The 72,089-nt window shown below is 26.7% G+C and overlaps 2 protein-coding genes across 3 annotated transcripts; both read right to left on the bottom strand.

Moving 5' to 3' along the window:
- Window positions 1-14,447: 14,447 nt before the first annotated feature.
- LOC145829548 (adenosylhomocysteinase-like) lies at window positions 14,448-20,043 on the bottom strand. Its single transcript, XM_082937385.1, has 8 exons — window positions 19,925-20,043; window positions 18,425-18,615; window positions 17,805-17,969; window positions 17,185-17,361; window positions 16,109-16,316; window positions 15,818-16,020; window positions 15,538-15,741; window positions 14,448-14,727 (listed from the first exon to the last, which is right to left on the bottom strand). The coding sequence occupies exons 1-8, from the start codon at window positions 19,953-19,955 to the stop codon at window positions 14,596-14,598; spliced, it is 1,311 nt and encodes a 436-aa protein (XP_082793511.1). The 5' UTR covers window positions 19,956-20,043; the 3' UTR covers window positions 14,448-14,595.
- A 3,430-nt stretch (window positions 20,044-23,473) lies between these two features.
- LOC145829890 (uncharacterized) lies at window positions 23,474-37,018 on the bottom strand. 2 transcript variants are annotated; one of them, XM_082937766.1, is made up of 8 exons: window positions 36,924-37,018; window positions 36,287-36,345; window positions 36,123-36,235; window positions 35,167-35,357; window positions 33,937-34,090; window positions 33,536-33,668; window positions 28,495-28,598; window positions 23,474-23,751 (listed from the first exon to the last, which is right to left on the bottom strand). In XM_082937766.1, exons 2-8 carry the CDS (start codon window positions 36,321-36,323, stop codon window positions 23,722-23,724), a joined length of 762 nt encoding a protein of 253 aa, XP_082793892.1. In that variant the 5' UTR covers window positions 36,324-36,345; window positions 36,924-37,018; the 3' UTR covers window positions 23,474-23,721. The 2 variants fall into 2 exon arrangements, with proteins under 2 accessions (XP_082793892.1, XP_082793891.1); XM_082937765.1 differs by lacking the exon at window positions 36,924-37,018 and having other exon boundaries at window positions 36,287-36,378.
- Window positions 37,019-72,089: the final 35,071 nt, after the last annotated feature.

The raw sequence follows: 72,089 nt of genomic DNA, 5'->3' as shown, positions 1-72,089 counted from the left end.
TTGTAAATTCCATTTAGAGGTCGATCAGTATACAAAACTGTTCTTAAATTAACAGAGCTGAAAACTTGGCTTATTTCCTCTGAAATTTTCTTAGAAAACCTCTCAGAAATATTTCCAAGGTAAGGAAGTTTTAAGTATACTGGACACTTCTAAGGGCCAATCATTTTTAAAGCTGTTGAACTTCTAGCTCTTGTTATAACTTTCGAAACTAAGTTACCTGGATAACCAAGCGAAAGGAAAGTGTTTTGAAGTGTTTTCAACTCGCCTTCAAGAAAGCAAGGAGAACAAAGTCTGGTGAAACGCTTCACCATACCCGTTAAAACTTCTAACTTCTGTTTGACTGGACCAAAAGATGCCCACGGAACATATAATGCTTCTGAATTTAATTTACGATGAATTTTAATTAAAAGTTCCCCCTCAACTGATCGTTGGACACAAACATCTAAAAAGCTTAACGAATTGTTGTGTTCTTCTTCTTTTGTAAAACTAAGATTTTTGTGAAGATTATTAAGATCATTAAGAAAACTGGAGCTCTCTTGTCTATTTTCAAACATAACAAAAGTGTCATCTACGTATCGAAGATACATGAGAGGACTTTTACAGTTCAAAAATAACTTACTTTCTAGGTAACCAACAAAAATATTAGCCAAGATAGGACCTAAAGGTGAACCCATTGCAACCCCATTTGTTTGTTTATACATTTTACCATCAAAACTAAACTCAACACCTAACACAGCCATGTGTAACATTTCTTTGCACACAAATTCCGGCATCTGAGGGTGTTTTAAATCGGAATGATACAATACCTTTAAGCAAATTTCAATAACCTCCACTACTGGAATATTAGTGAACAAGCTTTTGATATCATATGAAATCATATAGCTACTTTTGACTTTGGAACGAGGAATTAGACTAATTTTTTCTATAAATTGGAAAGAATCTTTAAGAGAGTAATTTGAAAATTTGTGTAAAACTGATGCAAGTGTTTTTACTAAGAATTTTGCCAAATCATTTTGTGGCGAACCTATCATTGATAAAATTGGCCTTAAAGGGCAATCATTTTTATGAACTTTAGGAAGACCATACAGTTTCGGACTTTGTGAGCCTACCGGTCTGATTGAATTATACGTAATTTCACTAATGAATTTATTTTTGTCCAACCTAACATTTTCCTTTGATAAGAAAGTTCAATGCGTGCTGTGAAATCAAAAGAGTTTACAGAACCTATATGTTTGAATTTAGTGCAATCGTTTAATATATTTTCTATTTTACTAACATAATCAGAAGAATTTAAAATTAAAACACCAGAACCTTTATCCGGTTTTGTGATAATAATGTTTTTGTCATTTTTAAGTTGTTTAAGCTCTTTTATGCAATTCTAAATCATTCTGAAATCACCTAAATCAATTTGTGTACCACTATAACTATGTGCAAAATCACAAAGTTTGGCATCTAAACTGTTATGAGCTTCAGTACTTACAGGCTTATGATGGTTTAACTGTGCTGACAAAGACTCAAAATTACTAAAAACTACCTCACGACTTATGTTTCTTTTTGGTATTGAAAACTTTAAACCCAATTTTAGAACGTTAATTTCATTTGTATTTAAAACTTTAGTAGATAAATTTATAATGTTGCCAATATTATCATTAGTCACGCCAAATCTTTTCTTTTTCAAAAACCTTAACGATTTATCATGTTTATTTAGTATTTAATGATAATTATTATTCTTTCTACACCTTAATAATTTCTCAGACTTGTGTTAGATTTTGTAAAAGTTACGCTAGCTCATACTAGTTTTAAGTTTTTTTTTGGAAGACTTCAGCTGTTTTATTATTAATACTTTAATAAAATTCAGCTTTCAACTAATCAGTTATTTGTAGTTTAAAAAAGATCAGGATTGTTGTCCTTCTTTAGTTAATAAAACATTAAAAACATATATTTTTAGGGTTGCCACCTAGTACTAAATGTCACTAGTGTCCAATATGCTAGAAAGTTTTTTAGGACTCAAGTTTATTGGTCGAAGTAAAATCTAGTTCAATAAATATGTAAATCTTAGTAAGCTAGCTGTGTGTAAATAAACGTCATTTAAGTTAATAAAGCTAAAAAAACTAAAACTATGTTGTATTGTGTGTGACTAAAACTAAAACCTATAGAATTTAAATTGCGACTAAAACTAAAACTACGGACTACGAAGATTTAGAAGCTTGAAGTTTAGCCCGCGAGCACCAATTGCCTGCCGACCCCTTCACTCAGGCTAGTTTGAAAACATTTCTTAAGTCAAAAAAATGTACAAAGATTTAAGTAAAGTTACTGCTTAAGTAACTATGAAATTTTTTATACATGTTTACAGACAGAGACTCAGTATCAGTAGCTAAACAAATACAAATTAAATTGATTTTTCAACTATTGTGACTCTATAATAGTCTTGTACAAGACAAAAGGTATCCAAAGGGTGTGCGACTCTGTAACCGAAAGGTTTTTTCATGCGCCAGGTCCTAGGATCGAATATTTTGAGCGTCTTTATTTGTCGTTTAATAAACATTACTCTATATTAAAGTTAAAAAGTTTTCTTTCTACAGATATTTCAGGTCAAGAATATTTCAAATTACACTTTTTATTTTACATTTCAAAAAGTCTTATATGGTTTTTTATAGTAACTTTACAGGCCTTTATAACGTTTTTATAACATGTAAATATCATATTTAGTATACTCATAGCATATCTGCTCTAACTGTACTTTTATTATATTTGATATAATTTGAATTATAGGTTATCTTGGTTGTTGTATTTATATCAGTTGAATATCAACACAGAAGCAAAAATTTGTTATTTTTAATAGGTAAAAGCAGCTTTGTTCTGATTGGCCTAACGAATAAAAAACCGAGTTTTCAATCCATCCATAATTTTAGGGAGTACTGAAAGGTAAATAACTTACTATCCTTACTTTTAAGGGGTGGATTCAAAACTCGGTTTTTTTTTGTTGTAATTTTTTCAAACTAACTTAAAAGTAATGTTTTTCAAATTAATATCATTATAAATTTTACACCAGGTCCAAATATCTACATACATAGGGTGCACGACTACTCAAATTCGGACAATAAATTTTTCGTTTTTTTGATAATTTTTATTAGTTGTTTTTTTATTCTTATTATCACTGTTACCCCTAACCCTTACCCTAGATCGGTATCTTTTTTTATTTTTGTTTTTTATTTATTAATTAATCATTTAGTTTTCTTTTTTATTATAATTTTTATTATTTATTTTTTAGTTTTACTATCACTGTTACTCCTAACCCTTCCCTCGATCGGTAGCTTTTTTTATTAATTTATTATTAGTTATATTGTAATGAACCACTCATTACATTTTATGTTTCGTTTTATTTCAGAAGAGTTAAAGTTAAAGAATTTCAATTTTTTAGCTTTAAGTGACGTCACTATTGGTATTGAGAATAGAAAATGAGAAAAAAAAGCGTGAAGAAAATTTGAGAGAAAGAGTTTAAAACTTGGCTTGCAGACGCGAGTCGGGCAGATTACTACCGGGGGAGAGAACGCACACAACGACGGAGAGGCGAGTGAGCCGGCAAGGCGAATGAAGCTTATTTAAGACTTGTGGTAATTAAACGAGGATAGAAAACCTTATCGTCGGGTCTATTCTTTTTCCATATCAAGAAAATGTTTAGTAGTTAGTATATGTGCCTACTGGGCTCTTTTGAAGTCATTGGTATTTTAATTAATTGTATTTTCATTTATTTCACTTATTTCACAGTGTGTTTATTAATCTTTTATAGTTACATAAATCACGTGCACTAATATAACCAGTTTTAAAACATTATTTTTATAGTAAGTACTAGTATATTAAGTTAAGCCGGCGTTCCATCTGAACGTCTGTAATACTTTAAATAACCGTTATTAATAATCTTACTTAAGAACAGCTTAACCTAACTAAAACCCAACCAATCAACATCGTATTGAGGACGGTTACAACATACTTTTTTTTTTACTATCACTGTTATCCCTAACCCTTACCCTCGATCGGTAGCGCTTTTTATTAACTTATCTTTTAGTTACTTTTTTTATAATTTAATATTTATTTATATATTTTTTACTCTCGTGCAAAAATGACCCTCCCTGCAAAAATTGTCACTCGTGCAATTTTGACACGTTGCTATTTTCATTATATATGTTTTAATTTAAAGTTAAGCTTATCTTGTTTGTACGTTTGTAGTAATTTTATCAATTAAATATCAAAACAGAAGCAAAAATTTGTTCTTTTGAAAAAATAAAAGCAGCTTTGTTCTGATTGGCTAAATAACAGTAAGACTTTTATACACAACTTTTATATGAAAATATAATTTATACAGTTTTAATTTTATAAGCTTAAGATTAATGCATTTAGATTAAACAACTTACCTTTATAAAATTGAAAGTAGCATCAACACACGAATTGAGGCACTCATTTTAAAATTGTTTTTAAAGATTTAATACTTTTAAACCCAAGTTTAAGCACAACAGTTTCTATATAAAATGCTATGGTGATGTGGTGAACTTTTAACCGTTTATTTTAAAACATACCAGTAAGGTCAATAACCATGAGCAACTCCTGTTTTTCGTACAATAACACTAAAAACTTGTTTGATAATAATAGGCAATCGACAAATTACTGCCACTACATCGGTTAAAACATCGTTATGGTTTTATGAAACCATTAAATAGTTGGGTGCATACCCAAAAGGTAGATAGGTTCTGGGGAGACCTTTAGGACTATACTTAAGATCGATCGTTGAGAAGGACTGTTAATCGAAACATGTTTACGTAGGGTTTTTTTGAACGCTGTAAATTAGTTGCTTAGTATAAAATAATTATAAACTAATGTGCTTCAATTTTTCATATAATTTTAGTTAAGTAATTTTCTTTATTCTAAAACGGAGCATACATAGAAAGCATCTTAGTTTTTTTTTACTTCAACTTAAATTTTTTAAGGTGTCTTGTTTTGATTGTAAAATTTATATACCGTTAAGACCACTCTTACAAAGTTGAGTGATAAAAAGTCTTATTACATCATACTCACTATAGATTAACAGGCATGACCTAAAGAAAAAATTCTTTACGGATTAATTTGACACTAATATAATTGACAACATTTTTTTTTTTTCGATCTAAAGTTAGGGTTGCCCTTATTAGAAACAAAAAAGCTAGCCTGAATGACTAAAAACTATCCTAAGTTTATGAAAAACTTTAAAAGATTCAAACTAGCAAGAGTTATTCTTAATTTTCTATTTAATTATAAACTAGCCAGAGTAATCGAGTGACCGAGTGCTTAGTGCACTTTTGCACGGCGTCACTTTTGCAAGGAGGGTAATTTTTGCACAAATATTGATAAAGTATGCACTTGAAAAGGTACGCAACCGCGTTAAGTACGCACCCGCATTGAATACAAAGTTGAATAGTAAGAATTACTAAATAAGATTAATTTAATAATACAAATAGAATAACAAGTGTTTTAAGTTTTTACTTTTTCGAGATTTTGTATGTACTCTACGCGGGTGCGTACTTAACGCGGATACGCGGATGCGTACTCAAAGCAGGTGCATACTTTACGCAGTTGTGTACTCAATGCAGGTGCATACTTTACGCAGTTGTGTACTTTACTCAGACGCGTACCTCTTTAAGTATGTACTTTATCTACATTGGTACAAAAGTGCCCTTCGTGCAAAAATGACCCTTCATGCTAAAGTGAAGCTCGTGCAAAATAGTCGCCGTGCAAAATAAATTGTTCACTCGTGCAAAAGTGACCCTGCGTTCAAAAGTGACGCTCGTGCAAAAGAGTCCCGTGCAAAAGTGTCCAATTGTGCAAAAGTAACGCCCACACTGTTTATGTTGTTAATTAAACAATTTAAGTATCAATTATTTCAATTTCCGTAAAACTTCATGCAAAATTAATAAGTACCTATCTAGTATCTATGTATTTATGCTGCCAAATTTTTGTCTTAATAAATTCTAAAAGGTTTATCTAGTTTACTCTCACCTTGGTTAAAAAAATATACTAAGTGATTGAAAGTTTCAATGGATTGCAATTGTAGGTAGTATTTAGAAGTCACTATTATAATTATTTGGATCTAACACTTATTTGCTTTTTTCTTTCAACTGTTCAACCATAATTTTAATTTCAAACATCTGAAGTCTAAACTAATACATTCAAAAAAAAAATCTTAAAATAACTAACCTTAGTTTATAAAAATAGCTTCTATTTTTGACTTTCTTAGACTTAAATACTATTACATTTAATTTAAAAATAACTACGAATATGAATATAAGTGTATGCTTGCAAAATCTTTGTGTACAAAATGCTATAAAATACTTTTTTTATAAGTAATAAAAGAGTAAAATATAAAACAGAAACAAATTTAAAATTTAAAATGTTATCTTAAAAAAAAAACATATTGAATACAAAATAAAATGATTATAAACAACTATAACTATTGATTAAACAAATTTAAAACTACATCGATAGTTAAAAATACAAAAAAAAAAGAATTTTATAACCTACAACAACTCTTTATTAATTACTAAGATTAACACTTTTTTCAATGAGATATGTTTAGGATATTTTCTCAAACCTTAGTTCCAACACTAAAAACAAAAAGTTAAATGTTATACGAAGTAAAGCTGGGCGCAAGGTAGAACATTTTACTGAATATTTGAAATTACCCTTAAAGATTATCAAAGACTAAATGGTAGGGCACTGTTCAACTAGTAAATAACAAACATCACATACACTGGGAGATAGCCTCATTTAGTTTTTATCCACCTCCTTCAACTTTTTATCTGAAGGATTTTTTTTGGTGGCCTAAGCTGTACTTCCGGGCAATTTCATAAAACATATGTTTTAATTGTACCTAGGTTTATCTAGCTCTACCAACAAAGCTATTTTTAAATTTAGCTCAGACAAAATAAAACCAATTTTTTTTAAATGTTTGTTTAGACGTAACCCTTTATTTTTTAGAAAGAAAGTATGTTAGCCAAGGTTTTGCTTAATAGAAATATATTAAAGATAAACTGAACTTACATTTAAAAAATAAAATTACCTAGTAAATACTTTTAACTTTCTTTAACTTAAGTATTACCATTTATTAACAAGTTTTCAAGTTATACACAGGCTGTATAACGTATTAAACTAACTTAGTTATCAAGTCTAAATATTTTTATTGTTTTAGTTTGTGACCCTATATTCAAATCTTGCTAGTTTAAGGCAACCATAAATCTTAAAATTATAACCAACTAAACTAATTACCTATTTATACTCCTAAATAAAGCTTACTGATCAATTTGGAAAATTCTGTTTACTTTGCTTGAAAAAAGACCATATTGTATAAATTAACTGGAGAAGTCTTTTTTATTTTACATTTACTAGCTTCAATCAGTATAAAACTTGTAGTAATTTTTGACAACATACTGTATTTTATAATTGTTAATAAGTTAAAAGTATTTTAATTTATTTTATATAGACCTTACTAAGTTTTATTCAACTTTTTTAGTTAGTTATTGTAGCTACTACTATTTTGTTTTAGATAATGAATACTACCCATTAGTTACAAAATGCAAAGTTCATACGCAAAACTTTGCAACTTTAGACTAACATTCCTCGATATAGTAGACTAAAATTTTCCCTAGCCTCTGTTGATTTGCGCCCAGTTTAGCTTAAACCAGTTTAAAAAACGTAACCTAACAGATTAGTTGTAACTGCTTAGCGTTAGCCTATAAATAATTAATTTTTTAGTACGTTTGTTTATTTAGTTTCAAATTATTTAATTAGTTAGGAAAAAAATCAGTTGGAACTTGAATTGTCATGCCTGTTCAACAGACATACTTAACATTTTATTTTCAGAATTCTACTTAACTTGCTCTTTACTTTAAACAATTTTAGCTATAACAACTCTGATTAACTCCCTTCATGAAACTCCAATCTCACCAGTCAGGAACTCGGAAAATCAGGAACGGGACAGAATACTACGGCGTTACTTTACCACAGAGCGTCAATTTACCAAGGACTGAACTTTAGACCTACGTTATACTTAAGCACGTAGAGGGAATTTAGCACAGAGTTACACTTTTTTCAAAGAGCGATACTTAAGCACAGCGTCACTTTTGCACGGAGCGACTTTTTGCACGATTCTTTTTTATGCTTATATAACATATGTTCTTTTATGTCAAAAATGTAAAAACAAACTATGCAAAATGTTAAACTAAAAGTTAATACACTTTAAGTGTGTTAAAAGTAGTGATGTACCGGACTCACTATCCGGGTCCGGATCCGGCTGGATATTGCCATTTTGTCTGATATCCGGATCCGGCCGGATCTTGATATGAAAAAAAGATCCGGATCCGGTTCCGGCCGGATTCTAATTTTTAAAAAAATCCGGATCCGGGTCCGGCCAGATCCTAGTTTGAAAAAAAAGTCCGGATCCGGGTCCGGCCGGATCCTAATTTGAAAAAAAGTCCAGACGGGTCTGGTACATCACTAATTAAAAGTTTTAATTAAAACTTATGTTTGTTTTGCACTACTAGTAATTTTAAAACAAACTTAGTAATAATACTGGTAAGATAAAAGTAAGTTAACAAAATTATGAACTTATTTTTACTATAAACGTTTAACGAACAAATTTTTATGTTTTTAATTTTATTTTTCAAACATGAAAATAATTTTGTTCCTCTAGCAATTTATACGAGAAAAAAATTTTCAAATCTATTTTTAATAAGCTTAAATTTATTTTACTAGGTTTCAGTTTTATATAAAAGATGTAAACTATATTAACCGATAAAGAATTTACCTATTTATTTTAAAACTCTGTTAAATTGATAGAGTATTAATCAACGGTGGCCATTGATTTTTTAGAAATTTCTTCTAGGTTTTTGAAAGTACACGTTTTTTGGTCTATTTCTAGTTCAAAGTAAAAACCTGTGTTAAATGGTATAACAACATTGAAAATATGGGAACCGTTCAGTTCCAACCCGTGCACAATTCCCACCCGATCAATTCTAACCCAAATCAATTCCCACCCGATCATTTGCCACCCGATCAATTCCAACCCAAATCAAGTCTCACCCGATCAAATCCAACCCGAATCAAATCCCACCCAAATCAAATCCCACCCGATCATTTCCCATCCGATCATTTCCCACCCGAATCAAATCCCACCCGATCAAATCCAACCCGAATCAAATCTCACCCAAATCAAACCCCACCCGAATCAATTCCCACCCGATCATTTCCCACCCGAATCAAATCCCTCCCAAATCAAATCCAACCCGATCAAATCCCACCCAAATCAAATCCCACCCAAATCAAATCCCACCCGATCAATTCCCACCCAAATCAATTCCCACCTGATCATTTCCCACCTGATCATTTCCCATCAACATAATTCCTACCCGGTCAATTCCTACTATATTATCAAACACGATTATATTTATTCTTGTACGAATTAAAAATTTTAATACGTTTGGAACTCACATTAAAACTTTAGTTTTTGTATTTCTAAAAATCATTTGAAATATGAAGTTAGTAAGGTAAGAACAATTTTTTTATTTAAGCTAAAATTGTTACTGTTGCTTATATTATCATGTTTTTAGTTTAATGTCATTTTTGTTTGTTGATAACTACGATAATCAAATAATTACGACTTGCGAGCAACAGAAAGTTGGTCTGTTACTTGTAAAATGCTATTATTGTTACTAAAATTTAATCCAGATCAGGTTTAGATAATAACTAAGTTTTTAGTATTAGAACCATTTTCTATCATGTTAACTAATTTATGTCCAATTTTTTTTTTTTTGTACGAGTTGGAACAATTGACATTGACACTTAATTATACTTTAGTTTTTGTAATTAGTTAAAACAACAAAATAATATAGTACTGTACAACATAGTTTTCTTTAATAAGAGCTTTGGAATTTGAAAATTATATTAATGCTTATTTTATTAAACTCTAGACCTAAATTAATTTTATTCGTTGATTACTAAACTTTTTTAAGTAAATACGGCCGGCAAAAAAAATTGGCCTATCTTTTGTAAAATGCTTTTACGGCTGATACAATTCAGTCCAAATCAGGTTCAAAGCAAATTCAAGTTTTTTTAGTATCCGAAATACTTTTTATAACAAAGTATTCTACGGTAACTGATTTATGTCCAATTAAATCTACCTTTGTAACGACTATAGAAATTAATATTGTTAGTTAGTTAGAAATAAAGTTGCAATATATAGTTGTAAATAACGCATAAGTTAATGAAAAGTCTTCTTTACAAACAAAGTTTCGAAAGTTATAAGCCGTTTATAACACAATGAAAAGAAAATAAAACTTTTTCTTATTAGCGCATATCACAAAAACAAACCTTTTTTACGATAAAATAAAATGTTTGGATTTTGTTGTTGCATTTGGTTGTTAAAGCATTTTTAATGCTCGTTGTTTTAACATTTACAATTTTGGAAAGAAGACACAAGCGAAACAAGTAAAAGTTTATAAATAAACAGCTTTTTTGGTTAATAAAAGAAACTTTCTTTTTCTCATTTTCGTCTTTTTTCGTCGTCGCACAGGCTCCAGGTAACCAGTCTAAACACGCCCCTGCAGTTAGGTAAGCTTGTTGAAAATGAAAATAATAAAAATTTGTTAAAGTAATAATTTCTCTCATTATAAGTTATTATATAACGTTTTTTAAATTGTTAAACATTAATAAAAATAACTTTTTTGGTCGAAATTTATGAGGTAAAATGAAATTTTAAACTTAAAAAGAACGGAACTTGATTGAAATATATAATCAATCTTTCTTCTAAACTTTACATGTACAAAATTTAAACGGATTAGAATTTAAGCATAGAACTATTGATCTGAACTAACCGTATAATATATATAAAGGTTGATATTATTTTATTTGAAATATTTATAAACTTGATTGAGTCGAATGAGAGTTCATTCGAGTGATAATTTACATGGATGGGAATTGATTGGGTGGGATTTGATTTGGCCGGTATTTAATTCGTGTTGGAATTGTGCGGGTTGGATTTGATTTTGGTGGGATTTGATCGGGTGGGATTTGATTCAGGTGGGATTTGATCGGGTTGGAATTGATTCGGGTTGGATTTGATCGGGTGGGATTTGATTCGGGTGGGAAATGATCGGGTGGGAATTGATTCGGGTGGGATTTGATCGGGTTGGAATTGATTCGGGTTAGATTTGATTCGGGTTGGATTTGATCGGGTGGGAATTGATTCGGGTGGGATTTGATCGGGTGGGATTTGATTCAGGTGGGAAATGATCGGGTGGGATTTGATTTGGGTGGGAATTAATCGGGTGGGAATTGATCGGGTTGGAATTGATTCGGGTGGGATTTGATCGGGTTGGAATTGATTCGGGTGGGATTTGATTTGGGTGGGATTTGATCGGGTTGGAATCGTGTGGGTTGGAATTGAGCGCGGGTTGGAAATGTTAGTACACCGAAAAAATACTGTAATCCTACTTTATACGTGTTTTTTAACAAAAAAATTTTTTTGATAATGACAAAAGATTTTTATCTATACGATAGATTTTTTGTGTCAAATCGAAATTTCACTACTCTACATTTAAAATTTGTTTAAAATTCGAGGTTTTTTAGTGATTTTTATTTAAATTTAAAAGCTTTTCAAGTTTTTTTTTTAATTTCTCAGATTTCAGATTTGTTTGCCTTAATTGTCAAACTCCTTTTTTTATAAGGATTCTAGGTTTAGTGGCCAATGGCTATCATGATTAATAAAATGATTAATCTATTTTAAATATACATAAAGCTTTAAGTATTATGTAATGCATAAAGATGTAAAGTACCTCTTAGTTCTACGTGCACGCGTCTCGCAATTTTTTGAATACTTTAATTGCAAGGTTGCCTTAGACCAGAGTTTCCCGATTTTTTTTTTCAAAAGGCCTATTTAATTAATTTAAAAAGCTATGGCACTCTCCGACAAGATTTCTCAAAAAAATGCCATTAAAAACGTTTAAGACCTTTTTTTGCTCATCATCATCAATTTTATAATATCTAGTGTAAGTTTCAAATGGCATTGTGGTTCCCCCTTTACTGCTCATGGCCCCCTAAATTTCCTGAGATTTTTCCATAACGTTTAGTACAAGTTTTAAAACTACCAAAAAAACTCATAAGACTTTTTTTGCTTTTCATCATCAACTCCAGAATTTCTAGTGTAAGTTTTACATTATGACCCCCTAAGTTCCTGTAATGGCCGCAAAGGGGGTAAACACTTTGGTAAACCCTGCCTTAGAGTTTTTAAATACCTTTTCTAGGTTTTTAATTAAAAATAAAGTTAAGGTAAAAAACTGTCTTAAGTAAAAAAAAAATTTGAAAAGATACAAACACCAAAGTGTATTTATTATAAATAATGATTATGTTTATAGGGTTGAGTATACTTAGGTCTTAAATTAGTGGTCTTCAAGCATTAAATTCATGCGGAGCAATAGAAATAACTTTAGTAAATAATTCTTCACGTAACAAATATCGTCATTCAACGTTCCGATATCAGTTTTCTACGAAGTGCGCTTTTTCGCAACTCAGTTATTATGTTTTATACCAATGGTTACTAACCTTTTTTTCTGGTTTTACCCGTTTTTGGAAGTTTATTACCGAATTTACCCCATATAGAAAATAATGTTTAATTTTGAGGAAAAAAAAAGATTTTTTTAAGTTTAAGTTTTGTAAGGCTCTACTGCGGACTAGCTTAGAATTTACTATATATAAGCGCATTGTAGTCAGTTATAACAGGCCCATTTCAATACACATACATAGCTAAAGCCTAATTTGGTTTAGTTTATTAAATATAAAAAACCGTAAAGTTCAAGAAGTTTATTTAATTTAGTTATTTAATATTTTATAGAATAGTTAGACAATTAATAAACATTAATTTACCTAACTTATAATAAAGAAAATATATTCCCAGGACAAGAATTGCTGTTTTATACGCAATTAAAAGGATACAACTCCTTATAATAATAACTTTATTTTTTCGGCGCTACGACTTAAAAAATTTCACAAAATGTTTGTTATCTCTTTTTAAATAAAAAAATATTAATCCTGAAAACTGTAAGATAATGTATGCCTTTGACACAAAGATCTTGAAATGCTACTATGAATGTTTTAATAAATTTCTTAATGATAAATATTTTTGTAGATATAGACTTTTCATTTTTAATATAAATTTCAGGAGATAAATTTACTCCCAATTTTAAGTTTTATGGCATCTCTGTAATTTTTAGTCGCTTCAAATCGAAAATTACAGACTAAATTATCAATTTTTTTAAATGAGACATCATAAAGTTATGATTAAAATTTATTCATTAGATTTCTAATTTTTTAAATAAGTTCTTCGTGACGAGTACTCAATTTTAGGTTTTGTTTGGAATACGTAGTCAAGATAACTGTATTGAAGTTGTTTTTTTTTTTGAACTTATGTTAATAATTCTAATATCATAATAACTAAATGATCATAAATAAAAATAAAGTATTCTAGAAGATTGAATAGTTTCGGTAAGTATTATTCCCTTGAATTCCGACTTAAAATGCTTAAAAAGCGTACACAATAGAACTTATTATCGTATTAAGTTCAATTCTAAATCGTATAAACTATATACAACAGAATATTAAACTAAAAACTATTGATCGTGCAAAAGTGACACTACATATTAAAATATCACCGTGTAAATAAAGACTCTCCGTGCTTAAGTGTACCTGTGCGATTGTGTCACCTATCCAGTACCCACCCACTTAAAGTTCAACATACTATTGGCACACAACCACTCACTTAGCACTTAACAAGCATTTAACGCGTAAATTGAAAAATACATTACTGGTAATAAAGTTGATGATATCTATCCATAATAAAACATCCTAAATTTTACTTTTAAAAATTTTCAAGCATTTGAACTGACAAAAACTGACATTCATAAATTTCCAATTATTTTATCTAACATTTAGTCAATTTTTCAAAACAAAAAATATTCAGCCTGGCACGTATGAATTCTCTTATTAACATCTCCATGAATGCGTGAGCTAAGTTCACACGTTTACCGGATGTTTGAAGGTTATCGATAACTTTCGAATTTGAAAACTAATTAATGCTACGATACAAAAACAAGCTACAAAGTATATTATTAGGGTATTTCAAACTTAATTTTGTTTGCGAGACAAGTTTGACATAAATTTTAACAAAAATAAGCTTGTCAGGAATTAACTTTGCCAATTTTTTTTTTTAAACATCTGTTGTAGTTAAACATAATAGATATTCATGTTTTATAAAAAAATGCTATACTAAGTGTAATATTATCTTAACTATTATGGGAGAAAAAGTAAATAAGTTTTATTTTTGTTATCTTGTTTAAATGAAAACTACGAACTGTATAAAAACACGCATTAAAGACAGTTAAAATACTTTATTTGTAACACTAAATTGAACACAGCATAATAAAATTGGACTAATTAAAAAATTAAAGTGCTTAATTCATATTTGAATATCAGACATGGTGATAATTAACTAAGTTTAAAAATTGTTTTAAAAATTTTTAACTAATATCTATAGTGTTCGGGTTTGAAAGGTCCTTCTTGACCAATTCCCAAGTAAGATGATTGATCTTTTGTAAGCTTAGTAAGTTCAACTCCAACATGTTCCAAATGAAGTTTAGCTACTTCCTCATCCAACTGTTTGTATGAAAGTTGTTGCTTAATAAATATTCTTTATCATTTGAAAAGGGTTTTTAGTTGTTTTATTAACTTTTATCATTATTTATTCTTTCACTTTTTCTGTTATATATTGCTGTGACAACTATTTATAAATTTTGAATTAGATCTATATATCTAATTAAGTTTATAGCTGAGTTCCTTTACATTAACGATTAAAGGTAAATTCGGCTTATGGACTGAACTGTCAATAGACCTTCTTTAACCTTAACGTGCGGACACCACTCACGATACTAAGTAAATAAAGTTCATGACAAGGCAATTTAAAACAAACACAGGGTATAGAATGTCATTTTAAAGGTGAAACGGTTAGAGGTTATAGTCTACGTAACGATTTTTTTGTTTGTTTAATACCGCTGCAATTAATTGTCAAGCAGATAACTATGCAAACATACTCAAGGACTTCTATGCGATATTTATAAGGGAGTTGTCGTTTTAATTACATTTTTTTTTGAAATGTCATTTGTTTGACTGAAGCAAACCGTCAACATTGCTATGCAAACATTTGTTGTTTGAACATTATTAAAAGCAAACATTTGTTGTTTGAACATTACTAAAAGAAAACATTGCTAGCAGATTTGAAAGTAATGATCAACTATCGTTCAGTTACTAGACTGCTCTCGACTATTGAAGTTTAATTTTAGAACCAAATGGCTGACCATAGGCTAAAAACAATATTTACTTAAAATGTGATTTGAATACGCTTAGTTGTTGAAAAACTCGGTTTTGAAATAAACAAGTAATAATTATGAGAAGTTTATATTAACTTACAGTTTTTGGTAGCATGTATACTTGTCCACGTTTATATTTATTATCCTTGTTATTGACGAAAAGTTCAATTTGAGCTATGGTCTGGTTGGTAAATGAAGCGCTCATTACAAAGCTTGGGTGACCAGTTGCACAACCAAGGTTTACCAGACGTCCTTCGGCAAGAAGAATGATTTTGTTACCACTTGGAAGAGTGTATCGCTCAACCTATATAAAATAATAAAGTTGACTTTTATTTTACAAACGTAAGGCAATTTAACTTAAAATTTTAATGTATCTAAACCTGAGCTTTGATATTTTCTTTAGCGCAGTTTTCATTCAGCCAAGCTACATCAATCTCACAATCGAAGTGTCCAATATTACACACAATGCAGTCGTTTCTTAGAGTTTTAAGAACCTCTGGAGTTAGAATACCAGAACAACCTGTTGCAGTAACGATGATTTGAGCTTGTGGGGCAGCTTTTTCCACAGTAGTTACTTCATATCCTGTGATAATTTTTAAATAATAATGAATAATATGCGACATTACATCTATTACTATTTTGATTCAATTATTCATATCACTCCATCTAACCTTCCATTGATGCTTGTAGAGCATTTATAGGATCTATTTCGGTGACAATAACTCTGCATCCAAATGCACGTAGGGATTGGGCAGATCCTTTACCAACATCTCCGTAGCCTGCTACCAAAGCAACCTTTCCAGCCAACATAACATCAGTAGCCCTTTTGATTCCATCAACAAGAGACTCACGACATCCATACAGATTGTCAAACTTACTCTAATAATATTTTCAATTGTCAAACTATTGTAGTAAACACTTAGTTATTAACTGCAGTTCAACTTTAAGCAAAAATAAATAGTCTGACAACTCACTACGAAGATGACATACTGGCTAAAAACTTTTTTCATAGAATAGTAACTTGAACAGATCAAAATTAAGGGCATAGGGTGTTCACCTTTTGTTTTATAAAATTAACATAGGCCCATATGAAAGCTAAATAAATAATAGTGTAACATACTTATTAAGGAAAAAAAAAAAAAAAAACTTTAGATATTGTTGGGTTGTGTAAAAAGTTTCCGCTATAAACATACAAAGAAAAATTATTTGTATTGCCTATTTTCTCGTATATTCGAAAATATAATAAAAATCTATTTTCTCTTTTTTTTAATCAACAAGCCTAAAACTTTTAGGGAACACTCCTTGCATTGATACAAAAAAAATTAATTAAAACTTTTGAATAAAAAAATTATGATTTTAATGACCAAAAAAAATCTTTATTAATTCTTAAAGAAAAAAAAACAATCAATTTTTTATTTTTCAGTAGATAGTTTATTATTAAGTTACGGCTAAACCGAGAAAATTTCAGAACAATAGCTTAAAAACCTAAGAAGAAGATATGTTTTAAATGAAACAGTTTTTTTTTTACTTTACCTTGGTCCTTTTATCAAGGAGCCTATTGAAACCTCGGACTTAGTAGCCTCATACAAAAAACTAATTTGAGTTTTAAAAAACGGAAAAAGCAAATACTGCCTTATGATTTTTTTTGATAAAATCAACATGTAAAAAAGAGCCTTTAACCACTATACTATGGCCTTATTATAAACTAATATGAACAAAATTGATTAAAAATCTACTAAATTAGTACCTTAGTAACAGAATCGTTGACATTAATTGCAGGCATCTTTAATGTACCTTCTTTAGCCATTTTGTACAAGTTGTGAACACCAGTGGTTGTCTCTTCAGAAACTCCAAGAATTCCTTCCAAATATTGGGGGTATTTTTCATGAACAAGGTTTGTTAAATCACCACCATCATCAAGGATCTAAAGTTAGTTTATCATGTAATAGTTGGTATAAACAAGTGTATTAAGGCATGGAGGGGGTGCAAACTAAAACGGCAAAAATAGACTATTTCACTAAAAATCTATCTTCTCCTACATTTTTTGAGGTAACTACCTCAAACTTTCAGGTAATGTTCCTTGATATATTTAGAAAAATCTGTTGTTGAGGTAGTTATCTCAAAAAACGTAGGAGGAGATAGATTTTTAGTTATTTCTAGTTATTTGCCATTTTAGTTTGTGCCTCCTATAAGGATCCTATTGTTGGCTCCGACCTTGACCCGCTATATTGCAAAAATCATTTTGAATTTTTCAAATCTGTAAAAAGCATCTTGTAGCTTAGTAAAAACTTTATAAAATAATATAAAATTTCAAAAAAAGAAGTTTATCCCCTTATGCCCTTAAAAAGTATTTATTCAGCAGCTAACCATATTCAAAGGCTTGTTGTCTGCAAAAACAATTGTTTGTTCTACACACCATACATACTCTTCTTCAGTTTCTCCTTTCCAAGCATATACTGGTACACCAGTTTTAGCAATTGCTGCTGCCGCATGATCTTGAGTTGAAAAGATATTGCAAGAAGACCATTGAACCTAGATAGCATAAACAAGTTACTTTCATTAAAAATAATATATATTTTAGATCAGCTGTTTCCTTACATTTTATAAGCTGTGAACAAATATCAACAAATTAATAAACTGTATGCATTTAAAAACCAAAAAAGTTCCATGAGAAATAAAATTACTAAAATTTTAGTTGAACAGTATTTATGTCCATAAACAGTATATTAGAAGTCAAAAAAATTAAACATAAATTAAGCAAAAAATTATATTTTATTAATTAAAATAATTGATTATCATCACAATTTTAGTGCAAAGTTAAGGCCATAGAGGGGTCTAACACTTTTTTTTACAAAAATCAACTTTGGCTATTATGTGAAAACTTTAAATACAAACTACAATTACAAAATACAAGAAATAGTGTATTATGTCATAAAAAAAATACATACATTTTAAAAAATATAATTTTTAGTTTTCATTGAACTCACTTCAGCTCCAAGTGCAGTAAGTGTTTCTATAAGAACAGCAGTTTGGACAGTCATGTGCAAACAACCAGCAATTCTGGCTCCTTTAAGTGGTTGACTATCTTTGTACTGCGTTCTTAATGACATCAATCCAGGCATTTCATTTTCAGCAATATTGATTTCTTTTCTTCCGAAATCAGCCAAGCTAATGTCAGCTAAACAAAAAAATTATAAATTGACAGTAGTTAAAAACTTGAAAATAGGCTAGGTTATCTTAGCTAAAATATATTATCATCATATGTATAAAGTATATCTGATTTGAGGAAAGTAAAATAGTCTTTTTTTTTCACTTTTGACTTGTTTTACATATTTTTTACCAAGGATTCAATTACTTTTAACGGGTTTTAAAATTTTTGTAAGTTTTTTAAGTAATTTTGGAGATCCAATGGATCAAACTTCAATAGGTAGATGAGGAGCTACAAGAGCACAAAATGGGAAATTTATTGCAATAATTTTCTCTTACAATTTTAAAGTTATCTTTTAGAAGTTTTCTCAGTTTAATGTTTATTAGAATGTAACAGTTTTGTTGCAATTTTTTTTATTTATAGTACAACTTATTTTCCTTTAATCATTTAATGCTCACTTTTTATTGATTTTGAAAATACTATAATACCATTTTCTATTTGATGCAAGGAATTTTTCTTGAAACTTTAAATCCCCAGCTTAAAAAATTTAATGCAGTAGGCTTTTAGTATTTTTTAAAATACTTTGTTTGTGTCAGAAACTTAATAAACATAAAATGACTGTATATTGAAACTTAATAGTTTTTTTTTATATTGTACAGAAGGTGTTTACTGAAAATTTCAAAGACTCAATACAATTAATTTTGTAATAAAAAATAGAATGTAATAAATAATTTGAAAAAATTTGTTTAAAATACCAAGGTTTTCCGGATTTTATTATGATTTTCGTTCAATATTCCAAGTTTTTTTCAAAATTTCTCAAACATCAGATTTATTAGCTACCTTGTTAAAGCCTCTGTTTATTATTTTTTTTTAGAACTTGGTCTCCAAGCTTTACCTATTACATTTGTAAGGAAAAATGAAAAAGTTTGTTAGTTTTCATAGTCATGCAACTTAAAAAAAAAATTTATCTATGCATTATGTATCAATTCCATTATTGATGTGTCATGTGGATTAAAGATTCTATAATATATTATTTCAAGTGTAATTGTCTTCAAATAATACGTCAGTTTTGACAAAATATAAAACCAATTTGTCACAAAAAGATTTACTTTAAAGTAATTGTTAAAACATAAAAAATACATATACACTGCAATATGAAAAATAGTTCTAAAGTTCACCTAGAATAAAATAATAGAGTAAATAAATATATTTTTGAAATATCAATAGTCTAATATTTAATATTTAATAATTACAATCATTTAAAATAGTGTAATCATGTTTTGATTTGATATTAAAGACAAATAACAAAAATATTGCTAGAGCAATAAAACGTACTAACCAACTTTATAAGGAACTTTTTGATTTGGCATTTTCTATATGGTTTCAACAAGCTGTAGTAAATTGTAGGTTTTCAATAACTACTGAAATTCAAGCTGGAAAAGTAAATATGTAGAATTCATGTTGCCAAATTTCTTTTTTTTTGAAACTAAATTGGTCTTCTCTCAAAGTTCCATATCGAACCAGTTTATAAACTGATAAAGTATACTTGTGTTGTAATGTATGTATTTTAATACAAAAACAATATTTTGCTTAAGTCTTATATGATACTTTTTAAAAACTAATATACTCCTACAAATTAGAGATAATTTCATATTGCTACTGTTTACTGATTTCAACATAACTATTAAGTTTGTTATTTTAATAAAGTATGAATTCTGTAATTACTTAAGATTTAAATTCAGTAATTCGGGCTATTAAACAAAACCATTATTCTTACTAAGTACATTTTAATATTTTTATTCCAAAGTTGTAGGTCAAGGCACAAACTTTATTTACACTTAACTTAAACAAATTACATTTACACTTATCTTTAGTTTTAGTTAAGTCTGTTTTTCTTTCTTTTTTAGTTACAGTTTAAACTTTTTTTTTCAATATTGTTTTATTTTACTTTAATCTTTTTCTTTATACTTTTACTGAACTTTTATTTTTAAGTGAATTTAATCTAATTTTAATTTATTTTTTTTTAAACAGCAAAATAGCCTTAAACATTAAGTTAAAACAAAAAAAAAAAAATTGAGTTGGAAAAGTTACAGTTAGAAACCTATTGAGGTAACAAAAGCCAAATAACTTATAGGCTATATAACAATCAAGTTGGAAAAGATTAAATTTAAAACGGACTAAATTGTAAAATATGCAAATAATTACATCTCAAGTTAGAAAATACGGACAAGTAATGGTTGAAATGAGTGTGAGTTAAAAAAAAATATTAGACTTGTAAAAGTTTAAAATAAAAGTAAATTTTTTCACAGTAGTAAATTTATTTTACCTAAATACCTAAGTAAATAAACTTTTTATACAATTTCAATCAGTTAGTTATAGTAATTTTAAAGCTTTTTAAATAAGTTTATTTCCTTATTTACATTTATATTTATATTTTTCAATTCCATAATGTTCTACTTATTTATCAACTTGAAAAAACTTTATTAGCTAAAACACTAGTTATAACTTACGTTAATTTTAACATATGAATTTATAAGCCTATATACAGACACAATAATTATTTATACTTAACTAACTATTAAGAAAAAAGCGTGAACAGAGTGGGATACTTAGGTTTAAAAAAAGCATTAAAAAGTTGGTCTAATTAACTCAAGTATTTATGCTTTAAGTTTAAGTATTCTTCAAACTTAACAAAAACAGTAGAAAATTTTGAGCTTCTCTCGAATGATGCTTTTATTTTATTGAAAGTTTCAGTGTGCTAAACAATAGTTAAAAATAGTGTATTACATAATGATTATAACTTTAATGTTAATTTTTTTAATATCAAGCATTTAAACTTATGCTAATATCTTTTCAATCATGATAACAAATGAAAAAAATCTAACAGTTTTAATAGTTGACTGATATAATGATAAACTCATGATGTTATAAGTAAAATAAATAGTTATAATCCAAACAGTAGTATTTCAAAGTATAAGTTTAGTTGTTGTAATCCTTAAAATAACTCAAACACTTAAATGTTTTAAAAAGTCTAAGCTAAGGTTAATGAACATAAAAATATTTAGGTCAACTAAAACAAATTGTGTCTAGATCAGGGGTCGGTATTCGGCAACCTTTTATAAGTAAAATCAATAGTAAAATCTCTAGTAAAGAGAAATTATTAAAGTAAGAGTATTTATCAAATGCGTAATTGAGTGTTTTTACCACAAAAGCTTTGTATTTTATTGTTTTGAAGAAGTATGTTTTTAGCTGTAAAGTACCACGCATTTGACTTGTGGGATTTATTTTGCCAATATCTTTACTAGCCTGATAACTTTGAGTATTATATTGTGTTTAAAACAAAGTAAAAAACAGTATTGAAAAATATAAAAAACACAAATGTAATTTTGGTTTGTAGATCCTATTCACAAAATTTTAATAAGAAACATAATATTTTTGATAGTTGCTTTCATATAATCGAACTGAGTCACTATGTCTTTGACTCTAATAGTTGTAGGAAGGTCTCAAATACACTAAAACAACCCAGCTGAAGACATCTGTTCATAAACAATCATACTCTTAAATGAGTACTTAATGCCCTAGTTGAATTGGTGAAGAATCAATGTTGTTACAGATAATGTTGATGTGTGTGTAGTCATGTTTATGCGACCTCGATAGCTACCTAAAACTAGTTATTGAACGACAAAAAAAAAAGACGCTAAAATATTTGGTTCTAGGACCTAGTACACGAAAACCTTTCAGTTATCGAGTCGCACACCATGGATACTTTTAAGGTCTTGTCTAGGAAAAATATTGTGTAAAAATTTAGCTAATTAAAAAAACTATTAAGGAGGCAACCTTAGATTTTCTGAAAATGACTCTAATTTAAACTTAAATGGATTAAAAAATATGGTCTAAGAGTTTTTAGCTTAACTCAACTATAGTTTAAAAGAGTTAAAATTTTTAATAATAGCTGGTACATTGTTAACTACGTGACATTATAGTTGAATTGAATTTACCAATTATATTTCGTAGCTGTAGTTTACAAAAATTGTTAGATAAAGATCAAAAAAAAGAATATCATATAATAATATTGTACAACATTTTATATTAAAGTCTTAATTAAACTAGTCGAATGAAAAAAAAAATTGAAATACTTTAAAATGTTTGATACTTTTAACTTCTTACATCTTAACTGATTGAGAAGAAAAATATACTACATTAAACTAAAACATTGTTTTTATGATTATAAAAATTGTTTGAGAGATGGTTTGTATAAGCTATTTTAAATTTTAAGATGTTTAGGTAGCTTGTGTTGCTTTGCACCCCCTTTATTAAGTTATTTAATATTTTTCATGCACTTATAAATTGCTGAAATATTTTAAATGTTAGATCTTTTTATGACTAATCGACTTTGTTGTAAAAAAGTAAAAAAATACAGGTTGTCTTAAACAAATCTAATAAGTAGAAAATCAAAAACTATTGTAAGTATTTATTAAGTTAATATGATCTAAAAATAAAAAGTTAATTAATATGGTGCTAAAAATTTGTTTTTTTTCTTAAGAAATAAAACGTAATAATAAATGTGCAAGTTAATTATTTTATTCGCTACTCGGTATCAGTGAGAAAAAATTCTGACTTTTTCAAGTTAATTTATAGTTAGTTTGCACATTTATTATCATATTTAAATAAGCTCTTTAATTTACAGTTAATTGAGCTATATACTTTAGTCAATACAAACGACTATAATTAACAATTTAAAAATGTTATTTTTTTTGAAGTTCTGACATAAAAAGAAACAGAGAAACTCACACATGTAAGAATCAGTAAAATTCAAATATTCAACAGAAATGAAAACTGAAAAAAAAAGTCATAACGGAAAAAATATTCGTGTAAATTTTATAGCATATTTATTGCAAATAAGCTAAAAAAGACAAAAGCTCTTGTTGTAAGTTAAGTAAAAAATAAAGTAAATATACATAGTTTTGAACATTAATATAATTAAAACAGTTATGCTTAGTTGCTTTATAAATCAAAATAGTAGTGTTATACATTTTTAATTTAAAAAGAAGTCATATGTCTAAGAAAAAAACTTTATTGAAATCTAACAAAATTCAATCCATAAAGTTCTACTTAATTAAAGATTAAACTTTATCTTTACCGTTTTTCTGTGTTCATTTTGTAATTCTGAAAAAAAAAGTGAGTTAGTTAATTATGATAAAACTATTAAAATTAAATGTAACAATTTAGTAACTTTATTTAGCAACAATTTGTAATAAAAATTTTAACAATACACTTATTTTAATTAGGGTCGACAATTTAAACTGTACAACAATGTCTAAATTAGTATTTTTAAGATAAATGTTGTATTACAAAAATTATTAATTTCTCTTAAAAGCAGCGTAATAAGCTTCATTTAAATTCCATTTACTAGGCTATATACTAGCTGGTTTTTAAGCTATCTTCAGCAAACCAAAAAGGTTTTTTACGCCGTCATTTAATAAGAACTAGACTGCACCACACGACCAACAACAACGGTATACGTGACATTGTGCTACTTGGTTTCATTCTTATCAGGGTGAGTTCTGATGAGGACGAAACCAGGTAGCAGATTATCACGTATACCGTTTTCAGTGGTTGTGCAGTGAAATTTAGGTCGACGGGTCTGTTTTTCACGAAGCATAACTTTATCACGACGTCAGTTTTGCATGGAATTACTTTTGCATGAGACGTCAATTTCACTCGGAGACAGTTTTGCACAAGAAGTGGCTTTTAAACGGAGGGTCAATTTTTGCACAACATTGAACTTTTGTTTAACAAATATAAAATTAAGTTGATGAAAGTAATTATCAAAAAAACATAAAACTAAAGCTTTAATAAAAAAACCTAGTTACAATAAAAACATGTGTTAGTGTAAAAATTAATTAAAAAAAAAGTAATTAAACTTTTTTATAAAATAAAACTAAATTTATAGTATTATAGTTAAAAGTTTATGCCTTGCAAAATTGACGACTCGTGCAAAACTGACACCGTGCAAAAGTGATTGATTACTTGTGAAAAACTGACTCCGTGCAAAAGTGATTGACTACTTGCGCAAAACTGCCTCCATGCAAACGTGTCGATTTCTGCAAAAGTGAATTCGTGCGAAATTGACGATTAGTGAAAATATGACAGCCTTGCAAAACTCACTCTTTGTGTATTTCTGACTTCTACGCGCTAATTAGAGCCAGGCTATATACCACATTATTAACTTAAAATCAACCTAACTGTGTACATTTCTAAATAGTCTAGTAAAACTTTCTGTATCAATGGTTGGATTTACTAAACAGTATAAAATATTCATACGTATTACTTGAAATACAAAACTCTTCTAAATGTATTGGTATATACAACTTACTAAAAATATTTAGTGGTTTTAAAAAATAAGAAAAACAGAAATTTATGTTTTTTGTAACAAACTCAACTTTTTGAGTAAAGCAATAAACTTATTATTATTGTAGAAAAAAATTATATTTTACAATTTATACATCATTTTAATCAGTAAAGTTTAGGTTCGTAACTAAGGTGTACAGAAAAACTCCCTTTACTGTTTAGTATTTGCACTTTTAATCGTTTCGCAGAAAAAAAAACTGAAAGTTAATTTAGTAAAAGTCTGTATAACACAGTATACTGTAGTACATTTGAATTGTTAACTGACTTGTAAATTTTTTTATTAAAAGTAAACAACCATAATAGCTCATTAACAAAGTGTTTAACGTTCATACTGGGAGTTTTATCAATAGCATGAATCAGCTTTTTCGTCCAAAAAAATTGTATACGGTTTAAGAATTACTACATATTCACAGTAAGTCTTATATATTTAAGTTTAAAGTACTAGTTTATAAAAAAAAGCTACATATTTTTTCCATTAAGCATACTCTAAAGTCTAAATTGTGACTTGAATTATTCAACATCGAATTTTTTTTGTATTGTTTACAAATTAAATTGCTCTTATGACATGACCTAGATTGAAGAAACAAGCTTTATTTTAAAATAAGAATTTTAGAGTTCATTTTTGGTTGTGGTGAGAATAATATAACTAGTAAAAGTGTTATTATTTTATAATATAACTCATTAAAAAATTTATAGTTACTCAGTTTCACTGCAAAACGGATTTTCAAACTATGATTCTTTTTCAATTAGAAATAAACTATATATTTAAACACATGAATCTTCAATTTGAATTGATTACTGTGCTTAATCTTTTTTAACCAAATAATTAAAATGTTAACATTAGAAAATCAATAATAAACGTTGCAGAAGATCATCAATAGCTGAGAACTTAATTACCAACTTAAGCTGCGTAAAATATTGTAATATCTTAATTTAAGATATTTAGCCTTGTTATAAAAAACATAAAAAACAATGGAAAAATAAATATATGCTTGAACAAAAAAGATCTTTCTAGGCAAAAGATTAGTTTTTGTTTTGTTTGACTATAAAGTCAGTTTTTTCTGATTTAAATGCTTTTGTTGATTAATAACAAATGTTTTTACTGTCTTCTTGTCTTTTTTTATTTTGTTTAGTCTTTGTATGCCATTAATTGTTTTATATATTCAAGCTAAATCTAAGTCATTGTTGTAGTATAATTGTTTCCTGCAAGTTCATTTAAATAAAAAGTTGTGAAACATGCTGAAAAAAACTAAAAAATGCAATTGTTTTTTTGACTTTAAATTAGGGGTAGAAGTCAAAAAATTGCACGAAAAGGAAAAAACTTTTTGCACGAAGAATTTTTGCTCGGCGTAACGTTTGCACAAGGGGTCACTTTTAAGGAAGATACTTTTGCACGGGTTGAAACTTTTTTTTATAATCCTTTTTTTTTACTAACTTACTTGTTCTTTTTTCTTTTTTTTTTTCTCTTATCACTATTACCCCTTACTCTTATCCTTGGTCGGTAATTTTATCTTTAAATTTTTTAATTTTTTTTCTCGCGCAAAATTGACCCTTCGAGCAAAAATTATCCCTCGTGCAAAAGTGACTCTTTGTTCAAAAAATCTTCGAAAAAAAGTGACCCTTTATGCAAAAATGTCATCGTGCAAAAGAGACTGTTCGTGAATATTGACCCTTCGTGCAAAAGTGTCTTTGAGCATATCTGACCCTTCCTTTTAAACTAAAGACCCTTGGCGTTGCATGCGGTGGAGAATTGGGTAAATGCTCCACCTAGGAGATTAAAAAAACTGTTAAAAGTATAATTTTTTAACGTTTTTTGTTTACGAACGATTTCTTGGAATTATAGTATTTTTATCTTATTATTTTAGATTTGAAAACTATAAAGTTGAGAGGTTATTTATATACTTGTAAATTTACCGTACGCTCCAATGAAAATACCACGCGTCGCTACTGTTAGAAACTAGAAAATTCTTGTGTTTAACTTTCTAATGAAATTAAAAAATGTTAGGAAAGATTAAAACACTTTGTAAAAAAATCGAAGCAAATGAGAATGAAGCTAGCTGCAACATAAATTAACTATTTTTTAAATAAAACATAATCATACTAATAAATAAGTTTTTCAGTGATAACAAAATTAGTATGAAGTTTAAAAAAGTGAATCTTATTAATGTACAACAATTTTTATTTTTAAAATCTATAGGGGATGTATTTTTAAGTTTTTAAAATGAAAAAGCAAATACTTCTATAAATAAAATTTTTTCAAAAAAAAAAACTAATTCTAATTTAGTTTTATATCAGTAATTAATTTCAACAAAACTTTGGTTTTCCTATTCTTGAACTTATAACTGCATTGTAATAACTATTACTGTATGCATTTACTGAATATGCTTATAGAATTTTTCTACTTTTATCATAAGTTTTAAAAACTGTTTAAGATTACTCATCAGTACAATGAGAAAGCGTATAATTTTTGACAAAAAGGATTAAAGTTGCTGTTAAAGCTTTTAAAAATAGTTACTAGCAAAACAAAGTTTTGCAACTTAATGCTACTAAAAGATAACTAAAAGTAAAATATAATAAACTTCACTGCACGATCAACAACAACAGCATCCGAGACAATCCTACGACCGGTTTCGTCCTAATTAGGACTCATCAGGCAGGAGTAGTCGCGAGAAACCGCTGTTGTGATCTAACTAAGCGGGCTCAAGTACGAAGTACTGAAACGACCGTTTGTAGGTAAAGTCCAAAAAATTGACGCAGGCAAATCTTCACAGCCCAACGTCTTAGACATTGTCAGCTTAATGTGAGATTTCACTCTCCACGCTCGTTTTATCAGTTTTAGCCAGTATTTATTTCGGCTATCATCAACAAAGTTGAGATGCTATATGCCATCGATAATAAACAATGAACTTCACCGCACGATCAACAACAACAGCATCCGAGACAATCCTACGACCGGTTTCGTTCTAATTAGGATTCATCTAACAGGAATAGTCGCGAGAAACCGCTGTTGTGATCTAACCAAGCGGGCTCAAGTACGAAGTACTGAAGCGACCGTTTGTGGCTAAAGTCCGAAAAATACTGGCTAAAACTGATAAAATGAGAGTGGAGAATGAAATCTCACATTAAGCTGACAATGTCTAAGACGTTGGGCTGTGAAGATTTGCCTGCGTAAATTTTTCGGACTTTACCCACAAATGGTCGCTTCAGTACTTCGTACTTAAGCCCGCTTGGTTAGATCAAAACAGCGATTTCTCGCGACAATTCCTGCTTGATGAGTCCTAATTAGGACGAAACCGGTCGTAGGATTGTCTCAGATGCTGTTGTTGTTGATCGTGCGGTGAAGTTCATTGTTTATTATCGATGGCCTAAAACATCTCAACTTTGTTGATGATGGCCGAAATAAATACTGGCTAAAAGTAAAGCAGTGAGGCTTAAAAACTTAAATTCTATTATCTAAAACAGTAAAATACTTATTGAAGTTTAAAACTAAAAACTAACCCCAGACTTTGAGTCGATGTACTTCCACGTAAAATAACAAATAATAAGTATTATTGAAGTACAGTTCATGGCAACTAAAATCCATAAAACCCCGACAAAATCATCTAATAAGTATAAAAACATTTTAAACTACTTTAAAAAACTGATAAAAGTTTATTAACTTAAAAGGCTTGTTTAATTTGAAAAGAAAAGTATAGTTAAAACTTTTCTTAAGACACTTTTATATTTATACATATCTTTGAAACTTCATTAACCTTTAAATATAATGTTTAAACTAAAATGTGATTAGTAAAGTATTTATGCATGCATAGTTTTATTTAATTTTAAAGCTCACAATGGTATTGTTTAATTTTACTAACTAATATACTATTAAAGTAAATTAAAACATACTTGAAATTGTTATTAGAAAACTTAATAATCAAAGTAATTTGTATACTGAATATAGAATAAAACTATTTCAGTACAAAATAGTAGAACAAAGCTAGAATTAAAGCTATAATCATAAAAGAGACTTTGATTTTTTTAAGGTAGTAGACAATTAAAAAATTAATACAGTTAGTTCTACAGATGAATGACCATAGTTTCGATAAAATTTTGAATAATTTGGTTTTCTGAACAAGTATTTTCAATTGTTTCAGTTTAGATTATTTTATATATTTTAACTATAACTACTCTTACAAGACCAAAAAGAACAAAATAATTTTAATTTTATGCATAAACTTACTTAAAAAACTATTGATATAAAAAAAAAATGTTCTTGTAATTTATAGTATTTTTATGGTATTTATTTCTGCAAGTTAAACCATTTTACAACCTAGCAACTACTACAGTGACATTTAAGTTTGTACATAGTATTTGTTGTAATAAACACAGCTCTCACTGTTAAAACTTTTAATTTGTTTTTACAGATACTTGATAAATGGTTTAAAAAACGTCTAAAGTATGAAAACCAAAAACAAACGGTTAAAGTTAAGTCTAAATGTTTTTCAAGTTTTTAGGATTGTTTTTTAATAAGCTATATTGCTTTACAATTCTAGTACATTATCCTAAGAATAACATATTTTTAGTTTTTTTATAGTTTAATAATATGAATGTTTCGTAAATATCTTACACAACATTAATTAATCAAAATTTTATTTGTAAAACTCAATTTCACCCTTTAAGGGATCTTCAGTTACAATTTAAACCTTATTTAAATAGAAAGTTCAATAAGAAAATTTAAATTGTAACTGAAGATCCCTCAAAGGGTGAAACTGAGTTTTGCAAATAACATTTTGATTAATTAATGTTGTATATTTGTCTCCTTAATTTTAAATAAGTTGAGAACTATTTTTGTTCAATTTAGAACCTCAAATTTAAATCTAAGTAAATATCTTACTGCAGATATATAAATCGTTCATTAGTAGTTTTATTACAAATATATTGCTTTCTCTTACTAAATAAATTAAGAAAAAAAAACTATAAAATTCTTCAATGTTTTGTGAATCTTGTTTTAAAGCTTTTCATAATCGTCTCTATTGCCGCTCAAAACAAATAAAATAAATTTGTAGTTGTTCTTCTTTTTTAGTGTACTTCAAAGAGAGAAGCAGGTTTAGTTAGAACTAAATAATATTTTAAAATGTAAAAATCAAAAGTGATATTTGATATAGTAATACCTTATGTACTAACAAATCAACGTCATAATTTTTCTAATATATGACTACATTAAATAATATTTTACTTAATTAAAGAAAAATACCGTACTCTAATAGTTACCACAATTTTATTTTTGTAAATCTAGCTGTTGTAAATACTATATGTTTTTGCATTTATATCAGGGTTTCCTAAAATTAGAATCATAGTCGTTTCTCTTCATTAAAAACCTCAGAATATACAGTCTAAGTTTCAAATCTCCAGTAAATTACCTCTAACATTTTTTTTTTAACTTTTATTTATAACCCCAGAACATCTCGTGTAAATAAGTTAATGTTACTAGTTATTGCCCCTGCGGGTTTATATCGCTCCTTTTTTTACTCTTCATTGCAAACTGCAGAATTTCTAGTTTTAATTTCTAATTTCTAATCTTATATCCATTATCCCTCAGACGCTTTTTTACTTTTTTCATTGCAAGCCCAAGAATATCTAGTGTAAATTAAAAATCTTCCGTCAGTTATACCTCAAACTTTAGTTTGTTTACTCTTCAGTAAAAACTAAAGAATACTAGTAGAGTTAAAAAACTTTTCGTTTTAATAATATCTAGTGTAAGTTTCCTACCTTCCGTATTTTAGTTATACATGAGACAATTTTTTTACTCTACATTATAAACCCAAGGATATTTAGTGTAAGTTAGTTCTTACCGCCTTACTAGTTATTGCCACCTTAGTGTCCAAAGTTTTAAAATTGCCCTCCCTCCCCTTACTAGTTATTGCCTCCCAAAAAGTCTAAAAAGGCTAAAGTCTTCCAAAAAAGCTAAAGTCTTCCAAAAAGGGTAATATCGCTCCTTTGGGAAACCCTGGTTTAGATTAACAAGCGTCTAATATTTCAGACAATTTAACTACAAAAAAATAAGTTGTAAAACGGCAAGAGTTAGCAAAACATCATTTATGACTAATTTGTTTTGAAAACAAATTTACTTTTGTTTACTAAGTTGTGACCTAATGATTAGATTTGGGACTTGAAAAAAATGTGAAGCAAATAACTTTTACGGTAGATTTTTTACATTTTTTCGTTCTACTAATGATTTTATTTACGCTATTACCAACGCTGAATACGCTAATTAAAAAAAAAACTGTTTAAACAAGATTGCTTAAATCGTTTAAGAAACATTAAATGTTTTTAATTTGTAGCTAAACTTTAATCGTAAATATATGAGCATACTTTTACACTGTCAAATTTTTAAATTTTTGACTTTAGTTGGTTTTAACTCATATGTTGTTTTTTTAGTAATATATAGTTATACATTATTACTATTCAAAATATAAATTTAAGTGTTTGTTAACAAAAGATCCTAGCGAAACAAGTTCACTGGAATATACAATAACAACAAATTAAACAGTATCCTTCTTTTATTACTTTAACACATGTTTCTGTGTGTTAACGGATTAACACACAGAAACATGTGTTAGTGTAGTAAAAAAATGATACCGTATAGTTTGTTATTACTGTTATACATTATATTAAAAGGGTTGATCATGATACATTATTTTAAGTTATAGAAATCAAATTAATCTTGTTCTACCTAAAAATCTACAAAAAATATTATTAATTTTCTTTCACTGAATTTACAAGTTTAAAAAAATGTTACGTCATTTTTTGTTTATTTACTGATTTCTAAATTAGAACTTCAAATACATTTAATAAGAAGTTTAAAATATTTCCAAACTAAACCGTTTATATACAAAGTTAATTTCACTGTATAGAATAATATTCTGACATTTAGTAATTCATTTCAAAAAAGAAGTATTTTTATCATGTCAAAAGAAAACTTTACTTTTTTGACCTTATTAAAAAGAAGCAATAAAATATTTACTTTAAGATTTAAAAGTAAAAGTTTATTTTAAGAAAAGTGTTTGTTAAAAACTATACGTTTAAAAGTGTGCAGAAGTATAACTTTTGTATACTTAGTTATTGATTTAAGTTATTCAAATACCACGTAACATATTATTATTTTATAATCTTGTAACTAATAAGTCATACTTAGTTTTTATAAAGTTATTATATCTAGATATAGACTAAATAATTTTTTATGGTCAAGTTAAAACTAAGTTTATAGAAGTTTAAGCTACTGACTTCAATAGAATATTTACTTAAAATATAGATTGTATTGCTAACTTCATACATACTTGAAATATAGATTTCAAATGTAATAAAAGTAAGCTCACTGAAGGATAACACCTTCATGAATTAAATTTTATTTAGTATTTTTGATAAAATTGTAGAAAATAAACTTTATTAGACATATCATTGTTTGTATAATGACAATCAAAATCAAGATATTTAATAGTTCTTTTATAGAATACATAAGCTTTTAATGTTGGTAATTAATACACTTTTTAATATTATATAACATCAAAGATATCCATACTCACCAATACTTAGGTAGGAAGTACATTACAAAAATTTTTCATTTTTTGATACTTTTTTTACTTAAAAAAATAAAACGTTTAGAAATAACGTTTTTTGATAAAATACATTACATAAAAGTGTAGGGTGGGGTCACGCATACCATTCAAAAACTAGAAAAATGTCAGTTCTTATGACATAATTCACGACTTTGACGACGTTCGGATACTTTAAACTATCCAAATTGTTTTAGTTTGTTACACAAGTTTCTCCTCGGCACTTACAGTGTTTTGATACCCGCATAGAAAAAAAAAACACAATATAAAGTCATAAAATTGTAACACGACTTTCAAGCTATTCGTTTAGCGGAACGGAATTGCATCTATTTTTTGTTAGACAAACAAATTTTTAGGCTTTCATTAGTCCTATAAACTTTTTTATTCAAACTCTTGTGGAATATTTTGAATATTAGTAAGTACAGTTAAGCTTTAATGATTTTTTTTGACTTAATGCTTTTGTACTGTAAGTAAAATAGTTTTTATTTTGACACTTTTATTGACGTTATTTTTTGACTTTAAATTTACCATTTTAAATTAAATATTTAAACTTTTTCATTAAAATAGTTTAAAATAAAATTATACTACAAAAATTTATAGTAATACATACAAACCTTATTAATACTCATTCTTTTCGATAATAATATTTTTAAAGAATTACGTTAGTTTTAAAATTTCTATATAGGAAACCCGTAAAGTGTTCTTCTGTAATTATACTTAAAAAAATTATAGATAGAAATTTTGTCAATGTAATATATAACAAAGCATAATAGTTAAAAAAACCAAAATACGCTATAATTATTTTAGTTGTACATTTTAGTATTTCCTTAAAATTAATAACTTTGAATACTTATATATTTAAATAAAAAAGTATTAGTACAACAATTAAAACTTAAAAACTTAACTGCGGTATTGAAAAAATATCTAAATAGCTATTCATAAACCTTTTTTATTTGCGTCTACTAAATTTTGACTTTTATCTCTATTGATTCGAACAAAAGGTCCAAAAGATTTGATTAATGCTGATTGAACAAACGGAGGTTTTGTATTTTGAAAAAAGCTTGTCGGTATTGTACACTGCAATAAAAAACTGTAACCTTATTTTACTTGTTTTAGTTAAGATCAGAAAAATATTTAAAAATATGGGAAACATTTTAAAAGGTTGAAATAAATTATTTAACAGTTTAAAACAACTGTATTTGCTTTTTGCGGTTTTGCCGTTATGTTGCTTTGAAATATATTTAAAAAAAAGTCCAGCAATCATTCTTCACAGAAGATATAAACACTTCTCATGTAAAACAACTTAGAAAGCTGCCTCAAATAAATTTTTAAACTCTTAGTTAACCTGAGGTTTCCTCCCGACCGCACCAAAAGCGCAGTGAATGTAAAATGAAGGTGATTGTCTCTGTATAAAGAAAACCGGAAACTCAAGTTGCACTATATTTTCTTGGCCGTTGTTACGTAAAATGATGACGTGCTTATAATTAAAGAATACGCACCTGCATTTTATATTAAAAAACATATGAAAAGAATATTAGTTTTTTTGTTTGTAGTTTATAAGCAAAAAAACAACTGAAATATTTTTAAAAACTGTTAAAAATAATTCTTTATTCAAATAATTTTTTTTTAATTAAAAAAACATTAATATTGTGCAATGTAAAGTTAATAAATTAAATGTCAAATTTTACCACTTGTAATATAAAAAAAAGTTGTTTTTGTTTATGTAACAAAAAGTTAAAAAAACATTAAGTTTAGTAAAATTATTGACATATTTTAATGTTAAATGAATAAAACAGTTCGACAAAATCTGAAAAAAAAGGTTGTTCAAGGAATAGAACATAAATAAGGGAGTTTAACTGTGTGCTTTATAATTATAAGTACAAACATCTGAAAATTTTACATATACAATAAAAATTAACATTTATAATATTAAATTTGATAATATAGCGTTACTTTCAAAGTAATAACTTATAAAAATAAAATAAAAAGACAGAAACTGTTAACTTTATCTATAAAACTTTAAACTAATACTTTAAGTAATCAAACTATTTGATTGACAAATATTATATTTTATTTCATGCATATAAATTTTTAATTTTTGCACTTATAATTGTAAAACATTCATCTACGAATTTTTTCTTTGTATATATTTTATTCCTTGAACAAATTATACTTCTCAGGCCCCGTCACATTGGGCTATTAATTTAACGTAGAGAACGTCGTTAATTTTAATAAGATATGTACCTAAAATTGTTTTTATCATATTCCAACGAGTTTTTTTAGTTTAGATGTTTAATTGAGGTAACTTTATAAAAAAATAGTATTAGAGAAAAAATTAACTGGTTACTTATGTTTGTTATATAGATTGTATACTAGAAGATAATGTTTTAATGAACTTAAATCTAAACGCTAATCACTGAAATGATTTAAGTGTAAAACTAAACAAAACTGTTTTTATCCTAAAATATTACTTAGATAAAAAACATGCATGATTCATGTAAGAAAAATATTAAAACTTTTAGTTAAAGTTTAATGAAAAAATGCGTTGTTTTTAATTTCAACTAGCACTACAAACCCTGGCCAGGTTACAATATAAGATCTTCTACTTGAAGCATTTTCCTCAGACGTAGTAGCCCAACAGCTCTCAACTAGAATATTAGGAGCTTTTTTCTTACTTGATGATATGAGCTCAAACTCTATAAAAAGCTTATCGAGTTCTTCTTCTAGTTCGTACGAGCTTAATTTTTCCTGAAGAAAGCTTTCGTTCTGTTAAAAAGTTTTAATTAAAGTGTTACTATTTTGGCTGTTTTTGGAAAATATGAATTTTAAGAGTAAAACAAGAACTATTGTTTAAAAAATTCTTGTTATTAGAAATAAAAAATATATTTCGTAAGTATAAAAATAAAATGATAGTCGTGCAATAACTTCATACCTAGTAAAAAAGATTTTTAGTTTTATTTTCTTAACTAAAAAAGAGACTTAAAAAGTAAAAAATATATCATGTAAGGTGATACTTGAATTGTTGCACTAGTTTTTAAAAAAATTGTTGAAAATAATTTTAAAATAGAATAAATAAAGTGAAAATTTGAATACACTGATCGTAGGTTACAATCGTTGTTTTATAACAAAGAATCAGCTATTAGTTTTAATTTTTATATTCTTATTATAATTGTAAATTTTAATTTAATAGTTGTTTGGAATTAATAAAAAAAACTTTAATTTTTTATAACAGTTTTTTTAAACATTTTTTTGTATATGAGAACAGACTAACTGTAAATAAAAAAGTGGTTTCTGATAAACTTTTATTTATCAACAATGCTAATTCTATAAAAATACTAGAGAATGACAAACATAACTTTAAACTTTGCCACTTAAGTATTACTAAAAACTATATTATAAAAGAAAGAAAATGACTAAAAATTTATTTCTAACAAGGTTAATTTTATGACTATGGTTTTCATTTTTAAAATGCTCGAGATCATAAATTAAAGAAAAATATTCTAAAATTTTTATCGAAGAATAAAAAAAAACCTGGTAAAACTTTGCAGCGACTTCTAAATCGTAAAAACAAGGTCCTTCGGTCGTTACTAAAAAACCATCTAAGGAACATTGTGCAAAGCTTTGTTTAGTGTATTGATCTAAAACTGAAATATTTTGAGCATAATAAAGCTTATAAACAAAAAATTATACCGTACCTTTGAAAAAAATCCAAATTAAAATGTTTCTGTTCATTTATAAGTGAGCTGTGCCTGATCTTTAAAGAAAAATAAGCAAATGTTTCTCAGACTATTAAATGCAATTGACAAGGCTTACATGACTATTATTCATTACGTTTTGACATGCAACATTAAGTATAAAAAAAGGGTTTATTTAAAAGCATGATTTTGTGTTGTTCATAAAGCATTTTATTTTCGTCGCTAAAATAATTATTATTTTTGTATTTCATATAAAAGTTCCTTGTTCAATAAATAAAATGTTCAAAAAAAAAAAATCTATCGTAATGTAAGAGCATAATCAAATTTTTATTATGAACTTTTTACTAACTTAAAGACAATTATTAGTATTGCGTAAAAATTTTGCCTTACTTAAAACCCACATGTTAAACAAAAAATGTTAATGCTAAATGTTTAGTATACTTTCAAAGTTTAAATTGCAATGAATCAATCTTAGATCTTGTTTAGTCTATAAAGCAGTAGGCTTACCAGAGTACTAAAGATAAACGTCCTTTAACGTGTGCACAGTAGTTTTAATATAATTTATTTGAAGTTTAAGTTAAACATTTTTGAAAAGTATTTTTTATTTAAAATAGGATAGCAATCTAATATAACTTACTTTAACTATATTTTTGTGATTTTTCTTAACGATTGTAGCATTTTTTATATTCTTAGATATAACTATTTAATGTTTAGTGTTCATGTACTGTAAGCTCTAAATTCATTATTAAATGATATATTGTGCACAATTTATAAAAGATTTAGAACAAAATAGTTTAACTTTTAAATGCTCTTTTTTAGTAATTTAAGAACTATTCTTTACTAAATAATTAAATTGTAAAAGTATAGTCTCAGATAAGAGTAAACATTATATGTGTATAAGTAAAATAAAGGTTATTTAAATTTAGTATTAATTTAGGTTTTAAAAAAAGTAAGTTTCTGCATAACTTAACGAACTAGTATAAGAAAAAATAACAATCAAACTCAATTTACTTATTTAAACTTTATTCACTTCTATGAACACACAAGTTAAGAGTTAGACGACTTTTAAAATATTAAATATTTAATAATCATAACTTTTAAAGTTTTGCAACGTTTATCGATATTTTTAATTTAGTAACACACAAACAGAATTAAAACAATATTTAAGATATGTGCTTTTTTATTATACTATTTTATTTATTTATTATAGAGTTTTTATTACTTTAGTTAGATTTAGAAACAGGTTGAAGTCTGTTTTATTAAACAAAACTATATTAATCGTATTAAAAACCATAAAACTAAAACTTAATTTTTGTAAGTGTAAATTTAAAAAAATATTGTTCAATTTAAAACAAGTTGAGACTCTATTGTATTTTATTCTAACTTTATCCTTTTTTAAAAAAAGATTCTACAATTTAAATGGGCTTTAAAAACTAGTTAAAGCTACATCAAATATTTTTAATTTACTATTTTTGTTAGCGAATTTTTCATTAAAATGTTTAAAAGTCTTTCTATAAATATTAGTCAGTTAGCTGAGATGAAAGTTTAGCTTCAAAAAGTATTGAAACAAACTATAATTTTATATAAAAAAAACATAAAGTATATTTATAAAGTGAACGCCTATATAAAACTGTTTAATTTTTTTTACTTTGTGTTTTTCGGCTTGGTAAAAGCACGATTTTGAAGATAGTTTTTTTAAACGAAAATGAGAGAAAAGAAACAAACTGTAGAGAAAAAGTAGTTTAAGAACAGAAGTTAATCAAGCACTCACGCACTTAAAATTTTTATCCTTTTGTAAGTAAAAGATACCATTTATATTTCGTTGAATATAAAAAAACGTATGTTTTACTTTAATTATCTGATGAAGAGTAGTGAAAGGTTTGTTGATTGTAGTGTTTTTCATTTTCGCATAATTTGTTTATTTACAAGTTTTTTCGTTCGTTGTTAAGGGCGTACTCAAGAGCTATATGTTTAAGGGTTTTTCTACTCTTAGATGTATGATTTAGAAACTAGCCATAGCATGCATAATTGAATTTAATAAAATTAGTTAGCTTCAAAAAAAAATATTCTGTAAAAATATACAATTTTATAAATAACTTTCGAAGTGTAACCTTTAAAAATTAATGTTAAAAAGTAATAAATCAAATTTGAAACTATTGGAACTGCTCACTAGGCTGTTATTAAATTAAACTAATTGATATAATAGTAAACTTATAAAATAAAACAAAAGTTTAAAGTCAAGCAAGCGGTGAATTTTATTTTTATGAATTTAATTTTTATCTTATGCATTCGACCAATAATATTGTTGTCAATAGAACAAAAAAAAAAAGCTAAAAACTTATCGATAAAATAAAAATTTTCAAATTTTAAATTAAAATAAAATAACTTGAGATTACAGGTAAAATAACTTGTAACACTTAAAAACTAATAAATGTAATTACGCGCACTTTTTTATTTAATTTTAAGTAAGCAGTGTGTGTATGTATATATGTATTTACTATGCTTTAAATTAGCCGGCGGCAGTTGAAATCTTATCATAATGAATAAAAGAAAACAAAAGCAATAAACGAGCACAGAAAACTGCCTTAAAAGGAATATAAAAAGCTTAGAATAGCAATATTAGTATGATCCAGCGACTAGATTAAAACGTAATATAAAGCCGCAGAGGCAAGTTAAGGCTGGCTCAGTCATATTTCAATTTCGCCTGCTTGAATGTTTGTAAATCTCTTGTAATTGTCATGGCTACCAAACGTATTATCTGCCCCAAATTCGCGTGTAAAAACGACAGAAGATATGAACAGCGTTCACAGTGTTGCTAGTAATGACTTCTTTCTTGTATTTGGTTGTACTCAATTTTTTTGTTTCGTAGTAATTTTTACATCAGAAATTTAATTTAAGTAATGTCAGTGTAAGTTTATTGAGAACTTACTATGATGGTTTTAAGTAACAGTAAAATTTTATTCTGTTTCTTTAAACTTAAAGTTTTCAAAACGTTAAAAATTTTTTTGTTTAAAGTTTGATAAACAAATAAGTTTTACCACATTTGTCTTTGTGGTTTACGTTGTTTTTTAAGCAATTTAGTGTATTATTATTTTTTGCGCTTGTTAAAATAAAAGATTATTAACATTTTTATTATTAAAAAAGGTAGTTAACAAAAGCGTTAATAATGAAATTACAAAAAAAAATCAAGTAACGTTTTTCGAAAACTTATTAAGTTAAATTGGTCAATGAACTAAGTGTTGCATTGCGAGATGAAAAGCAGATGATGTAAGGGAAGCCTCTGGTCAGTCTTACTTGTTTATCATATTTAAAAATGCGTCATGTATGGTCGGAATTTTAATTTATAGCTGCTAAGTAATGATCGCTCCGAACCTAAAACATTTATATCCCGTGATCGTTGTACAAATTCTTCAGAAAATTTTTATTTTTCGTGTAATTTTTTACTTAGATGTTAGTGCCAATTTAGAACAATAATCTTTTGTGCTTTTTTTCTGAGCTGCTCGAGAGAAACTCTGTCAAGTGTTTAAATATAGGTGAGAGTTTAAAAACAGAGCATTCTTGAAGATTTCAACACAGTGTACACCCAAATAAATATTTTTAAACAAAGTTTTAGTTTATTTATAATATAGAGGACTTAATAAAACTTTTATGAAAACACATACTTAAAACCAGAAGGTTTTTTAGAAGTTTTTTATCTATAAAGAGTCTGAGTCTAAAAAAGTAAAAAAGTATTAAAAAAAACATTTACAACTTTAGTTTATTGTTTTTCAAAACTGCAACTAAGCTTAAAAGTTAAAACTTAAGATATTAGTTTTAGTTGTAGTTAGAAACTAAGTTAAGTATGTCTTAGTTTAAAAAGTGTAAGTTTGAAAAAAATATTCAAAACAATAACTAAATTTAAGACTGTAAGCAATTCCTAATTTTTATATAAAGGAAATAAATTGAAGCATAAAGGGTTTACTACACTAACTCTATATATTTTTCATGAAAATTGTAAAACTTTATATCAATTTGTTTTATTGAAAATGAAAAATTATCTCTTTAATATTTTGCAGTACTTAAATACTTTAGCAAAATAATATTTTGTTTATATTTTTTATAAAGTTCAAAACATCTGAAACATTTTGAATTGTTATAATAAAACTTTCATAATAAAAAAGTTGTCTAATTAACGTAGTTGGTTATCAATACAAAAAATAAACTTGGTAAACGTACTTAAATTAAAAAGAAAAAAGTAATTTTGTTAAAACTTAAAGTCAAAACTTTAAAGACCGTTTTATTCAAGCAATTTAATAGGAAGTAAAGTTTGATAAAATATATATCGTAGAAAAATACTGTGCTAGCCTTTAAAAAAATCTTTATAAACCTCTAGAGTTGTAAATTTTTAAATAGTAATATGTTTATTTTTACTTGAAGTATAAAACGTTTAGTTTTACGTCTTAAGACTGATTACCGTTTCAATAAACTGTATTTCATTAAATTAATTTTTTAATTTTTATTTGATAGAATATGTAAGAATAACATAAAATATTGTTTTATTTAGGCCTCGTCAATTTTATTTTAGATTAAAACCGAAAGCAGTAAGCAAAGCTTCTGGTTACATGATAGTTTAAACTTGGATAGTTCAAATTCTTTAAAAAGAATTAAATGGGCCACAGCTTAAAAGCAATACATGCTGGAAAAAAAACGTTTATAGTTTCATTTTGAAAAATAAAATAATAATTAAAAGAGAACTTTGAAAATTACTAAAATTCTATAGTTCTTAAAACTTATTTTAGCCATATCTCAAAAATTAATAAAAGACTTTAATAAAAAGTTTACAGGTATTAGTTAGACCTAGAGATAGCTTTTTTTAATTTTTTCAGTTATCCGTTAGTTTTTGAGTTACAGCCTTTAATTTATGTTTTAGAACTTGAAATTTAAACACTTGAATTGCCTGAAATTTTATAATCTTGGACCTTAGGTTTCTATATGTTTTTAGATATTTCAAAAAAACAGTGAAATAAAGTCTTAAGTACTTTTAATTAAATTAGATACACTTTATTAAACCAATTAATAAACCCTTAAAATAACTTATAAGTTTTTTTATTTTGATATGGATTTTTTTATAAAAGGTTTAAAAGCTGCTTAATGAAAATGATGAAAAGGTTACATACAACTTAAATGACACAATTATTTTTAAATTAGTGATTGAAATCTAAAATACCATACAGTGTACTTGTTTTGCTAATAAAACTTAAAATGGGTTGTTCAAGTTCAAAAGCTAAGGAAGTTGTCGAAGCTGCTCCAGCTGAAGAGGCACAAGCCGCAGAGGAGACCCCAGCTCAAGAAGAAGTTGCCCAAGCTCAAGAAGAAGAAGCACCAGCAGCAGAAGAAGCTGCTCCAGCAGCTGAAGAAACTCCAGCAGCAGAAGAGCCAGCTCAAGCTGCAGAGGAAGCTCCTGCTGCGGAGCCTGAGCAAGCAGCTGAGTAAAAATTTGAGTTAAACTTTTTCATGACCAAGCACTACCACATTATGGTTTTCTTCGTAAACCTCAAAAAAATTGCTACTTCGTTTAAAAAATTTAATTTTTCTAACTGATTATTTGATCGTTGTAGTATATTGTGTTTAAACAAGTTAAAATATAACAAAATTACCAAAGTAATATTTTATTGTTCGCATAGATTTATATTTATTTTTGGTTTTTGATTTTTAGTTCTCCTTATCTTACAACTACATACCAGATTGAAATTTTATAAATAACTTGATACATGACGTGAATACCGATATACAAAAAAAACATTGTTTGTTTTCGTTGTCTTCTAATTAATAATGCAGTTTTTATATCTCTGTTTTCAAAATATTTCACTTGAAAAGATTCAAGAATTAATTCAAAGTTTTGGTAAGCTTTTTATATGAATCTTTTTTTAAGTTACAGCACGAGCATGACGTTGATTAAACGCATGTAGCCCATATGAGCCTTTTCAAATTTTAACTTGTCACTTTTTAAAATTTGTAATCAACAAGTTTTTGATTTCTATATCTAAAAACTCATTTTATACACAACTTGTTGTTTTATTACACGTGTAGTTTTTTGTATTGAATGGAGTTATTGGTTTCAAGTGTGCGTTACTAAATAAAGAAAATGAAAATTTTACGTGATTTTCTTATACGAGTATTGTAAAATTAAACTTTTGCTAAAAACTTTTTTGATAGTTTTATCTCTATCTGTGTAATGATGCTATTAATCACATAATATTTTAAGCAAATATAAATGCACACGAAATTTATATAGCAAGTAGAGTTTAAAATTAAAAAAAAAATAATGTGCTTAAGGTTATTCTAGCCGAAGTAATTTTATTTGTAAAAACTAAACGTTAATTCTGTAAAGCCATAAGTGTAGTACGACATATAAAGAGAATAAATTAAATTATTTTAAAGACATAAACAATTTTCTCAAAACTTATTTCATTATGTCATACAGAACTGTTTTATCGTTAGTACTTTTTAAAATAAATTTTGATTAAAAAAAAACTGTCATTGCAATTTTTGATTTTAACAACTTACATTTTTTAGACTACTTTTTCAAACAGTTTGAATACTTTCAAATACTACAATTAAAATTTACAATTAAATCCAAACATAATCTGAAAAAAAAACCTTTTTAAATTATTTTCTTTTATAGAAAATGACACCAATCAAAAAAAAAAAAAAAAAGTAAGGAACTTTACTAAAGTTCCTTAAAAAATTTAGCAAAAGATTCAATTTTTATAAAGTACTGTTTTTCGTATATTAATTTGTAGGTCCCAAAGAAAACGGCTTTAGAATTTTCAAACCCATTTACCTAGTAAATTTTTTTTAAATTTTTAAGTCTGTTAAAATGCGGGCTTATATTGAAATTAAAATTTTGAAGATCATTACAGAAAAACAAATAAAAATCACATCTACTTAACACATCAATAAAACTCACTGCTAATTTATTTAAATATTTTCTACACTTCTAGCATTTAAGTTTTTAATGTATTAATCTTTGAAAAATGTATTGAAAAAAGAATCCTAATGATTAACAACATTATTTATAACAACACTAGTTATTTGAAAAAAGCTTCAAAAAATTACCGTTTAAACTTTTAGAAAATTCAAGTTTTTTGAACAGAATAAGAAATTAGATAAGATATAAAACAGTTTAACCATTACTTTTAAAAATGTACTTTGTTTAATACTTAAAAAAGTATTTATTAAAAGTATTAAAAAAAACGATATAAAGTTACAGGCAGCATTTGTGTACAAAATATTAAAATTTAAGAATTTAGATTTTTAATTATAAACTAGAGTTATACTAAAGTATTTTACAAAAACTAGAAAAACTGTTTTTATAATATTTATAGATATAATTATAGAGTCCTAAAAAATAAAAAACAAAGAGTGTTAATTTTTATTTTTAACAAAAGTTGAACGAGAAGCCTTATTATTTTGTATACTTTTATCGTTAAATCATTGAACATTATATTTATTGTATCTGCTATGTTTGAAATAATTATAATATTTGTACTTTATCAGGCTAACAGCAATAACAAAACATGAATAATTAAGTTAAGAAAGTATGTGTTTAGTAAAAACTAAAAAAAAAGTTATCTGTAACTTTATATTTAAGCTAATTTTTATTAAACTTTATTAATTCCTTAAATAAAACAAAGTATAAATTTATATTTATTATTTCCTTTAAACTAGAAGTGCACAAGATTTAGTTAGTAAAAAGTTCATAAACTGTCAATATAAACTTTTTTTGATGCTGATACTATCAAATAGTTCGATTTTGTGAAAAATAAATTTGAGAAACAAATTTTAGACTTTTTTTGTATAAAAATAAAAAAACAATTAAGATTATATTTAGACTATCTTTTTATTTTTAAATGATAAAATTTATGAACAAAAAGTATTTGTTATTGCATATTTTTATCCATAGAGTTAAATCAATTAAAAATTATATATTCAATAGTTATTAAGTAAGGATTAAACACTGCTTTTTCATGTTTAAGAGTAAAAAGGCTCCAGCTTACTATATTATGTAAAAACTGTTTTTTCTAAAAAAAAAATGTATGACTTAATGCTAATACAAATTGATTAATTGTTTAAAAAGCATTTTATAAGAAGTAACATGCTGAGAAAACAATAATAAAGCAGCGAAAAAGTAGCTGAATAATTCATAACTTGTAATTATGAGTCTGCTGCAAGAAAGCAAATACGCAGTTTTTGACTAAAAGAAATAAAATGAGGGAAAAAGCAAGAAAACCTTTTAAAATCTGTCAATGTACTAAAATCTGTTAAAATCCTACAACATACACGCTAGTGTAGAATAATTTAAGCTCTTTATTTTTATGTACAAAAGAAGTTGATAAAATATTTTGCTTTTGTTTACCATACAACTTTATCTTTAAAAATATAAGTTAGTTTTATTACTTTAAAGAAGCGTATAAAAAAACAAAATTTTTAACAATTCTGACGTTAAAGATGGAATGCTTAAAAAAACAATTAATGGGTTTGAGGTCTTTTGAACGCAGTCTTTGTATAAACTTTCATAAACGCCAAAAATAAGTTTTCCAAATGAATGAAATTTTTAGTCTACTTTGATATGCCACACCCTTAATAACTGCTTGAAATGTTTACTTATTTCAGATTTATCCAAAAAGTTTTTCAACCTAAATAGCTTTTTATTAAAAAGTAAAGTCTTTCTAGCTAAAAATTATACTTAAGTGAAAAATATTTTACAAACAAATAATATTTTATAAATGTATTAAGAAAAATATTATTAATAACACAATGTAAAATAACTGGACAAAATGCGTGCATTCAAGCAAAAATACTTTATCTATGAGCTCCGCTGTTAATTTTAACACCTTTAAACATTTTAATTATTATTGTTAAGTTAAAAGTAATACTAAATAAAAAGTAACAAGTATATGTTTACTGCTATGCTTTTAATCAACTCTTTTTTGTAGGGAGTAATTATTAAATTCACACAGGTAGATAGACATTTGTTTTGAATTTAGGTATCCTTTTATAAATGTTCTTCTGCTAAAATTGACTTAAAGTAATGTTCTTAGTTTTAATTCGATAAAATAAATTAATTATACTTCTAAAATGAATTGAAAGTTTATATTATAATGTCAGTTAAGCAATAGCAAGCATATTAATGTAGGTAGTTGAATATTTTAATTTTTAAAATACCGATTTTTGTATAAGTTTTAGTAGTTTATTTATAAACCTAACATTTTTTAAAATGCACTCTGAAACATTTTTATAGGTTTTCAGATTAAAAGAATTTAAATTATGAAAGTATAAATAGGTAAATCGATTTAAAAAACTTATAAAAGTACAATAAACTGCTCAATATCATAAAAGGAAATCAAATCTAGTTACAGTTAGCATTAAATGTTTGAAATAGTGCAATAAAAAAATAAAATTAAACTTAAAGATCATCTCAAAATAGCTCTATGAAAATAAAGCAATCTTTGCTTGTTAATGTTAACGCTTAGATAGTTAAAAAAGTTTTAAGGTCTGCTCGTTTCTATTTATTTTGAAATGAAAATATTAAAGTCACTAGTTATTTCGAGAAATACATATATTTTTTGTTGTTGTACTTTAAAGTACTGCAACAAAGTTTAAAACTTAATAAACTAAAAATAAAATTAGTTGATGTATATCGACAATTTCATTTATTTTCTAGTACATGACAGCTACGAAATATCTCAACAAAATTAAAAAAATAAGGTTTTGTTTACAACTCAAATATTTATAGTTTTACATATTTGCAAGCCAATATTTGTATTTAATAAACTTTGTTGACGCGTTTAGATAAGCTTTATTCATAATCAAGAAAACTTAAATAAATAATTAAAAATACTATTAAAAACTTAAATTAAGTTATCGAACTAATGAAGTGTATAAGGTTTATTGACTAAAATTAACAATTTAAATATAACATATGACAAATAATAAAAGTAATAAGTACATAAACTTATTAATACTTAGCTAAACTAAATTCTAGTTAGAATTGTGATCATGGATATAGTTGCTATTTAGGCTTAAATTAGGGGGCCAAATGTATTTTATCTTCAAAGTAGAGAATAAATCAAGCTTTATTAAATCTATCCGTATAAATTTTTATACTTTTTTGCTTTTAATTTATCAATAGTAGATGGTTTAAGAGTTAAGAATAGAAAGCTATAGAAGTTACAACCTCAAATTGATAAAAAGTCATACTATAGTAGTTATGGTTTGAATGATATATATATATATAGTTTATTGAACTACAAAGAAAAACGCTCAAAATATTTGGTCCTAGGACCTGGTACACGAAGAACCTTTGGTTACCGAGTTGCAAACCTCTTGGATATTTTTTAAATTCTTGTCCAGGACAGATAATAACTAGTTTAAATCTTTATTAGTTTAAAATAAGACTTCATTTAAAAAATTGCTTTAGTGGTAAAAACTTTTAACAAGCTTTTACTTTATCTTGATCATTTGCAATTATTGACTGTAAACTTAATTATCTAACCTTTTTTAGTTTATAATATGGTCCAAAACAACTTTTTTACCTTTATTATGTCCTTTGCTTCTTATTTCTAACAGTCTCAATGTAAGTTGTACTTAAGAAACCTTTTATCTTTTATGCATGCATATTTATAGACTATGTTTGATTTCTATTTATGTTTCTTCTTTATTGCTAAAATACCCACTAGCTTTATTTGTGGAGTAAACTAATTTAACATCTTCCTTACACTTTATGAAAACCTTTTCTAATTTATTTTTATATCTAAAACTAGGTATTCCAATTCAAGGGACTTTAATTGAGTTTCTTAGTTCTGCTTGAACTAAACTTTTAGGGCTATCTCTTTTATTGTTCTGAATACTTTTAAGCCATCATCAAAGAACCTTTTGAAACTTGAAAGCAGTTATTTACAAGTTTCTTTGTTATTTTTTATTGTCTGTATATGACATATATACAATAATACAGTATAGACAAAATACTATATGTCATTTATTGATGAGAAATTTTTAGCTTTATTATATACATGTATATATACATATTATATTAAAAATTTCTATAAAAAGTTCTGGTAGATAGTGCTCGACAACTTTAATTGGAGCTAAATATTTATCTAATTATAAAAAAAAAATCAGCTATCTGTACAATAAACTGTACAATTACTACGTCATAATTATTATAAAAATTTTCAAAATCAAATTTCTGTTTACTAATTAATAAATTGTAATTTACTGAGGAGTACATGAAGTTTTTATATTTAGTGTACGAAACAGCTGTCTAAACTATTGTTTTTATATAATTAGATAAATAAATTATAATATATATTGTTTATTGTGCAATGTAGGACTCAGGCATCAAAACCTGAGCAATTAAACAAGACAAACAATGAGAATAATGAAAATAAAAACATTTATATTCAACACAAAATAAACATACACAAAATATCAAACATAGTTAAAATTTGAAAAACTCATTAACAAGATTAAACTTATTTGATTGATATAAAAGGCGATAACTTAGTACACACAAAATCATTTGTACAAAAATAATTATATTAAATTAATATTCTGTCAGGGGGAGGCGTATGGAAATAAAACTAATTAATACTACAAATAGGAAAATGAAGAAATCGGTATCTAATATAAAGTAGATAAATGTTATATAAATCTTTATTTCTTTTTTTTCTGTGTTGTTTTTGTGAAAAGTTAATGAATTTACTGATATTTATACTATTCAAATCTTTTAGTTTTAATCGAAAATGTTCTACCTTCACTACATCCTGTGGTAATTTGTTCCACATAGTCTCTGCTCTTTGAAAAAATGAACCTTGCCACTGACTGTTGTTAAAATAATTTTTACACTTAATTTTTTTTGTTATTTCCTCTTAACTGATATTTATTATGGACAAAACTGAAAAATATACTGAAAAAAGCCTTATATTTCCCATTTTTAATTTCGTAAAGCATAAATAAATCAAATTCCCATCTTCTATACTCTAGAGACTTCCAATCCAAGTTTAACCAATCTTTTATTATATGATGAATGGTATATGTTACAACGACTACATATCAACTGGGTAAAATTCTTTTGCACAGACTCAAAATTTATAGTTTATAGTTTATTGAACGACAAAATTACGCTCAAAGTATTTGGTCATAGGACCTGGTGTATGAAAAAACCTTTCGGTTATCGAGTTGCACACCATGGATACCTTTTAACGTCCAGGACAATAAACTTCTTGCAATCAAAAAACAATAAATTTCCAATTTTGTTAGTGCAACCGAATTTAGATTTGAAACAATGTATTTATCCTTTTTTATGCATATCTTTGTTTTTATCTTATAACTTAGTTTAAGTATGACGTCTAAGAACGGAAGTTAATTTCCTCCTGGCTTAAAACAACACAATACAAAACTTTTTGATTTGTTGAGTTTTTTCATGTTACAGTGAAAATTATCAAACATTTTTCTAATAATGGAAAAAAAAACTACGTAGCAAATGTATAAGACTAAATTACTTTAATCTTAAAAAAGTTTTATTATAATCTCATACATAATAGCTAATGTGGAAGCTAATGAGTTACCCATACTTACCCTATCAATTTCAACTAAATTTCTTATTGTTTACAAAAGCAATTTTTTAAATTGTTTAAGTTAGTGTATTTCTGTCAGTTTTGTCAATAGTATAGCTTTGTAACTAAACTATTTATTGTTAGAAAAAATATACGTTTGTTTTAAAGTTTGATTATAAGTTAAAATTATATCAGTTAAATTATATATTATAGTTAAAAAGGAAACTTGTTAAACTAAAAAGATGGTAAAGTTATACATGATTGATCATTAGGTATTTTTACTAGTTCTAGTAATTGCTAACATAAATAAGAAGTTTAATAATTATGAATTTTAATTTTATAAACCAGAATAGAGTTTACAACTATAAAAACTCTAAATAATAACTATTATGAATATTATTTGTTTTTTTTATCTCGTAGTAAATTTTGAATAACAAAAAAAAAATATTGTTTATTTTACGATAAAAAAACTCTCAAAAAATTTGGTCTAAGGACCTGGTGTACGAAAAAACCTTTCGGTTCTCGAGTCGTACACCACGGATTGCAGGCGAGAATTCTACCACTGAACTGAACCACTTAATTATTTATAAAAGAGTTAAATCGTAAAACTTGATTAAAATTTACACCTAAAAGTACAACATTTTTCTTAGCTTAAACGAAATCAAAAGTCAGGGAATGTCTTCAAAGCAGAAGTGTCTATCAGCTGTGAGACAATATTATAGTTACTTGGTTTTACATACCACCTTAAGAACTAGATTTTGTTAAAAGTTATGTTGTGGTATTGAAGAAATTAAAAAAAGTTTTTATTGCACGATAAAAGTCCATGAATTTCTTAGTGATACGAGTTTATTTTCTAAAATACTTCCAAACTAAAAAAATTACTGTTCAGTTTTCGTTTAGCAGTATACTTACAAATTTCAAGTAGTGATTTTTGTCTGTGTCTTTTATTTTAAATGTATAATTATATTTTTATGCACTTAACATATTTAAACTGTAATTTTGGCTCGACGTGTAACATCTGGAAATTATTTTAAACGCTGTAAATGTCGATCCAGTTTATGTTATTGCTTTTCTATTTTTTATGGATTTTAAATAAGTCTGCTATGCATAGGTACAATAAGAGTAGTTTTTTTTTATTAACAATTTTACTAATTTTTAATTAGTTTTATTTAAAGAGTTATTATATTTGGAATACAGCTAGAAAAAGCATTATAATTTAAAGGATTTAATATTTATAGTTTTATAGTGTTCATAAGTCTTATAAAAGTTTTTATCTATAATATTTGAAACAAAAATTGTTTTCATTGATTAGCAGCGCAAATGATTAAAACTTGTATAATTTTATTACTATTAATATTACTGTTTGATTTTTTTACTGTTAGTGTGTGTTTGTTAAAAATAAAGACGAAAATTAAAAATGTTATTTTCGTGTATAAATTAGCTAACAGTTTTATTAAAATAATCGGCTTTATATAAGCCAATGAAGTAAAATCCTAAACTAAAACGGCCTGCAGACCGCACTGATAACAAAGTCATCCGTGGGCCTCAGTTATCTAAAAAAAATTATCTTGTCCAACATATTCTCGTTTAAAGTATTTCACATAAAAATGATTTCCTAATCGATTAATTTCCATCCAAACAGTTTTCTATGAATTCTAATTCGTTAAATCATACTGCGACAACCATTTATGATACATTTTAAATTACTAAGACTGAAATACCGACAATCAACGTCATTCAATTAAATGTATGATAAATAGAATTCTTTTTTTTTAAAGTTATTAAAACTTAGTTATAAATAGTATAGATTATGCATGGTTATTATGTTGACATTTTAAATTTAATCGGAAGCTTAAACTTGATAAATTAAATTTTATTTGCCTACAACAAGCTAAGTTACACTTTGAATATAGAGCAGGGTTTCCTAAAATTTTTTCAAAAGGCCCCCTTTAAACTAATTAAAAAAGCTATAGCCTCCTCCAGCAAAACTTTCAAAAGCTACTATTAAAAACGCCTGAGACCCTTTTTTTTTTGATTTTCATCACCAACTCAAGAATATCTAGTGTAAGTTTCAAGTTATAGCCTTGTGGCTCCTCCTTTTACGACTTGTGGTCCCGTAAGATTATTACCTTTTTCATAATATCTAGTATAAGTTTAAAAACTACCACTAAAAGTGCCTAAGACATTTTATTTTGCTCTGACCTCATTGCTCCTCTGTGGTCCCTTTACTGCTCATACCCCTCATTTGCTGCTCATGGCCCCCTAAATTTCTGTAATGGCCCACTTTGGGAAACCCTGATCTAGAGTGTTAAAAGTAAATAATAGGAACGGGTCAGAAAAGCATAGGCGTCACTTTAGCACAGAGTGACACTTTAGCACGGGGTGACACTTTAGCACGGAGTGACACTTGAGCACAGAGTGACACTTCAACACGGAGTGACATTTTAGAATGAATTGACACTTTAGCACTCAGTGACACTTTAGCACGGAGTGACACTTTAGCACGGAGTGACACTCTTTTATTTATGCTTACATAACATTTTTACTGTTATATATTTTTTTGTTTTTGTTTAATAAACTGTAAATATTTAAAGTTCAAAAAAAAATTATTCTGATGAGCCTTCATATTGTATAAACAAATTACTAAGATAAAAGGTTATTTTTTCAGTTAAATAAATATGCTGAGCTATAATACCTTTATGATACCATAAGTAAAATAACGTTTTGGAGTTCAACTATAACTAAAACGAAGGTTTAGGGATGTATTAAAAAAACTTAAAATGTTTGTTGTGACTTTAATGATACATACAAGCTGTATGATGCTGAATAAAGTTATTACAAAATTTTCATGAAAAGAACTGATTTAGAAACTTTTACATAGTAAACCAATAGCTAACTTCAATAAAATTAGAACATATTTTGGATAATCAAACAAGTTTTTATCTTCTTTGGTATTAAAGTTCATAAGCTATTTATATACTATAAGCTTCAGGACTATAATCAATCAATTACTTTTGATTTTAACCTATGCAGAAGTCAAGCTCCGCTCAAAAGTAATGTCCGGTGCAACTGAGATACCAGTGCAAAAGAGACCAAACGAGAAGACAACCTTGCAAAAATGATTCCGGGAATATTTGAACCTACCCTCTAAGAAATTAGATTAGCTTTAAAAAAACAAGCCTGTAGTTAAAAACTAAATGAAGTATTGTATAACAAATTTCACCATATAACGCCAGTAAATTAAAAAAGTTATATTGGTTTTATGGATTTTTATCTAAATAGAGCAGATTTAAATAGATTGAATTTATGTGCGTGCTTTGTATATTTTATAGAAAAATTTTAAAAATTACAAAAATACTGTTAAAGGATTAATATTCGGAGCAACTTATACGAACTAAAAAAATAGTTCTCTTTAAACCCGTAAAGTCAACAATTTAACTCTAGACAACAGCAAAATAAAAATATTGATAAAAACTTTGAAATCGATCGATGTTCGTATTTTAAAACTATCTACTTAAAAAATTGCTCGAGATTCCAAAAACAAATAAGAAATTTTTAAAACCATATTAACATCATGTCCTGGACAAGACGTTAAAAATATCCGTGTTGTGCGACTCGATAACCGAAAGGTTTTTTGTGCACTAGGTCCTAAAACCAAATATTTTGAGCGCATTTTAGCATTCAATATACTATATACATATACCCTTGCAAAAAACAGTTTTAATAATTCTATATTAAAAGCAAGTGTTCAGAAATACTTGACGCAAGTATCATATACAAGTGTACCTGCTCTGTAGACCAAATCATCTCCCACATTCGAGACACAACGCGTAAAACTTTTCGAAGAGTTGCTGATCACAAAAAAAAGGACAGACGTATTGCTTCTTTCGATAACTCGTATCAATATATACACAGTGTTAAAACTCAAAAAACGATGACAATTTCAAGTTTCTTGTTCTTGAGGTGAGTTTTATAGCTTAGAATCATGCATGCTTATCAAAAAAGATAAACCGAAATTAAACACACAAAAGTGCAAATGAAAAAAATAGCTCTACCGGCAATATAATAGCTCATTTTCGTTTTAGTTTCAATAGCCTGTTTTTTATAACCTTGTATAGTACGTCATAATTAACTTAAATTCAAAACTTTAACAATCTTCAAAATTCTTTTAAAAGTTATTTAATTTTTGACAAAGAAACGAAGATACGACTCGAAAAGCCTTAAGTATATAAATTTATCAAATTTAAAAGTATTGTTATTTCAAGATTTCAATGGTGTTTGTACACAATAAAATCCCTTCCGACAATAGAACTTATCGTAATCAATTCAAAAACATACGGACTATCTATTAATTACTTTTTAACTTATACTAAACACTAAACATTAAAATAATTGACCATTCAGAACTCAAATTTATTTCAAAAAAAAAAAATGTTTGAATATATTATTTTTTATAGTTCTTGAATCCTTTATAGTGATGTAAGAAGCGTCTATAAACTATTGTTTAAATAATTTTGCAAATTCTTTGTTTCACATGTTTATAAAAAACTATTTAGTCACCATTAACTCATTCTGTTGCAATTTGGTGAAAACTGCTTTTTATCTATTGATATACTGCCTCTTAATTTAAAACGACTTGAAATATGTTAAAATTTTGGTCCTAAAATACTTCAATATTAACTATAATTTATAATACTTGTATATGTTAAGGTATATATTTAATTTTAGTAAAATAGTAAAACTTAAGATTTTTTATTTTTAGATTTTAATCTTAAAGTTATTAGTTTTATTGTAGCTTTATAATTTTCTTAGTTCTTGATAATAGTTATCTAGCTATATAATTGTACAAATAGGAAAATTACGATGAAATTATTTCTAAAAGAAAATATATTTTTAGCTTATATTATAGTATGTTGGCCGATTGCATTTAAGTGTTAAAAAGTATTGAAAATATTTTGTACTTAATATATTTTAGATTTTTAACAATCATATAACTAATTACACTATAACAAAAGTCAAAAAAGCTCAGTCTAAACCTATGTGATTATTTCAAAATATCTAATTCTAAAACATTTCCCTTTGAATCTAAGCATTAAAAGATTTTTATTAAACATAACAAACATCAAAACACAGAAAATTAATAAATTTAAACGGTGACTCAAAGCTCTAATAATAGTCAAGTTATTTTTTTTTAAATATTAAAACTAATACTTTAGTAGTAATTGTTATATCTTATAAACCATTAAAAATAAACCGGTGCTATCAAAAATAGATAGCCTTAAACCGCCTCTAAAAGGACTTTTAAAAGTTTTATACGAAAAATTTAAGGTTATTCTTGTGTGATAGACTCTTTTAGTTTTTGCCAGCTATTTTTTACAAACTTTGAAACATCTTTCCTTTGGAAAGTTGCATATTTTTCATCAATGGTGTTACTAGCTTGTGCCAGTTCGCGATCGTTATGACTAGATTTCAATTTATGTTTTTTTCTCATTTTTTCTCTGAAATTAGCTCTTTCGATTCTCCTTCGTGCTTGCATAAATTGTATTTTTTTCCTATGAGTTAATACTAGTTTAAGTTGAATGAAAAGTAAGCTAAATATATTATAAGAAATACTTAAATTGCAGAACTTTTACAACTTAATTGTAGTTAGAAAAATAAATAAGTAGTTTCTTCCTAGTAAAACTAAAATAAATGAAAACATTGAACATTAAAAGTTTAGAAACCAACTATACTTTTAATCTAATATCTCCTTTTATATGCTCTTTTTAAGACCGTATAGAGATTCTAATAATTAATATAAGTTGACAGATCGGCTGTACAACTAAAAAAGACCTTTTGTGTTGAATTATGTTTCAGAAGTTTGTTTAAGAGGCTAAAAAGATTTTTTTTCATAAATCACTAAGGCTCCTTTGCTCCGATTTCAAACGCTTAATGTAATATATTCAAGACACAGTTTTCAATTAAATTCAAAGGAAAAGCAATATTTATATGTTTTGTTGTAACATTTTATTATTAGATACAGCTTAAAATCTGTGCTTTTTGTGCAACCTGTAATAGTTTTTTTTCAAAGTACTTGCAGAAAGTTTGTTTTAAAGCGTTATTTCGATTGAACATATAAAATTTGAGTAACTAAGCGTAGTCTTCCTTTTAAACTTAAAGTCTGCTATTAAAATCCTATTCAATTGAAAAAAGTCCTCAATGTTTTTTTAGTTTTATTTATAAAAAAGTATTAGTTTTATAATACTTCATTTTATTTTTTGAAATTTTTCTGTGAGATATAATAATAATGCTGTTGAACAAAACTTTGATATCACGGTTTTCTGGAGCATTATCTGTTTTAACTACAAAATAAAAAAAACAACTGAAAATAGCCTTAAGCTATTTTTTGTGCTTTAAAATTTCATTTGAATTACTTTTCATTAAATTAGACCAACCAGATGAACAACTTGAGGTGAGAATAGTAAAAACTAAGTTTAAAATAAAGCAGCTGCATTTAAACAATATTTGTTTTATAGCAAGCGCTTTCTTGACAGACTGTGGAATCATTTATAACATTGGCTAAAGACGCACTTTTTTACTGAGTGAACAATAAAACTAAATACAATTTTGTTGTTTTTCTGTAACTATTTGCGTCGACGATAATTTTAGCTATATTTAACGAAACTAAATTTTATATATCTGTTCAAAAATATATGTTTAATCGTTTGCTAACAAAAGATCCTAATGAAGTAACTTCACTGGAATATAAATAAAAACAAATTGTACAGTAATCTTCCTTTATTGTACCAACATATGTTTCTGTGTGTTAACGAATCAACACACTTCAACTGGGTTCTGTAAAAAAATAGTTAATGTAATGAAAGAATAGAAGCATAGAATGAAGTAGGTGTATACATGTTTTAACAAATATTAATAAAAGTTAATAATCACAAATATTATATAGTTTTATAACAGTCGGATTTAACATTAAGTATTTTACCTATTATTAACTATTAACTGTAGAAAATATTTTATTTTAATGAAAACATGTATACACCTACTTTATTCTATGCTTCTATTCTTTCATTACAGTAATTATTTTTTACAGAACCCAGTTGAAGTGTGTTGATTCGTTAACCTACAGAAACATATGTTGGTACAATAAAGGAAGATTACTGTACAATTTGTTTTTATTTTTATATATTATATATATATATATTTACAGAATTCTTAAAAACTAGTCAAAGAAATATAAATGTAAAAGATAAATGTATCGTTACTTAGATAATTATGATAAGTTCTTAGTATACATACTACTTTAGCTTTTTAGAATGTTAACAATTTTTTTTCATTTAAAACAATACTAAAACCATTTTCTAACAAAATTATACATACAGTTTCCATATTAGGATAAAAATGATTATAACAATGATGATGTGAGTAATGTTATATCTTCATTATGTTAAAATATAATTTTAATGTAAAAATTCACATATATTTTGTGGAAACTTTAAAAATGGCCTTTATCCTTTATCTTGTCCTGGACAAGACGTTAAAAAGTATCCAAATGGTGTGCGGCTCGATAACCGTAAGGTTTTTTCGTGCACCAGGTCCAAAAACCAAATACTTTGAGCGCTTTTTTTTCTTGTTGATTAAACAATTATTATATACTATTCAAATAGTTTTATTAACAAGTAAATAAAGATAAAAAAAAACTCAACTGCAAATTTTATGGTCACCTACCTTAATATTTTTATATAATATATATCTATTATAACAAGCAAAACAATCTTACGTTTGCTCATCAAGTTCCTGTTGTCTGTATTTTGCTTCTTCTTCAGTTAAATGTGTTTCAGCACCATCTTTTTCGTCGTCTTTATTTTGCTGTTTGCCTGTAAGTTTTCGCAAGTGTCGCTCGACCTATAAACAAAGCTTAAACTCATTTGATAAAAACTTTGTATAATTTACTTATAAAAACCTATTAATGTTTAATACTTTGTTTTGAAACTGCTTGCAAAAAAAAATAAGAAAAGAATGTAACAATACTTTTTTACAAAGCACAATAAATTTCATTTATTTTAGTTACTTTAAAAGTAACCTTACGATTTGTTTAACAAAACTTTTACACAACTTTTCAATTAGTGAGTTGCTAAATTAGTGAGTTGCATAATTAAAAGTTTCTAACAATAATTTCGAAAATTAAACAAAAATTTAAAAAAAATGCTGGTACGAAAAAAATATTAATGCTGGTGAAGTGTAAACTAAATTTCTATTTGTTATCAAAATAACGATTATGTGAAATACTAAGATTTTAGGGTTATCAATAACTAAATACCTTAAAACTTAATAATTTTTCTGAAATAAATCAAAATATTTATGTTAAATTAAAAAATTAATTTTAACATGTTTTAGATTATTTTTTTTCTCTAAATTTTCAAAGCCTTGAAAGTTTTAAAGTTAATGTTTCTACAATTTCCTCCATTTAATATGTGGCTTGTAATACGTAGTATGAAAAAAATTGTTCTCGTATATTCACTAAGCATTAAAAAAAACTTTCAACCAATACAGGGCTTTGATAATGTAAAAATTTAATAACTTAAAACGGCTTTTTTTTGTTGATATCAGTGTTAAGTAACATATAAAAACCTGCGCACAATAAAAAAATTGGGAAAAAGTTTTTTTCTCATAATTCTTTTCAAGTAAAAAAAGTGATGAAAAGCTACAATTAAATTGATTTAGTTATTAAGTTTGTTACTATAGAATATATCTACAAAAATATAGAACTAAGTTTCTTTTATATGCCTGTAAACAGTAATTTTATTTTAGTGTATACACTACTGTGCATCAGTTTACACTTTTTAAAAACTCTGTAATATTAAAAAAGTATTTTTTGTAGACTAACAGGTTTTATTTTAAATGTAAATTAATAATAAAAAATACTATCAATAAATCAATGGCAAAATGTAAAGCTTTATAAAGTGACTAAAAAATGTAGACTTTTCACTAAAATAAACTTTGTAACTAACAAAGAATTTTAAAGGGGATTTTGACGTAGTTTCCATCACTGTAAACTTGATTTAATATCTTTTAAAGATCTAAAAAGTTTGTGATTAGTAGTTTTATGTAAAAATACAACATAAGTCTTTGGAATGGTCAGTGAATAAAAAAAAAGTTTTAGGTATACTAAAAACATTTGCATATTTTATTCAAATATAAATAGGTTGTCATATAAAAAATATCTAAAACAATGACAATTAGATTACAAGTTTGTAGTTAGACTTTTAAAATGTATGTCTAAAATGGGTAGTTTTCAAATTTACACGAGCGTAAAAAATTGCACGAGGGCACAAAATTGCACGAAGACACTTTTGCATGAGTAGACAATTTTGCACGGAGACATTTTTGCACAAGTTAAATAAATTTTCTTTTATATATTTATATTTTTTTTATTAACTTTATTTTGATTATATAGCTTTTAGATTATTTTTTTTTACTGTCACTGTTACCCCTAACCCTTACCCTCGGTCGGTATATATATATTTTTTGATAATCATTTTTATTTATTAATCTTTTTTTAATAATATTTATTTGTTATTTTTTACTATCACTGTTACCCCTAACCCTTACCCTCGGTCAGTAACTTTTTTTTTTTTTTTTTTTATATATATACTCTTTTCTTCTGTTTTTTTTTACTCTCGTGCAAAACTGACCCTCCGTGCAAAACTGACCCTTGGTGAAAATTACTTTCGTGAATTTTTGTCTCCTCGTGCAAGTTTGTCTTCTTGCCATTTTGTGCACTCGTGTATTTTAGTCTTAGTACAATTTAGTCCCCTCGTGCAATTTAGTAACCTCGTGCAACTTTGTCTTCGTGCAACTTAGACTCGTTCCCGTCTAAATTAATAAAATGAGTTATAAATCTAATATTATTGATAAACATAAAAAGGTCAAATTTTTAAATTGGAAAAACAAATAAAATACTGTTTATTTAAATCTAAAAGCATAAAAAAAATTACTAAAAAGGTTCCCAGAACTAGTGTGGAAATAACTTGAATGATTTATTATATCACACTTTCATTCTTTGCATAATTAATATTTTAACTTTACTTCTAGTACAAACTAATTGATTCTTACTTACTCTTAGATTAAATTAAAAAACAAACATGATACTTTTTTTTTTATTCATATAAGTAAAAAAATAACACTAACATTGTTTCAAGAACTAGTGAGAAATTAACTTGAATAAGTTATTTTTTCACACTTTCATTCTTTGCATAAGTACCGTTTCAGTTTTACTTCTGGTACAAACTAATTGATTCTTTCTGACTTTAAAAGTTTTACAACGTAATAATTTTGAAATTTCGTACATGTCGCTCATTGAAAAAATTATTATGTAAAATAAAACCAGGAATACTTAAAAAAAATAATTTCACTAAATGTGTTTGGTTAATTATTGTTCAATAAATTTTAAGTACTTGGTCAAAAATAATTTTCGAGAAAATACAAATATTTGTTTAGAATTCATATAAACTATTTGAAAATATTGTTAATGGCGAAACAATTTGAACTTTTTTAGGTTTTTCTTTTTAATGATATAAAAGTCTATATAATTGTAAAAACAATTTGTGTTAGACAACAATTTATACAGGTTTATCAGCTCGACAGTAGAGTTGATTTGAAAATATGCTTCCTAAAATGAAAGTCATATTTTCAAATTAAAAAAAATATACCAGCACCTATTGAATAGTACTTACGTAGAATAAAATATCTGAATAAAAAAAAACTAACTTGAACATAAAAAATTTGTCTGAAACTTTTTTTTATGAGTATACGTTTTAATTTTTTATTACTTAAGCATCTTCTCTTATAACTTAATTAAACCAATTTTTAACAAAATAAAAACGAACAAAAATGCAAAAAGACTAAGTTACTTTAAACTCTACAAGTTTTTAAAAGTTTTGAAAACTCTATAAACAATGTAATGTTTGTTCAGTAATACTTTAACCCGGATTTATAGCAAGTTTTATTTTCAATTTAATCAATAAACTCTTTAAGTACGTCAAATAAAAAGAACATAAAAATTTTGATTTACTATTTAAACAATAAAACCTGAAAATTTGTAAAAGTAAGTACTAATGTAAGTCTAAAAAGTCAGATACCCAGTAAAATGTAAACTAAATAGAGAAAAAAAATATTTCATAAATTTGTAGTTAGCTTTTCGGCTTCTATTATGTACTACAATATAATATGTACGTAAATTTGGCTAAGCTTAACAAAATCAATAGATAAATCTATAACCATTCAAATATAATATTACTTAGCTTAATCGTACTAGAGGAAATATACAAACAAAGCGCTTCTTTTTAGCATTACATAGTACGTATGTCATAACATTATTATATTATTTGAATTGAATGGCCGCTAAAAGCTCAATACTTTTAGAAGACAGATGACTTAAACAAAGTTTTAAAATATTCTTTTCTATCGTTATAATTCATTTGAACAAAATTGTATTACGAATATTAAACATGTTTTTAACCTTTTGTTGTTTAAATAAAGCTAAATTTTTATTGTTAAGAAATTAACACAAATAAACTGCTCTGGGCTAAGCATTTGGTGAACAAAGTAAAAAGAAAAGCAGTTTTACACATTTTACAAGCAATAGAATCAATTAGCTAGTTAAAATAAAACTTTTCACGTTCATTAACTTTTAATATACGCAGTAGAGATGAAAAAATTGAAATGTTAGCCAACATTTGGTCAATTTACCTGTTTGACGTTGTTGAATTTACGCTTTTAAAATGTCAAAATTTTAATTAGATTAAGTTATCTTTTAAAATTTCAACTATTTTGTAGTTGATGCTGCAAAATTTAGTCACAGATTAAATGATAGTGTAGTTAATTAAAACCATGGTTTAAAATATTATAGTTTTTACTTTTCGATATTTTTGACATGTATGAAATTTATATATTTTCTTCTTTATCTTCAGATAAGTTTACAGCTTTTTTTTAATAAGTATTGGTAATTACAAGTTTTCTAGAAAAAGCTGCTCGCGGCTGCACTGCATAGAAAAAATATTCCGCGGACTTCAATTATATAAATGTATGTATTAATCAATAAAAATCTAGTATTTTAAACCAATGTGAAAAAAACATTAAACAATAAATACATTAGTATTATCTTACTACTAAATTGAGAGCCTAATTTGAAGTTTTCTTTTACCACAAAAACTTAATTTCTCTGTTAAGAGTTTTTTTAAATCTGCTTTCCATGTAATTCTCTAGCTAGAATTATAGAGGAGGTGGTCGTAGATAGATTATTGTTCTCAAAATTTACAATTTGAAAAATGAGTCTTTTAGTTACATGCTGTTGCTGTCTAACATGAAACCAAAGAATGTACGACCTACGTAACTATTTTCAAAATAAAGTCAACTACAATAGACATAATTTGCATAAAATATTGAATACGTGCAAAAATTATAATTAAGCTTATAATTCTATTTATTAGTTTATAGTTTAAACTCATCTTATTCTAAAAAGGTTCAAAACTATCTTCAACCATTTATACTTATACTTGTCAGCCCGCAACAAGGAGAAAATGTTTATAAGTGTTGTGCTAAAAAAACAAACACGCACAATTGACATAAAACTGAAAATATAGACAAACACAGTGAATTCAACAACAAAATTCAAAATAAAAGAAAGAGTTCAAATATAAATAAAATAATATCAAGTTTTGTTTTGGTTTCTTCGCTTGCTTGGATTTTTTAACGTGTTGCTTTTCTCTCTCTTTTAGTCTGCTGTATACAAAAAATTACCATTTTTTTTGGTCATTAGTAAGCTTCTCCTACTCACCAGTGCTGAAATTAAAGTTTTTTTGTTCGAAAATGCAGACGTCCAAATGCAGCGTATAAAAAAGACCTTGTAATTGAGTCGTCCATTCTGATAAAATTACTAAGCTGCGCTGGCTGAGGTTAAAAAACAAAGTTGTGAGACCAGTACATCTGAAAACTTTCTCGTTGAAGACCTTTGATTCTCATTCCATTCTAAGGATACGGCAGAGATATCGTGGGAATTGTAGAAGGTGTGGATTTTCTTATCCTGTATTTTAACAAAGTCGACACTTCTCTACCGTATAGAGAGTGTTGCACAAATAGGCTAATCAATGTTAAATTTTGTGCGAATACTTTACTTTATAAAAGGCTTTAAAAAAACCTTAAGATAGTTTGATAGAGTAAAGAATTTTCATCTTTTAAACAATGTCATAAATATAAACAATGAATATTTTACACTATTAAAACGTTTTTCACATATTGGCATCTTTTAAAAATATTATTGTTTTAAATTTTATTAATTTAAATTAGTTAAAATAAAGTTTAACATTAATTTTTTAAAGTTTAATACTAACCAAGTTTGGCAAACAAATAATTTTAAAAACAAAAATTAAGTTTATTGTTTCGTGCAACACTTCTTAAAACTATCATTTAAGTAAAATGATTTAATTTTTTTTTTAAACTTTTACTTAAAACAATTTTTCAACAATTCATTTTATTTTTCAAATTACAAGTAATTTCACTAAAAAATTAATTTTAGTCGTGAACTTAAAAAAGATAAATAAATTTATTAGTATCATTTTTAGTACGTAAAATACATATAAAATATGAAATATACGCATAGTTAAAAGAAGAGTAGGTATTTTACTCTACATAGTTTTAGATTTCATATTCTTACAAACTCCTACGCTATAGAAACTATTACATGAACTAATAATTGTTTTAATATACATAAGTTAGTTGTATAACTAATCAATTTTCAATTTAATAATAAAAGGTATATATGTATAGCACACTACAAGTGAAATTATTTTCTAAGCTGTTCATAGAATACTTTTAAGTTTTAATGCTACTGTTTTGATGGTTAAAAAACATAAATTAAATACTATTGTAACTAATTTTACTAAAATATTTGATGTACGCTGTTTTTTAAAAACAATAGTTTTGGTAAAAGCTCTTTTTGGTTCAAACAAAACGATTGCACCGGGGACAAAATTGAAAAATTTATTAAAACTTTAAATGATTTTCAATAACGATGGTATTATGAGGTTGACGTGGAAAACTTTTTTATTTTACGGGCGAAATTTCTTAGAAAAAGTATTTCGCGGGTCGATTAGAAGGCTGCGTAATTTTGAAAAGTTTTACTACAAAAGTTATAAAAATAGCTATCTTAAATCTTAATTGAACTTATTTAATAACTTGATAAACAGTGCTGTTTGATACACAGTGTGTACTAAATATTAAATTAAGCTCACATATCAGAATATCAGTTGTTAAAAAGCTCTTTCCATTTTTCAAAAATTGCTTTAAGGCTAAAAAGTACGTAGAGGGCTAGAGATTTCTATTAGCGGTCCTTGTTCTAAGATGTGTTGTAGTTAAGTTGTTAATAGTTAAATTCCTTGTTATAAGGTCTGTTGTCTACCGGATCCACTATTTAAGATCCAGCCGGTTCCTGCCCCGGATTTAATTTTTAAAATAAGACCCGGCCGGATCCAGTTTCGGGTATATCTTTTAATTTAAGATCCGGACGGTTCCGGATCCTAAGTGTTTTAAGTTTTATGTAGTATCAACAGAGAACAAACTTATAAAATTTTATTATTATATACAAAAATATATAACAGAATGCATTTCATTTTCTTTAAATTTATTTAAGTACTTTCAAGTAGGACTCGTATAATTTGATTAAAGACTTGAAATTTGCTTAAAGGTATTGTATCATTCCGATTTAAAACACCCTCAGATGCCGGAATTTGTGTGCAAAGAAATGTTACACATGGCTGTGTTAGGTGTTGAGTTTAGTTTTGATGGTAAAATGTATAAACAAACAGATGGGGTTGCAATGGGTTCACCTTTAGGTCCTATCTTAGCTAATATTTTTGTTGGTTACCTAGAAAGTAAGTTATTTTTGAACTATAAAAGTCCTCTTATGTATCTTCAATACGTAGATGACACTTTTGTTATGTTTGAAAATAGACAAGAGAGCTCCAGTTTTCTTAATGATCTTAATAATCTTCACAAAAATCTTAGTTTTACAAAAGAAGAAGAACACAACAATTCGTTAAACTTTTTAGATGTTTGTGTCCAACGATCAGTTGAGGGGGAACTTTTAACTAAAATTCATCGTAAATTAAATTCAGAAGCATTATATGTTCCGTGGGCATCTTTTGGTCCAGTCAAACAGAAGTTAGGAGTTTTAACGGGTATGGTGAAGCGTTTCACCAGACTCTGTTCTCCTTGCTTTCTTGAAGGCGAGTTGAAAACACTTCAAAACACTTTCCTTTCGCTTGGTTATCCAGGTAACTTAGTTTCAAAAGTTATAACAAGAGCTAGAAGTTCAACAGCTTTAAAAATGATTGGCCCTCAGAAGTGTCCAGTATACTTAAAACTTCCTTACCTAGGAAATATTTCTGAGAGGTTTTCTAAGAAAATTTCAGAGGAAATAAGCCAAGTTTTCAGCTCTGTTCATTTAAGAACAGTTTTGTATACTGGTCGACCTCTAAATGGAATTTACAAAGATGTTTCTCCCACCCATGAAAAAAGTAACATCATCTATAAATTTAGTTGTCACTGTGGTAGTGACTACGTGGGAAAAACATCTCAAAGGTTTCATGTAAGAATCGATCAACATGTTCCGAAAGTCTTGAAAACGTGGTTTGATGGCCGTTCTGAGAAACCAACTAAAAAATACTTCTCGGCGATTGGGCAACATTTGTTGGACAATCCTGAGTGTGTTAAAAATTATAAAAAGGACAATTTTTCAGTCTTAGTGAGAGCGGAGAACTCTTTTCAATTGCATATTCTGGAAGCCTTATGTATTCAATCTTTAAGGCCCAGTTTATGTAAGCAGAAAAAGTTCGTTTACCAAACTAGACTTTTTAAATCCTTATATTAGTAATTTTAAAGTAATTAATTTCTTGTTAAACTTTATTTTTAAGCATAGTTTTAATTTAAAATTTTTATCGCTTCTTTATTTAGATTGTTTTAATTCTACCGAGTTTTATTAGTATACCAAATTTGTTTAGCATTAGCACTTATTTAATTTTTAACATTTGATTATTACGTCATTTTATATCTTAAAACTTTAAACTGCAGTATAATTTTATTTCATATTGTATTCATTCCAATCCAGTAGGAAACAATTTCTGACGAGTCCTACTTGAAAGTACTTAAATAAATTTAAAGAAAATGAAATGCATTCTGTTATATATTTTTAGTAAGTTATGCACCGGAAAAAAGCTATTATATACAACTAATTAGTAAAATATGTTAATTACAAATATTTTGTTAAAAAAAACACAATGTTATTGTCTTAATGTTTTATATAAACACTAGGAAACAGAACGTTGTGAATAAACAAAAAATCTACCTATACGAAATCTCAGTTTAAACGTTAAATTTCAAGTTACTTATACGACTTTTACGACTAAGTTCGAATTTTGTACTTGTATGACGTAAAATAAATTAAGTTAAATGTTACAAAGCTTTAAAAGTATAACAAACTTTTTTTATATGTTTGGCTTTACATTACACTTTTACTTACAATAACTTCTTTAGCAATTTCTTACATATACAATATTAAGTAATTTAGTAAATAAAATTTACTCATATCAACGCTATTAAGCTACAAATAAACATATTTTTGTTTTTTAAAGTTGTGATGAAGAAATAAAAGTTTTTCACCGGTTTTTGGAAGCAATCGATTCCGCTTTTGTTCGTACAAGTTACCAGCTTCTAAAAATAACCTTTCAAAATAAACAGAAGATGGTGGTGCCGAAAGATACCTTTTTGCAAACTTGACAAGATGTGTGTAATTTTTTTCTTTGAGTTTCACCAAGCCAAGACTACAACTTCTTTAACTCCTTCAGCAGATACATTTTCTTCATCCAAAAAAGCCTTAAATTCTGTCTCAGTTTCCTGATCAACTGAATCTTGTTGCTCACTTTCGTAGGTTTTGCACTTCTTTCCGATTTGAATGTAAAATAAAACGACAAAAAAATTTTTGGAACATTATTTGTAGGTTTTGAGCTTTAAGTTTATTAGGCGGTTTTAGAGGAACTTGACTACGTTGACCAGTCTCACGACAGCTATAATTTGTTTACTTTTGATTTCAGTAGCCTAACAACCATCTGTTTGAGATTAACAGGGAAAAAGTCAAGTCGATACCGTGGATCAACAGCTGTTGTGAGTAAAACAAGTCGCTATCATGAAGGTTTATTAGTGTGCTGTTATTAATAGTATAAAACCTTCTTTCGAAAACCTCTTATATATTTTCGGCCTTGGTTGCTGAGATTGTAGAACTACTTTGACCTGGTGGACTATTATTAGCTTTAATATTAAATTTTTTTTTTAGTACTGCTGCATGCGGGATTACACTTGTCAGCAACGCGTTGTTTTCACTACACTACTGCGTTACTATATAAAAAGGTTCGAGCAGTTCATTAAGGAGGCAAACAAGTTTCCATTCATCAGCTGTAAGAATATTTTTAGGGTTAAATTTATTGTTAGCCACGTATTTCTGGACATTTGTTTTTAATTTTTTTTAATCTTTTCGGTTCAGAGTTCAACCATGTTTCAACATCTTGCATAAGTATACTTTTTGTATTGAAACTGATGAACCTAAAGTGACATAGTTATTTAGTTTCTTGCAGGCTAAATGGTCAAAGTGGCCAATAGTTTGACGGGCCTTGGCTATTAACTCACTTATGTTACTTTCTGAAGACAGTGAACCATTAATTATCAGTTAAAGTGTGTGAATGAAACATGGCACTGAAGAGGATTTTAACATTAACATACCAGCCTTCATGTTAAATGCCTTGTCCTTCAGAAAAACGTAAATGCGATACATATTAATACCCCAATTTTCAAGCATCTCCTTTATCTTTTCACAAATAATAAAGCCAGTGTGAGAACCTTCTATTTCCTTACAGTGCAAAGCTCGTTGTTTTTGTAAACAAAGCTTTCTTTTAACCAATACGTTTATAAAGAAAGATATGATGGCTTTGTTTTCGAAATTGCCCATATGTCTTTTGTAAATGACAAAAACGAAGCTTCTGATAACTCAGTTTGTATTTTTATCTTCAAACTTTCATAAGTCTGTCGCTATCCGGGGCGTTCTACTTATACACTGTTAGGGGCCTGGTTTAAAACACAACGTGCGCTTTAACTTGTATAATAGATGACCCAAGATAACGCTTAAATTATAGTTGATAAAAAGACTTATATGACTTATTTACTATTTACTAAAGGTTTAATAAATAAATTATTTATACTAATCTAAACGTAGTTCGAGTCTGTGATAATTATTATATTTACAATGAAATTGCGAAACAAAAAGGTGACAAAAATACTATACAACATAAAGCCAATGAATCGAGTTATTAATTCTTTTAAAAGACTAAAATACATGAATCAAAGAACTGAAACTAAGTGTTTGTTTAAACTCATAAAGTGTTCTAAAAGCGAATAAAACTCGATAAACAAGATTGACACCATTAACAATTAAATGCAGCGAAAAGCCGCCATGACTTAAGTTGGCTGCTACGCAGCCGAACTAAAAGCCGATTTTACGCGCTTTTTTTCGATTTATACTCCGCTTGAGAGAAAAGAAGAAAATAAGTAAGAGACAATTACCGCGTAAGCGGCACAAGTCTGATGAAGAATTTTATCAATGAAGTACTTAGTGCTCAGAATCAAGTTACCTGACTTTAAAGCAGCCAACAGATCTATAGAGCCTTGATCGCTAGTAATTGAAAATGGTGGTTGCCCATAGCAATCATGTTTATATATTTTTTATAAATTTTGGTTGCTTTTTGATAATCTATTTTCCATAGTTTACCTGGGCGATAAATCTCAATTCTAGCTTGTTCATTGCTGTTAGCCTCCTTTGTTTTGGATTTGGGGACGAACTATCGCGGACTGCTTTATTGGATGATGATAATGATTTTCTAGACTTTGAAATTTCTTTTTAATGTTTTGAATTCAAATGCTTTAGTTAAGAAGAAGTGCTGTACGAATTAGCATTACCTCTTTTTTGAGTTTATTGTAAAAAACTGCTAATTACATAAAAGGGTCTTCCTCACTTACGTTGAAAAATTTCCGTGCAATTGACATTTTAATTAAGGAGAAATAAACTATGTAACTGTTAGAATTAATTATATTAAAGATGTTATGTCTAGTCTTATATTTCTACAGGGTTGCCACTCTTTTTACCAATGAAACTGTACTGAGTCATCTTGAGTTTTATTAAATGCTTTAAAATGTTTTTCTAGCTTTACAAAATTATTAAAATTCAAGTTTATATCAAAAAATATGGTTATAAAAATTGAATTAAAGTAAATCATACTTAAAATAAAATCTAGAATGTATGTTTTATAAAAATTTAATAGTTTTTAAATTTACAAAACTACCCTGTGTATCCTGACCGTGGGTAAACCCTATTTCTAATTACTTATTTAAAAGAAGAACCAAGTCATATCTCCTTAAATTTATTATTATGCAACTAAAAAAAAAATGTTTTCTCCAAAACTTTTTAAATTTTTTATCAAAAGTAGATAAATAATGGTCATAAATAAGATGAGAACTTAACAAATTTTTTATAAACTATTGTATGTACTTGCATTTTCACAACAAATGATTGATTAAGTAGAATTTATTCAGTCTGTTTCGCTTGACTAGTTTTATATATATTTAATATTCAAACCACAATAATCTAAGTAAATAAAACTGAAAGAGGCTAATCGCGGAAAACAAAGTTTTTCTAAACTAACTGGATCCGGATCCGGCCAAATTTCGGCTAGGATCCGGATATTTTTTAAATTTAGGATCCGGCCGGATCCGGTTCAAAGCAAAAGATGGCCGGTTCCGGATCTTGGATCCTGTAGATAACTTGTTGTAGAACATACTTTTTAATAGTTTTACAGATACATTAAATCGTTTGTATCAATGTTTAAGTTTTTTAAAGAATGGACAGTATTTTTATTTAGTAGATGTTTAAACAAAAGTTGCTTTAAATTGAGTTTTTCGGGAGGTAAACTAAAGTACCATCTCCAAAAAAGGCGAAATTTATAACTTAATATTATATAAAAATTAGTTTTTTATTGTTGGGTGCTTCTGTAAAATTCTATTGTGTAATACATTTTAAAAGTAAATTTCGATAGTCCTAATAGGTTTTTGTCAAACTTTAAACAGTATATAATAAACTATAGTTTTACTTCAATTCAAATTAATACTCTTAATACAAACTTGCTTTGCATTTGGTTCTTTATGACGTCATTATCTTAATAAAATTTATTTACTATACGACGATAGTTTAAAGCCAGGGATCGGCAAAATGCAGACAAAAAAACAAATGCAGGCCCATAATGCAAAAATCTGCGGCCCGTGACTTAGTTTTCAGCTAAAAACTGAGTTTAAAAAAATAAAATAAAATACTCTTATAATAAAAACCTAATACAAGCTCATATATTAATCAATACTAGTACTTACTGTATTTTTTTGGCTGTAAGCAGTTTTTAAATCGATTATTAAATATGTTTTAAATACCACCGCTGAAGATTTCATTAAAACGATGTCCGCGAGAAACTTTTTCCAAGAAAACTTGCCTGCGAATTATGAAAGGCTGCCGATCCCTGTTTTTAGCAATGCTGATCTGAAGATTGGTAAAACAAAATGTAGTTCAAACTATTTAAACTTTTGAGATTACTTATTTTAAAACTATTACTGAAAGAATACTATTTAAAGTAAATAAACTATAAAGAGTTATCAATAAAATATTTAATTGCTATATTTTTAATGTGTGTTAATTTTATTTCTAATCCTAAGTGTTAAATTACTTTCCTAAATTAATTGACTTCAAGATTGATACAAATATTATTTAGGGCTAGTATACTTAAAGGTCAGTCTTCTTTGCATATTTTCTGAGTTAGCAAAAAAACTTTTTTTTTGTTGTTTTAAATTTTGATTACTAAAACTTTATTTTTTGATGAATTTTTAATATGTTTGGGTAAGGTGGGTTAGGAATAAGAGTACAAATAATATAAATTGAAAAAAAAGCTTTAAGAAAAATTGGTGACTCAGCAAGTATGCAAATCATACTGCTTTAAGTATACTTTCCTTAATTGAGTTGGTGCTTGTCAAAATTTAACCACTAAAGCTTTTGAGTAATTTTTTGATCAGGTTTAGAGGCAAGAAACTTTTTATTATAAAAGTGTCACCCGGACAAAAACCTTAAGACTAGTAAAAGTTAATTTTAGTATACAGTTTTACAAAACACAATTAAACAAAGTTAAAATGTGTATACAAGTTTTTCTTTCATAACTTAGGCATTAAACTAAAGGAGTCGCTTTCAAACTCTTGACAATTGTTGATGAATTTTCAAAAACTACTGTACATAAGCATGTATTTATTTTAGCAAAAATAACTATAATGTGGTTTAATTATTTCTAAAAGTAAATAATATCTAACGTTCAACAAATTAGAAAATGTTTTTAGTTAAAGTGTATATTTAGGGTGGCCATTTTACCTGCATTTGACAATCTGGGTGAAAAACAAAACTGTCATTTTGAACAAAAAAAGTAAATTTTACAGTTACTATAAGTGAAATAAAAAATTCAGATTAAATAAGAAACATATATTTTATATAAAAAAATTGTAATAAATTAAAAGTGTATTTATTTTAAAACACAATTAAAGTAGCAATGCAGTGTCGTTATAGTAGTTTCATACTATTATAAACGGTATACTTACAATTTTCACCCGCACAATTACCACCCAAGTACTTTAAATTTTCTTTATTTTTTTATATATTTACTTTTTACTAAATATATATTTTACCCCTAGCCCTTGGTCGGTAAGCGGTTCTCGGACTTGATCGGATGTGAATTGCGCAGGTGGGAATTGATGGCGGGTTTGAACTGAGCGGTTCCCATTAAATTATAGTAGCTATTACTTTTAATAAAATAATATTTTTTTATAATACTTTTCTTTTGTTAAATAATTTGATTTTGTTCGAAAAAAAAAGTCGTTTAATAGTAATCAAACATCAAACAGTATTTCTTTATTTGTTGAAGAAACCATGTGAAAGTTTCCTACTAATTAGATTTTATCTTTTATAGTTTTAAACAAAATTAACATTGATTCTAAAATTATCTTATCAATAGTTAAAAAAAGTCATTGCAAAAAAATGTATATGCAGTTTCAGAAAAACTTAGTTAAACTAAAGCACACTATTTAAACAACAAAAAATAATTGATAAAAAAATTCAGAAGTTGTTTTACTTATTTGAAAACTATAGATAACGTTTTGATTTTAAATCAATAACACTTTTTTGTTATAATAGCTATTCAAACACTTAATACGAAGCTTTTGTTGAAAAAAAACAAACAAACTGTATAAAATTAAATTTGTCCTTGTTAGTCTTTTTGTTATTTTAATTAAAATTTTAGTGCCTCTAAAATTTAGTAATCTACAATCAATATTTTTTGTTTTATGATAGAAACTTAAAACTTATGTTTTTAAGTCAATAAATATTAAAAGCTCTAGTAAAATAAAACGTTGTGAAAAAGTTGTTCAACTATGGTTACAATATATTTTTTTAGCATTAAAACATTTTAAAATAACTAAAGAAAGTTATTAACTACACAACCATACTTGAAAAGTTAAAAAAAAAACAAGTATGGTTTAGTTGTATGAAAATAAAAGAGCTGGAGTTCATAACAAGTAGTTTTACAAACACTATGTGTTTAACAAACTTAATAATCAAAAAGTTTTTAAACAACAAAAAAATTGTTCTATTATAATGATTTTTTTTTTTTGAGTAAGCTAGGGTAAGCAACATACTGGAGTGACTTATTTTCTGTTATAAATGTTTGTACTAATCAAATAAACTAAAAAAAGACTTTAATAAATATCTACAAGTATAACGGTATGAATTTAATTTTGAGTAAACTACGGAGCTACTTTTATGAATATATTGCTATAACTTGGCGGTGTAAAACCTTTTTAACATCTTAAGTTTACAAAAGCAAAGAAGCCAGGGAAAGTCTAATAAACTGGCCCGTTGTGGAAAAGGTAGTCACATCTGACCCGCTGACTGAAGAAGTTACCAAAAGATAGCGTAAAGGGCTATATAAGTGTTAAAAAATTTGTAGCTTAGAGTATAATTTAAACTTAAAGTT

The sequence above is a fragment of the Thalia democratica genome, chromosome 2 (genome assembly GCF_965202585.1).
Source record: "Thalia democratica chromosome 2, ktThaDemo2.hap1.1, whole genome shotgun sequence".
Classification (NCBI taxonomy): Eukaryota; Metazoa; Chordata; class Thaliacea; order Salpida; family Salpidae; genus Thalia; species Thalia democratica.
This window is presented reverse-complemented; position numbering and strand designations above follow the sequence as displayed.

Coding starts and splice junctions, on each gene's coding strand:
- LOC145829548 (XM_082937385.1), bottom strand. CDS start 19,955: ATGCCAAATCAAAAAGTTCCTTATAAAGTTG. Junction 17,970..18,424: donor TTACTGCACTTGGAGCTGAA/GTGAGTTCAATG, acceptor TATGCTATCTAG/GTTCAATGGTCTTCTTGCAA. Junction 16,317..17,184: donor TCAACGATTCTGTTACTAAG/GTACTAATTTAG, acceptor AAATATTATTAG/AGTAAGTTTGACAATCTGTA.
- LOC145829890 (XM_082937766.1), bottom strand. CDS start 36,323: ATGAACAGAAACATTTTAATTTGGATTTTTTTCAAAG. Junction 35,358..36,122: donor TCGCTGCAAAGTTTTACCAG/GTTTTTTTTTAT, acceptor ACTTTTTAACAG/AACGAAAGCTTTCTTCAGGA. Junction 28,599..33,535: donor AGTAGACGCAAATAAAAAAG/GTTTATGAATAG, acceptor TATACTTATTAG/ATGATTTTGTCGGGGTTTTA.